Below are 61,325 nucleotides of genomic sequence, written 5' to 3'. Positions count from 1 at the left end.
TGCCAAACTCAACGCTTTTTCTCAGTCCTCCATAACGAATCTCCTAGAGAAGGAACAAAGCTTTAACATAATAAATATAATAAAGGGATATGTTGAAGCTGTATAAAGTTGACACAACAGATGATGAAATGTCATTAGTGACAGAGTGAAGAACAGCAGGTTTTTGATCTCTTGAATGACAGCTTGTATAAGATATATATATATATTAACATATGAAGTATCAATAGCAAACAAACTCAGTCTCTTTATCTATTCATTCTTCACTATTCATAAACATTATCATCAACAAAAAGAGAGAGAGAGGTGGTGGTGTAAGATTTATTCACTTTACATTAATAATTAGGTACAAATATTGTAGTGTGCAATGATTTATATGAGTACCTCATTGGGTAAAGCAGTAGTTACTGATACCTTTGCAACTTAAGCATTTTTGATAGTAATAATTAAAAAATATGTTACCTGGGGAATTTCTATGCCACTTTTCTTATACAAAGTGCGAAGAATGTAAATAATTGGTTCTTCTGGCATGTCTCGTAGAACCTTATTCATCAAATCCTGAGGAAAAAAAAATGCTGACATCTACCATTCAAAATGCGAAAAAGCGGTTTCATAATTTAATAACAAATAATGAGCTGTTTCATGCACCCGCCAAAATCCTTTTCATATGTTTATTTTTTAGTTAGTTCCGGAATATCATGCCTGAACTTGATTTTCCCCATCTCTTTACTACTTTTAACATATGCATATCGCACTAATTTCTCCAACCTCAAATAAAGGCCCAAGTTTATGTCGCTCCATATACGTCTGTATTTTGATTTGCGTCATGGTCGATTTCTTGTAATAGCTTGAAATATTTTGCCCGTCAAAATCTGTGCGTCGCCTTCTTGACGACGATCAACAATCTAAGGGACACTACTCCATTAACTGGTATGAGTTATCCCTACATGACGCTCACCCTTGCTCACCACCGAAATGTGGATTACATGGAAATAAAACTTTTCGTTGCAAACCGCGAAGTAGTTATTTTTCACCTTTAGGTTTTATATTTTCATTGTCACTGCCTATGTGAAAAAAAGCAGGACGAATAGTTTGATTGGCAGTCATTTTTCGTGATGAGTGCAAGATAAAAATTTAGAGAAACAGAAACGAACATACTCTTAAATTTTCCGTATTTGAAGAGATAACGTTGTTGACATTGTCGTAAATGCTGCCATACTATTGGTATCGATACTGTTTATCGTAGCTTGTAGTGATCCTCATGTATCACATAGCATGTAATGCTTGAGTTTTTATTCAAGAATGTTGTGTTGGAATTAATTTAGTTCTTTGCGCAAAATATTCTTCAGAATGAATTTTTTCTTGCTAGTATTGCTTAAGGTTGACTCTCAAGGGTGTTTTGCCACTTATCCGTCACAAATAACTGTAAAAATCCACATGAATTAAGTGTGTGCTTGTCCTATTATTTTGCCACCAGCTATTTTACCAATCATGCAATCTCTCATCACACTTTGTAGGAACAGGGATTTCCCAAAAGTTGCCCCTAGTTATGTTTCGTATACTCTCTTTATGGGACTACTTTTGCCTCCCACCCAATTTTTGTGTAATGTGGTGAGATAACACACGAGATGTTAGAAGATCTCTCTTTTGAAGTGGTTAGCTATTTTTGAGTGATGGGCTGTGTATATTTTCTTTGGTGCTTTATCTTCCCAAACCCTCTATAGAGTCAGGTACCCATTTGCAACAGCTGGGTTGACTGGGGTAAGTTCGCTGTACCACATTGATAATGAAGTAGTGTTCATCTGGACCACTTGTTGTGGCTCTATGTCCCTCACAGAGTAACAAGGAATAAAATAAACTAAAACATGTTCAACAATGGGTGCACAACATTCCTAGTGAATGGGAAGATTTAACAGTTTTGACAAGCAAACAAACCATAAAATGTTTTACTCGGTTCTTCTCTCAAGATTGCATATTTACTCCCAGCTAGTTGAAGATATTCAGAACAAAAGACTTTTTGTTGGCAAATGAATTTTAGTATACAAGACACAGAGCAAATTGCATGGCACTGATGCAAAATAAGAGATCATTCACAGGAGATCCTTCGTAGCATAGATCTAATTACAAAGCTTCTTAGAAAACAAGCTAAGTTGGCGGAGTACTGCAAACAAAAAACAACAAAGCAACACCCCCCCCACACTTAAAAAAACTTAGCACATTGTGACATACACAAACACTAAATGGACTACAAATGTCAACAGCAACATGTTGTAGTCGACCGCATACAGTGTGATCCTGTATGTAGCAGCAGTACCATATGTCTAGCATTTTTTGTTATTGGAATATTAGCTGTGCAGAAAATGAAGCAGACATTTTAGGCAATCTAATGTTAGATTGCTCCAGTTAGACTAAAGCACATCAAGAGAGCAGTACATCTGTAACTGAAACATAATAATACCAGTTTCACAGAAAACAAAACACTGTTTTCTTTTATGAAGTACAACAACAAAGTACACATTTACAAATTGTTGAAACTATTAAAATGGTCTCTGTCAATCTTGACGCTTACTCTCTATCAATATCCACAACTCCACTGATTCCATGTCTTCATTCGAGCACCATTTTTCTGCAGCTGTCTTAAAGAACACATCTTGTGGTGAATATAGTTATACAGTGAATAGTCAGAGTGCACACATTACAAAATCTTGTCCTGGTTATAGTACCAGTTGGAAGTTTTGGCAGATTTTGTGCAGAGTGCCCAGTTGCTGGCCACCACAAAAATTTGCTACAGCTGATACTCATTTTTAAAAAAAAAAATCTAGAATATTGAATATGATAACACTTGAATCTAATCATTCTGAAAGCAGCAATATGTATCTTGGCAGAAAATAGCTATAAGAAAGAGTTTCCTGCATTGTAAAGTGCAGTAATTAAACCAGCAAAATAAAAATATTGTTTATCATAAAATATAATCACATGAATTATCCTGCTTTGCCATTCAATGACCTTTATATTCCAAAAAAGCAATCTTTTGTATTTCATTTTCTGGAATTTTCAGCAGTGGGGCAATTTTCAGTACCTTTCTCTGCTGCACAGAAGCTTTCAAATCAGACCATGTATGACTGCTGGATCCCCCTAGAATATGGGTAAGAGTGCCAAACCAGAACCATATGTTTTGAAACATTAAACTAAGAAGCAGCCAATACTTTCAAACTCAGTCCATGCTGTTTTCATTTCCACATTCCTCTAATACTGTTGGATGCATATGTGCTGCAAAAAATGATTTGTATACAGTGAATACAGAAGAAAAAGCAAGAAAATTATAAATGTCAACTCAAGTAGAGATAAGGAAATTACAACTTATAACACATCCCCACATTTCTGCACTGTCACATTACAATGCTACCAACACAGCGACTATGCAATCTAGTGCACTTATGCTATCACATGCCACCAGCACTGCAAGGAGACAGCAGTTAACAAGAACCCTGAGTTGCAAAAGTGATATCAAAATATGACTTGTCTACTGATCTAGAGCACAAAAACTTCTAGACTGTATTATTAGCTATTATTATACAGCAATATTATTTATATGTATTTTTCCAATGACACACTGGTTGGGAAGTGACACTTTGCTGTGGATTATACTGCAGCTTTCTATAAATGTAAAAGCCTCTTAGCCTTAGCTATTGATATTCTAATATCAGATTGGTTTCTAGAACATGATTGAGAAGTATATGTATCATTAACAATGTGAAGTTTTCCAAGTGCAGAATAATGAAAACCATCACCAAACTATTCCCAGTTAAAAGCACAGTAAAGCTAAGCATTTATCTGGTCATATACAATGGGATTCCTAAATGGAGGATTGGACAATCTATAGTCACCAAGTGACTGAAGAGACTTTCATCATTCTTCACTAAAGTTGCTTGAAAGAAAGGCACCATCAATTTGAAGATATACTGTAATCATATGAGTGGAATGTCAAAAGATTAAAGGCTAATGCAACTTTACAACCCATTACACTGTCTCAGCAGCTATTATGTTCATATTATGGATAACATATCCTTACGTTTACTTCATCAGTAGCAGTAAGTGTTGGGATGATAGTACATGATTGCTACATTCATTGAGTTTAAAACTCAAGATACTCAAATAAAATCCATTATAATATAATCCATTAATATAACAGATCTGAATAAAAAAATAGTGAAAGCAAAAAGATATCATACAAATGCTACAGATTTCAGTAGTGTTCATGTTTCCAACTAGAAACTAACTGCATTAATGTAATGTGCATTTTTCTAGAAATGAAGCATAGTTATGCATGGAGTTTACACCAGCAAAGAGAGAGATCCAGGTCTATATGTAGTAAACAGAGAAAATGATCATCCTCAAAGCCAGTGCACAAGGTATCAATCACTGGAAAAATATGTAACAAAACCTGCAAGAAGTGTTACAAAAAAAAACAGTTGTAGGTTAATAAAATATGTTGACACTGCCTGTCTGGTGGTCTAGGTGCAAAAGACTGATCATTTCACCTTTCTCTGCTTTGCTAGCTTCACTTGCTAACTATCACCGACTGTATTACAAACTGGACTGTCATTGCTTTGTCTCCCACAGTGCTTCTGATTACCTCCCTTCCTGCCTCATCCCGACACCATCCTGCACACTTCATTTAATGTTTGATATGCTTCAGCTCCATATTCCTCACACCATGCTCTGGTGACCAGCAACTTTTGCCTAGGCCTATCTCTATGCTTGCAACATTACTCTCACTGCTCTGCCTGACCGCCTTTTTAAGCAGTTTCAAGCAGCAACTTAAGACTCACCTCTTTTAAACAACTTTTGAACATTTCCCAGTGACTTGAATTATTTTATGGGATCAGTGCCCACTATGAATTTAACTTTAATAATAAATATCTAAGTGAAAATGAGCATGATCGGTGGTATGGAGGTAAAAGCTACACATATATCTAAAATCCACAAGTAACATTTGAAGCTTAATATCATATTTTTCTGTTAGCTGAACAAATATTTTAATTAATACATTATTTCCATCAGACATCAAATTTCCTCAGTTTTGCAACATTAGCACTTTGGATCTGTTTAGTCTTCTCATACTTTGAGGCAGGCAGCCAGTTTGAATACAAATGTAACTACATAGACTAATAATCATAAAGCACTGCAAAGTCAAAACAACAAGCAAAGCATGTACAAATACAGCACACCGGCATGATGTTTTCATTTTGGCACAACACAAATGATGTCTTGCTGTTGGCACCACAAACACAGTTAACAATAAGTGAGCACTACTCTAGCCAAGATAATGTTTGATTTAAAGTCCTGATATGTCTGCACATGATATGCCTTTGCAATAAATGATTGTCTGCTTGTCACAGAGAATCCGAAGTCTCATCACATCCAGAGTAAAAACACTTTTTGCCACTTCTCTTAGCTTGAGCAATGAAGAGCCTGTTCACACTGCCACCATTTTCAAACATACTTCTACCAGCAGAATAATTTTATCAAGACCACTTAAAGCAGCTCAATGACACCAGAGAATGCAAATACTACACTCATGTTCTGTAGACATGTACTAGAAGGGTGTCACGAATTTGAAAGGAATGACTAGGCCAAAGGTATTTATGTACTGGTCATTCCATTTGTGTTTTCTCCATAAATGTGGTGGGGACAAATGTCTTCAACACAGTCTATGGCAGATAGATCAAAAACCTTTAAAGGGCATCAACCAATGTAAAAGAATAACCTTGATAATGGAAGGCCTTTGCATGTTTAGAAGTTCTGAAAAGAAAAACACTCCGGGAGTTGAGGGAGAGGGGTGGACCAAGATTACAATGTTATCTTCTTGGAGATGAAGTCTTTTCTTTTTCAAAATTTCTTCCCTCAGCAATAACAAGATGGCAGTAAAAAACTCTGAATCAGCTCCATGATCTCAATGTCTATTTTTATCAAAGGACAAGACGAATTCTTACTTTCTCTTGTGCAGCTTGAATAGCTGACCTCAAAATAATACGGGCAAATCAGTTTCTTTTGTTTATCAAGTGGTGTGTCTCAGCTCTCTGTGGACTGAAAGACCATTTCTTGCTCTTGTGCAGCTTCAACAGCTGACCTCAGAATTAGACTGGCAAGTCAGTTTCTTTTGTTTATGAAGCGGTCTGTCTCAGCTCTCTTTCTGTGGCTTGAAAGACCCTTTTCCAACATAGCGATGGTCTGCTCTGCCCTGTGCTGCTCTGAGACACGACATTCCATCTGCAGTTTGAGTACTTCACTCAGATCCACCTGAATGACAGAAGGTAAAATATTTTCTTTTTTGCCATAAGCTGCACATAGAATGGTTATAACTTTTAAAGCAACAAGACAGATAGTTAACAACTAGCATTGTAGCCCACATGATATTCTTTCTCCCACAAATATCTGTAAATTTTATTTCCTTCCTTGGATGAAGTCCTCCAAGTATGCATTATCTGTCATTAAATTTGTGACTTTACCTGCCACTGGTCAAGTTCCTGTGACAGCGCCACCTTCTGGTGAACAACAGTAATGAGCTGAGAGGTCAAGGTTGTCACATCTAACTCCAGCTGTGCACACCTGAATATAAAGCCATTATTACTTTAACAGCTGTTGTAAACACACACACACATAGAGGCATGCACAGGGAACAGAGGCACTCATGCATTCATTTGTGCCCAAAAGAGTTTTCAAGAGTGAAAAAAAAAACCTCACCTATCCCTGGCATTGTCACGCTCTTGCCGTGTTTGGCGTATGACTTCATCTGATGATAACTGTCCACAGGCAGCATCCTGCAGTTCATCACAAATCTTCTGCAGTTCTGACATCCGAGCTTGGTAATCTTGCAAGCGATTTGGTATTCCTTCACAAATTTTACAGGAAGTGAAATAAGCAATGTTTTTATTAAAAAAACTGTGCACTAATTAATCTATGTTGTGAAAATGTGTGCCTGGACACATCTATGTGAAGTCCAATGCATAATGAGTTAATTGCCCCTCTTTTATTGCAAGTACCTGCTAGTTAACATGCTTTCTGTATCTATTATTTAATGCAGATTTTGTTGGCAACAATGAAATGACAAATAATGAAAGTAAACTGTGCACTGTAGTAAAATGAAAAACATTCAGACACACTTGTAGGACATTTGTCAGATGCTGATGGTTTAGGTGCCGGCATGTTTCTGACACTTGACGTTGAAGGGTAGACATTGGCCATTCCTCATCTTCGTCATCTGTTCCCGAGTTGCTATCCTTCTGTTCTAGATGGCTTTCCTCTTCTTCTGACATCTTACTCTGTTAGGAAAGACTGGTACTTTAATAGCAATTACACTGATATAACAAAGGACATGAATATCTGAGTAAATAATTCATTTTTAAGCAGATAAGGAAGATGGGAAGGAAAAGGTTAGCAGAACTGAACCTCACCATTTCTTGCATGAATTCTTCAAGTTCAGAGGTCAAGGTTACACGCTGCTTAGGTTTTGGGTGAAAACTGGATGTACGCCCGAAGTTGTTGACTCTTCAAATACTTCTGAGTGTGGAAGCATTTTTTGACACTTTTCTTCATCACTGTTCTCTTTTCTCTCATCATCCACCTAAACAATTTTTGATTTTAAAGGACGTAATTTTAAAAAGGGAAATTTATAAAGAACACATTCAGTCTTATTAAAAGAAAATTGAAACTGCTCCTACATCACATGCCTAATTCTGGCAATCGGAAAATCCTTACTCTCAAAGAAGAATCATTCAAAATTCTTGAAACTATATGTTAGCATTTAATAACTATCATTATATATTAGAGCTGTATTAACATAAGTCGAAGTGTCTTAAATTAGTGACATGCTACAAAACTATCACATTTAAGGGTAGTGGTTTAGCATCAAATACATATTTGGAAAACAGTAGACTTCCTCTAGTCCTGCGAACTTAAACTTTAAAAAATATATACCAAGACAATCATTCAACAGCTGAAGATAAGGAAGCATTGTTTGTGCTAAGTACACAGTCTAGCATTTAAATGTTGGCATCACATTTGTGTATCTCCTCTTAAGTTTGACCAAAAAAAAAAAAATAATAATCCGAGCGTGCACTTAAACACATGCATGCATACAGAATACCTTCGATTCAGATGAGGTTGCATAAGCATGCATGTGTAATGGTTGGTAGGTTGCAATCTGGGAGCCAACAGGTGCATATTTACCTGTTCACCATCCCTATTATTATCTTTGTTGTTGTCAGGGTCCAAGGACAGGCTTGATATATTGACTTCTCCCTCAGACATGTAGACACTTCCACCAAAATGTTCATGGCCATAGATAGGACTGCTGTAGTTTGGGTTCATACCAGTAATAAAATCTTCATCGTACTCAAAATTATCTTCATCTAACATCTCAGCTGACAAGCTAGCTATTCTGTCTAAGTTGTTCTCCTGAAATAAATTTAAAAAAACTTAATTTTCTATTTTGGGTTCAACTTAAAAAAAGGTTTTTGGAGAAATTGTTTGATCACATACCTAAAATCAACATTTTAGTGATTATTATGACTATATATCTTTACTATCATTTTAGTCTATGTCACTGATGCTCACTTAGACAGTAATACAGCCATCAAGGACTGGCATGCTGGTTACACAGCTAGTATCTGTGTACCTGCATGTGCGTGTGTGTGCGTGTGTGCATATTAGTGTCGTGTGTGTGTTTATTCTTCATAATTCCAGGTTTTCCAATGAGTGTCCACTTAGGGACAGATTCATAAAATTCAGCACTTCTGCATGGAATTTTAACAGTGTGTGGATGATTCATGCAACTATATTCTTTTAGCTTACAGCATTTATATACAGGAATCTCTCTTTGTTGCACACACTTAAAATGCATGCACACACACACGCATGCGCGCACTCACTTACTGACCAAACTGCTCAGGACCTAGCAAACTACTATGTGATGACTGGTAAAGTTCACTGAATAATGTCTGGGAACTTCCACTGTCATTATGGTGTCTAGAATTAAGTCGATCCAACTCAGCTTGCAGCATGTTGTTTGTTTCTTGAAGTTCACGTAGTTCATTCATCACTTGGTGCAGCTAAAACAATGATATGGTCATTGCATATTTTTTTTATGTATCATGATCTATTGAGGTTTTCCATAATATCTTATTCCTCCTTTTATCAATTGGCTTTCTGCATAGGAAAATAATGCAATAAACAATGATCCAAAGTTTATTTGTAATAATAGATTTCATATGATTGGTTTGATTTTCAAATTTATGACACAATTAAGACTTGACTGGGAAAAAGTGTCTTTATCAGCTCTGTCCTTATTTTGTTTATATCACTGAATAATTTTACCACAAGTGTAATTCCAGATGCTAGGCACCAGTTCATTTCCTTGAACTGTGCTGCATGTGGGATTAGTGGAAGGTCAAGCTTTCAGGAGTTTTTGTTTGAATGTTAACATGTATGAATCTGTATGCTTCAAGTTTTACTTACACAGGCACACAGTAATGTATGAGTGGAAAAAACCCAACATTTACTGTCTCAAATTAAAAAAACACAAATATCCACATACCTGTGTTTCCAATTCCCGTCTTTGTTTTTCTAGCAGTAATATACGCTCATGTGCCTCTTCTAATTCTGCTATCAGTGATGTGCGCTGGTCCTTCCCAGCTTTCATTTCTACCTCTGCTTCATTGTTTTTATATTGTAGCATTGACACCTGTTGCAAAAAGGAAAAAATAACATAATCAAACCAGTAATTTATTTCACTATTTATTAAAGAAACAAAACAACAAAGCCTGTGTGTGTGTGAGAGTGTATGTAGAAATCTGTGTGCATGTATGCAGAGAGTGACCGACATAAGAGAGATGGTAAGATCATCAAAATGTCCTCAGAGCTAACAAGTGTAAAGGACATGATGATGATGATGATGATATTGTTGATAATGATAATTGTATGGGGGTGGTAGTGATAGTGATGATTAAGATGATGGATGTGTGTGTGTGGGTGAGCGCATGAAAGTGGCTATGTAAACCTATACATGTGTTAATGGTTTACACACTTACTTCTCCTTCTAACTGTCCTATACATGAGTCACGATGACACAGCTGGGCATTTTGGGACTCAGCAGTTTCCTTCAGTCTTCGTACTTCTGACTCTAATGTTTGTTGTGAGGTCAGAGACTGAAAAGTGCATTATAACTTTTTTTAAATTAAGAAAGATAGATTGCTTTTTACAAAAATGTTAAAAGTAAGATAAAATTTCTTGATATCATATTACTAGCATTATCAACAACATACTGAAAGTTTGATGCCTTTGATGCCTAAAGGTGAGCATGGCTTGATTTATACGACCCTTTCAAGGATGTTCAAGATTTAGTCTGACATGGTGACAGCTCACCTGCTGAAGCTGTTCACTCAGGTACTCGCAGTGCTGCTGTAGACGTCGCATGGTGGATGCATGCTGGTGATTGCCAGCCCATTCCTGATGATGACGGTTGTCCAGACGCTCTTGCAAAATGGTGAGATCATCATTCAAGTCCCTAATGGTGCTCTCATACTCTGACTGGCGTTGGGCTAACTGCATTTGAAGCTCGTGCTTCTGTTGCTGCCATTCCTGGTGTCATAACAAATTGCTTTAGACTACTACATTATCTTGTTTCCTCAAAGCAGGATAAGCAGGCAATTTTAAAATGTAACATATTAACAGAACCAAATTCACTTCTACAAAATCTAGCACTGAAATTTCTTGTCATCTTTTATATTAAAAAACCTGTCACATCTAATTGAAATTGTCTTAGTAAAATGTTTTTAGTTGTCATTAAATATTTGTTCTATTTGTCATTGTTCTATGTTTATCTAAACCTGAACATTAAGATTAGGGAAGATAAGCAATTGCATTCAAATGCTATGCTGTAATTTTTTTCTCTGTGTTAAGAACAGATAAAAAATAAAGGAGAACACGGTGTCACAAAACAAAATTAACTGATTGTCTTGAGAGAAGAATAGAGCATGACTGGAGAATGTTTAACACTTTTCAGTCAGCACCACAAAAATAGATTAATACATTGGCAAACTTAAGAAACATCACTATGATCATGCAGCAGTTTTTGTCATTTTAGTCCAAACATGCAAAAATATGTGTATGTGTGTGTAAAAGTGAGTGCATAAAAAGAGAAGGACAGACAAAGAAGGTTCAAAGGAAATTTTTGAGTGTCAATTTGATACATTAAAATAATTAACGCACTATTAGTTTATACTTTGACAATGCTATTTTTATTATGAAAAGGTTACATTTCCTAGATTCTATTTCTACAAGAAAGCATTGCCTGATGTCCAATTTTACAACGAAGCATTTAAATTTTATTATTGTAGCATGATGCAAGAATTAGACATTGTTCATTCAGTCATAAAGTATTACATGTAAAAAAGAACCACGTACTGACCTCCATTCGCTGGGAGCATTCCTGACTCAGGGCCATGTTCTGACGCCGTAGCTCCTCGTTCTCTTCCAGCAAAGCTTTACCCAGCTGGGCTGCCAACAGCAAGTCCCTTTCTTTTCTTGCCAGCTGGGCGTACACATCTCCATCGTCTTCTTGCTCTTCATCGCTGACATCAGCGTAATTATCATCGTAAGTCACATCATCATCATCCCTGTCCACCGACTGATCGCCATCATCGAGATTCTCTCCAAGAATCCTCACGTCTGGTCTCGTGTCAAGGTCATGGCGATGATCAAGAATAAGACTCCTCGACGAACCGTCGGTTGTTTGTTGATATTCACAATTTTCCTCTTCTTCACTCATTATTCAGCACACGGATAGATTTTCACATGGATTACACCTGAGTGTCGCTGTTGGGCACGTAAGCTCATCAGTGAGATCTTTGTCACACCTGCCCCTCATCAGAAACAAGACGTACGCCGACTTAGGAGGACGTTAAAGAAACCGTACTTCTCAGGACACGTTGCCGACAGAACATCTGCTGACACACCTTCATACAAAGCCTGCCGAACTCTACCGTAACATCTTCATTCATTATGCAGCTGTGTTCAGCTGTATCCCTGACACAATTTTATTAGAGGCTTCATCAACGTCACAGATGTATTAATTTGTCGTTATCTTCAATCATTATTAACCACAATAGAAAATCCAGTGTTGTTTTCATCTTCCACCACCACCACGGCTGTTAATATTAATAAGTCTTCCAGCAAGATATGAGCTTAAATCTGTTTTGCGAGGTCTTGGTCACTCGATCCCAGTATATTTCGAAATTTCCAGTTGGTAAGTACAGCTATTCACTTTGAGATCGAATTTTTCACCAGCACACGAACGACTTCACAGGAAATCACGACATTAATATATAAAAATATCAGCTTCGTCACTGACACACAAAAAATCGACGCCACACACACACAAGCTGTTTACTCTATAGCTGTCAGGCGTGGAGTCCACTACTGTGCTTTTACCTGTCGCTGGCAAACAGTCCCCGCTGCGACTAGGCACACCTGTGTTCTCAGGTAAAAACAAGTCCGAGATAGCGAGACGTCAAAGTAACCAGAAAAAAGTGGCGATGGTGAGATAAGGATGAATTAACCTACTGTGGTTGTCCACGCGGTGGGCAAAGGGGTGGCGTGGGTACGTGAAGTCATCGAGTGTTTTGATGGCCTCGCATGGGAAACAATGACATGATGTCACTCGATGCGTCACGATTATGTACGCGTGCGACGCGCCGCTCGTTCTCCGGCGGAGAGTGACGAAGTCGTTCCGAAGGGAGGAAAACGACCGACACCAGTTCAGCCAGTGAGTGACGTCACCAATTCGATCAATGTAACGGCCATGGCAGACAAATCTTGGCTGGCGGTCGGCTGATGCTGTGACAAACACGTCGCTTTGTGCCGAGGGCTATATACATGTCTCCAATCAAGCGCTTTGTTAAAGTCTACAACCTTTTGTTCTGCCTCCTTGCAAATCAAAATCACTTTGTGTCAGGCAAAAGATGACGAATCTTGCTTGCTCGATTCTTTTCGAGGTACCTGCATCCTCTTTAATATCATCATATAATTTAGTGGTAACGTTCACAAATGTAGTTACACAGTGGAAGGGTTGACTGTTGACGGCCATATTTTAGACAAACTACATCGAATGAGGCTATAATATATTGTCTCTAGCAAAGATTTACAATTACAGTTTCCCGCTGGCAGAATCTCTTTGTCGTGTTTATTTGATCAGTCAGTGCTGAGACAAAAGAGATGTTGCTCTGGCCTTTGTTGGTTCGGTTTTTTTTACCGTACACTCCACGACCGTGCGTCATGTGTGTTGTGTTCGTAGAGAAGGTGTGGATACTTTAAATTTGTACAAGATAACCTTACTGATTCGTGAGGGTTATTCATGTACGCACTTTAATTTGCTAGCAGCAATTAACAAGAAAATAAAGAATGGACCTTAGAAAAAATAGGCGATCATGTTAATTTACTATATACAATATTTAACATTTACAAGTCAGCTGGATGATTAAAGTCAAAGTCTTGCGCACACTGTTTAAGCACTCGTTCAAACGTGAGTATAATGTGTATCATCAGAGTCCGAGACAGATGAAAGAAATTGTATGGTTGGTTCCTACCCCTTCCCCCTCCTCGCTTACATAAATTATACACATTTTATACACATACATACACATGCTGATAACACATGCATTTATTTTAGAGTTTTCGATTTTATTTTTCTCAGACATTGCTTCTCTATGCTGATTAGACATCCCTTACGACAGATTCGGGCCCAGGAATATGTTTTTTTTTAAAATTTGAGATACACCACAAATGAGCAGCAGGGAATGCAAAGCACAAGTTTATTTTGCTGAGGAAAGTGTGTGCACGGTGGTATATAACCTGCACCTTCACTGTCAAACTCTTCGGCAACTTATCAACATTCACTACAGCTTAGGCAGAGTGTTTTCTTACCTGAAGTGCCCTTTGATGCTAAAAACGATCATGCCATCTTTCGAGCAAAAGAGCTGTTAAAACACGACTTTGCTGGAGTCTGTTTGTCGAGCCACAAGCGGCGATCAAGTATGAAGTATCCACTCAAGTTTTATCTTAAGAGTGGTAGCTGGTGTATATCAGCTTTGTGTGCAAATAAGACCTCATAATATATATGTACACGCACGCACGCACGCACGCACGTGTGAAAGCCTAGTCTCAGCAGCAGAATATGTCAACATGTTATTAAAATAGTGGTCTGGCCAGTAACAACATAAACCACACACACACACGTACACCGTTTGCTAAAATCTATTTTTAGCAGCACGAAAAAGTCAACACACCATTAAAAGCACCAGGAGTGCTGTGACCATCTGCTTAACTTGCATAAGTGCTGCGATAAATGTCCATTTATAGTTTTCATGTCAGGGGGGTTATATATTAGCTGATACCAAAAAAAAAAAAAAAAAAAAGGAAAGACCATATCAGTTGATTTCGTGATTTGAAGATGTCCAAAGTTTTAGCCACTTAAAGCCACAAATCTTAGAGAACACTTAAAGCGTTCAAAAAACCTGACAATTTTAAAGATTTTCATGATGATATATAACACAAATAAAACTTTTCGGTATCAATGCAAGGGGATTTGTTGAGGGACAATTGCGAGGAAAAACAAATTAAATTTCAACGACTGTATGAGTGAAGAATTGACGAGCTATTTCGCCGCACTTGACATTGGATAGCTCAACAAACAGTAAATCTAGATAACTTAAAAATACCGATTATATTATAGCATAGAGAGTTGTGACATTTAGCAGATTGTGAGCAACTGGGGAGAAAACTGAGCATAATGGCTGACCACTTGACTGCATTGCAGATGGACAATAATAAAAGCTGAATGTGGCTGCAAAGTTTCCCCTGATGTACTGGCGTTCCTACAAAATGACTTTAATTTTAATTGAGCATTTGGGACACACAATTTAACATCACAGCCAAAAAAAAGGCGTCCAGTGTAAAATCGAATGTCGACTGTGCCACTTGAGACCGCCGACCAGATGCATTTTCAAAAACTCACATGCATGCAAACCATAACCGGATGTTGGAAATTTAGCTAAAACACTTGGACTGGACTTAACGTAGAGTCCGACTTAAGACCTTGGATAAAACCTACCCCAGCATTGAAATTCTTTTCCTGTTCACAGCAGGCATTTGTCATCTATCTCGACAGCTTTAAAATCTTCACCCATGACACATTTTTTTGTCGTTAATATTCTTGCCCTTTAAAATAAAATTTGTGTTTTTATTTGGATGATTATTTTCTCTCCTCCTCCTCATCATCATCCTCTGCAGGTAACTGATCGATATTCCAAGACTAACATTCTATCCATTCTATCTACAAATACATGGGGATAAAGAATTTTTTTTTTCTGTGCTTCTAAACAGTGGAACTCTCTTCCATATCACATTCACTATTTTTTCAATCAAAGGCAATATTCAAACGCTCATTGGAAAACCCGTTTTGCTTAACAAAATTATGTTTGATTCTTTTGTTGTTGTTTTTTCTTCTTCTTCTTTTTATTAGTAATCAATGCGATTCCCTTTTACGTCATATTTAATTAACCAAATGTAATCTTTTATACCTTTTATTTTAAATACTATACATTAGCTATTACAATCTTTAGCTCGTGGCGCTGAGTGTATTTTGTGTACCATAGCCTGCTATTGTTTGTTAGTGTTTTTAATGTCGACTGTTCCCACTTTTATTAATGTTGGTCAGCTCAGAGAGTGCAACCTGCTTTTGTTGTGATGCATACTATACATTACACACCCGCCCACACGCAAACACGTGCACACACTTTTACACACATACTATGCATTAAGAAAAAGCTTTGAATACATATTTTATTAACGTGTATTGTAATTAAGATTTTCATCAGGCGAAAAAGAATAAAGTTCGTGAGCCCCAGAAGTGTCGTCTGCTTCACTGCTATTTTTGGCAACAAGGGACTTCACTGACAGAAAACGAAGAGCGAGTTTCGAGTCTTGTTTACATCCTTTCGCTTATCGAGACATCATTAAGAGATTTTTTTCCTATTTAGTTTTATATCTTATTAGTACACGTGTACCCCGATAATGAGGACGTAAGACCTTGCTATTGGTACAAAGTATCATCAGGGTAAACGCTTTCCATTTGGAGACAGTGAGACTCTGAGCTGGAGACTCGAGTAATAACTTCGGTTGCAAACATGGCTTTGAAGTTTTATTACGATTTGATGTCGCAGCCCTCACGTACAGTGTACATGTTTCTTAAACTTAATAAGATTTCTTTTGAAGACAAAAAGGTTGCACTTAGAAAAGGTATGTATGTACAGCTCGTTCAGTCGTCGCCTATCATTGCAGGTGCTTACATGTTGTACAAATGAAATCGCTCTGCCGGTCATCGGAGCCTTTTGCTTTTCTGCTTACTTATTCCTTTCGTTTACACTACAGTACTAGAAGAGTAAAGAGTTATGCCTCAAACTAAATAGTTTAGAATCACATGGTAAAATTTGCTTGTGGGCTTGTGAACAATTGTTTAGAGGTAAGGTGTAGGGCAAAGTTCAACTGTGTATATAGTAGGATTAAGGGGCTAAAATTTTGGGTGTTGTCTCTCGCGTTTTTAACATGTGTAATAAATGTAAACTTCACCTTCCCTACCTCCCGTCTCTAGTTTGAACAACTTTTACTCGTGAGCTCAAGACACCTTAATTCTTTGTTGGTTTTGTTTCTGACCTGCCCATCACTGAGCAATGAGTCAGAATTATTCCCTTCACATTAATATACAGCTTCTCCCGTCAGTGAGGTTTATACTGTAGATAATTTATGCGTGTTCACAGCCTTTAGGATGACTTCCCTCACAACACATAACACACATAACACATACAACACATAATAGCATTATTTCGGAAAGTGTGTGGTGGGCGGGCTCAATGGGCTAGGTCTGATTGCTGCACACTACTTCGTAAATTATTAAGGAATATATCAATGGATTGTTGCCATATTTTCTGTTAATCTCAATAAAAGTTTGACTATGATCATTACTCTGCGTATGTTTTGTGTATACTTTGTTTAGGGGAACACAGGACAGAAGAATTTGCCAAGATTAACCCTTTGCAACTAGTTCCTGTAATCGATGATAATGGATTCATTTTAACAGAAAGGCAAGTTTTCTTCTTTCAGTAACAGACTTTATAGAAGAATACATCATGGCACCTTGTCCACGTGTCTAAATGGTGCCATACATACCTAATAATACATATTTATTTTTCTAGGCACAAGTGGGTGATGTACATGGCATGCAACTAATTAAATTCTTTTACTTGACATTCTTACTCTGTAATCCTGTACTTGTTACTATTCTCATTGCTTTATTGTCTAGTTTATTATTGGTCCATCTGTCATGTATCTCATAGACTACTATTTAGTGTGTTCTTAAGCATTCAATTCTAGACTGGCTGCACCTTCACTATCAAACCCTTCAGCAAAGTATCAACATTCATTACAGCTCAGAGGCAATATGTGTTTTCTTCCCTGAAATTCCCCTTGGTGTTAAAAATGATCATGTCATCTATCAAGCAAAAGAGCTGTTAAAGCACAACTGGTCATGACATGTTTGTTGAGCTCCAAGTAGCAATCAAGTTGTCTTTAAAGAATGCTAATCGGTCTCTCGTCACGACAGGTGTAAATAATATGGGAAATCTTTGACAGCTGTATGCTTGCATGTCTTTGTATAAGTATATTTGTTGCTGTAAGTTTAAGTGTATCTGTCAGTCTGCACTGTTAAGAGTCATTGAGCTCACCTGTATGGAGGAAAACATGATTACAAGTGGCCTCTATAATGAATAACACATTGACAGTGAATTAAATTATATACTTTCTGACATGTTAACAGCATAGCTATTGTGGAATACCTGTCAAGTACAAGGAACACACCTGACCACTGGTATCCTCGGTCAGACCCACAGAAACGAGCACGTATCAATGAGTACTTGCACTGGCATCATCTCAACACTCGACTTGGATGTTCTATGGTCATCCAGAATCTGGTTAGCAAGCATATTATTTTCGTGTCACCCCACTACAAATAAAAGAAAAGATCATTCTTTTTTTTCCATCCAGTTTTCTGTGTCACTTTCTTCCTTTCTTTCACTTTGTTTCATTTCGAGTATCAAATCAATTTTGCATATCAATGCAAGGCCAGTAAAGGGAAGGAATTCACGGCCGAGTTTAACTGTACGCACATTACCTCCCTTTACACGCGCAGCTCACATTGACAGGTTGAGCATGGATGGGGGTGGGGGAGCTAATTGGAACGCCAAAGGCATTATTAATAATTACATGAAAAATAAATTCTGGTATTTTTAATGTAAAATATGGGGAAAACACGCAAATAAATAATGAACCATTGCTTTCAACAACAGAAACATGAAGATATGCTCTCAATCTTGTGCAGTTGATCATACCTAGAGCGACTGGTAACCCCGTGAACATGGGCAAAGTAAACTTCTTCCGACAGAAGGTGAGGGAAGTGGTGAAACACCTGGAGGAATACTACCTGGCGAAGACGCCGTTTTTGTCCAGTGACGTCATAACCATAGCGGATCTTTTCTGTGCCTGCGAGCTGCAGCAACTGTACCCGGTCCTGGAGGAGGGGCTGTACGAAAGCAGCGCGGTTGTGACGGCCTGGATGGCGCGCGTGCGGAAACAGACCAACCCCTTCTTCGACGAGGCGCATCAGGTCGGGCGGCAGGTTCGCGTCATGTATGAGAAGATCAAGGCCCAGCTGTGATCAAAGTTGTCCGAATGTTTACAAATTATGGCGTCGTGTCGAAAACTTGCTTTTGTTACTGTTAGAGATTACGTGACAGACCGATAGCGTGTTTGTTTATGAAGATGGAAACGTGCAACGAGCCTTTTCTGATATTCAAGATTTTTTTGTGGCTGCGAAAAATCACCATATCAACCTCTAAAGATCATTCCTTAGTGCTTCACCTCGGGGCAAAATTCAACTTTCCAGCGTTCCTGGAAACTGAATCCATTCTGTCATTTTAGTCTCCAAGCCTGGATTGTACTTTGGTTGGAAAACACGTATGATTCTGACAATAATTCTTTGTATTAATGAATCGCTTAATAGCTGTTTGGACCTCAATGGAAAGTCTATAGAGGTTTTTAGGGGACCTCGCCTTTGTTGGCTCATATGCATTTATCTTACATTTCCCAGGAAACCAAAATAAGTCAAGGGAATTCACCGTAACATCAGGTTTTGTCACGTGATTAGAAGGCGGACGTATTGTTAAGGTCAAAGGCGGAAACGTGTGGTCTAAAGGGAACGTGTACACACAACGAAAATCAAACCATTTTTATTGGATGAAGCCAGACAGCATTTCCATCGGCGGCTTATTTTGTGCAGAAGAGTGGGAACAGCAGCACAGCTAAATGTGGCTAGGAGCTCAAGGGATTTATTCCATTATGAATAAAAAAAAGGTTGATTTAAAAAATTAAATTTCAAGACAAATCTCCTGTAAAATACAATAAATTTCTACTGCTCATTCAAATTTGAATCAACAAAATTTTAAACAAGGTAATATACCGTTTTGCTGCATTTATGTTGTCCATTGTCAGTTTAATTGAATTGCAGTTCATTCTTGTCTATGATTATGATTTTTCAGCTAGCTAAACATGTCTTATATAATAAGTGAGATCATGCCGACATACAAAAAAATTCTTTTTGCATATTTGTGCTGTTTGATTGGTCTGTGAACATAAAAGCATCAAGAAATATTTCTTTAAATTTAAAAAATATATTTAATCAGAATAAATTTGATTATACAGTTTTTTTTACTGTTTTAACAATGAAAATGGTTAGAATGTTTCCCAAAAAATATGTATGCCGATGGGCGAATGGAATAAAACGGGGAGCATATTCAGCACAAACTAATTTGTGGATACAGGATAATGTGAAGGAAACGATTTCAAAATTTCCAGGTTCTACAAGCTGCCTATGTCACAGGTACAAGCATTACAATCTCCACCTTTAGAGTCAATGAAAAGAATCGATCGTCTGAATCTACGTCATCATATATAAATTATTCATTTACAGTTTACATCCGCTTAAAATACATTCTTAATATTTTATGAATTAGCTACCAACCCTTTTATCATAGAGCAAGAACAATATTTAAGCCTACAAGAAAAAAAACTGTTTTGACGTGTGTTGTTGACAACATTATTGTCTAAAAACACAACGAAAAAGCGAGTAACATGTAATCTAGTCTACAATGATGAATAACAGCACAATAAATATTTACTTTTTATTGACTGAGGCAATCTTACAAAATTCTTCATGGAAAGTTATCACATTGGGCAGAAAGTATCGTAAATTTCGTTCTATTGAAGCGCACATTATAGTCCGAAATTTACAGTAAACATTTTGTTATCAAAATTAAAATGTAGTAGATTTTTAAACTTACAAAATATTTTTGCACATATTTTTAATATAAATAAATATGTGCAAGTCAAGCAGGCTTGCTCTCCTATGAAGAAACACATCGTTTCTCCTCAAATCATTACACATCACTTCAAATATGTCGGTTAGCGAACGGAGACAGTTGCAAGCAGGAGGGAGGTGAATTGTGGGGACGTGCTTACTTCCAAGTTTACCTGCTGTGGGAAACCGTGACACTTCATTTCCCGGACTCTCCTCACTCTTAGCGCAGAAGACTTTTTTTTCCCCTGCGGGAGGCTGAAAGACTGGGCCAAAAGACCAGTAGGTAATTTCCGGTGAGAGCTGCAGTGCAGGCCCGCTGTCAGCTAGCATCGATTTGCCTAAGAAAAGACTGGCAAAAAAAGACATTTAAAGCTAGGAAGCTATTTCAACAGATAATTTTTCTGTTGCTTATAATGCACATTTAGTCTGCCTTGTACGTGGAATGAATTAGTAAATGAAGGAATGAAGCGTAAAGTGTGTTATCATAATACACATATGCAGACTGTGAAAGTGACAAGGGATGTTTGCATCTGAGACAGAAGTTCATGCACTGAATGCATCACCAGGTACCATATACATGTGTGTATCGTTATGTGAGTGTACAGTATGATTACGATGATTATTATGAATAGTATTATTATCTTCTTATAGGCATGAAAGATAGGTCTGTTCAGTAGAATAAATGTCATTTATTCTCTAATCAGTGAAGATTACTGAATTCATTTTTATTAAAATTTTACTGTGTCTCAACAGACAACCTAACGCAAGCTCGTAGAAACTGTAGCAGTTGAAATTCATGGCTCATCCAGCCATCCACCGATCCACTCACCCACCTGTCTACTTAATCCACGAGTCTGGAATAATACGTCTGTATCCTACGGCCTTTCCTGACTGATTTGTGCCCCCTGGCCATCGTCTTTGACAAATATTCCACATCGACAACTTCCGATCATTGGCATGCCATTCTCACTTGGAGCACCCAGGATCATCGCTGATGAACTGCTAGCAGAAGAACAGACTAGTGTTAGACCAGACAGATTAACTTCCACTGTCACATTTAGATAGAAAAGCATTTACAGGATGAAGATGGTCTCGTCCACAACTTCATCAATTTTACGAAGACCTTTGACAGAGTTAGAACAAAAGGTTATTGTAGGTATGACAAAATTCTAGTCTGAAGAAAGTTGTTCAGTTCACCAATAAGCGCAAAAGGACACCAAACTATGACACTTCTTTCAGACAACAGCGGTGGTTGTCAAGGATGAAACTATCGCCGGTACCGTACTGTTTAATATTCTAGAAAATACTATGCAAGAAACCTTTGATGACCTCAACACAATGTCCATATGCAATTTCTGCTCTGCAGACGACTTTGATCTGACAGCAGGAAGTAATAACGAAGTGCAAGACATTTTCAGTTGACACAACACATGCACATGGGATGGAGACCACGAAGGACAAGAGTAAAGTCGTGGCTACACCAACACTGATAGATAAGCAGAAGTCGACTTGAACAGAGGACGCGCACAATGGTCAAGAGGTTCAAGTACTTAGAAGCCATCTTGTTCAAAGATGGCAGCATCTTCACGCAGAAATCCACTTTAGGATAGCAACAGCGACGTCAACAACGGCCGGGATCTGGAAAAAATTATCAGGGTTTCTCCCAAGAACAGACAGTACATGAATATCATAAATACCATCCAGCTCGACAGATGCGAAACGTAGATTCGCATGCTGACACAGGTTAAAAAAAATCCATGTATATGAGACAAAGTGCCGGGAGAGCTGTTTCAAAATTTCTTCCTGGAGAATAAGACCAACGAATATGTGCAGAAGACGGTCGTCTGCGTATTCGCCATCAAGAATCCCTTCTGGCGATTGTAAAACGGAGCAACTTGTCTGGTTCGGCCATGTGACACGTCACATCCTTTTGAACCTTCCTTCAGGGTAACTTGTAATGAGTCGAGGTCAAGGAAGACAGTGGAAGAGTTGAGTGGAAAAGAAGCTCGTAATATTCAGGTCTTGTTTGCTCATTCATTCATTAATTTCCTTGATTAGCGATGCTGGTTCACCCCATACTGGTCATCAGGGGAATGGAGGCGGGGGGAATGGACAGACTCATTGGATGGCAAGGCATGATAGAGGCCTGAGTGACAGTAAGCGAGTCCTGCAAACATCCATTCAAACATCGTTCTTACAGTTACACTTTCAAGGCACAGTGCAGTCCCATTTTCAACTTCAAAAGTCAGCACACACTTCAGGTCAGCACATTATCCAACCTTCCAGGCACCACGTTAAGGACACCATCTTATTTTCGCTCGATTGACCTTTAATTATCGTGCAGTCACCATCATCCACCGCCCATTTGGTAGCCGCCATTTTGAGAGGAGAGCTAGCAAAGGGTGGCTACTCTGCGAGCTTTCTGCTGGCCGCCATCATGCACGTCACGCTCGTCTCATTATCGCGAGACGCACTTCTTGTTCACACGTGACATGGCAGGGGCAGGGGCGGTAAGCCGACAGTCGATGCATTGCCCTTGAGAAGTATGTAGTGGCCCACTTACTGTCGTCGCCTCCCACGAGAGGGACGCCGGGAAAATCGGCGGTGGGTCTGCCAAGAATAATGATGACGGTTCGCTAGACATCGGGGTGGCAGGGACGGAAGATTACATCTTGTAGCATTCTCTACCACTTCTCTTTCCTCTTCGTCGTCTTCTTTTTTTGTTATTTTATTTTTTTGAGAAAAATTCGCTAACGTCAGAAGTGGTTTATCGCCTCCATGGCCGAACTGTCGAATTTATTTGATTCAGCCAAGCGATCAATTTCCGCAGTGTAATTTGATTTCTTTCGGTCACATTTGTGATTTTGGATTTTTTTTCCACTCTCCCCACGTGGTCGTGCATATGGTTCGACTGCTCCCCCAGGAAAGAAAGGGGTTAAGAGCCATAAATCAGTAAGTGTGGAATTCTCTTTCGCTTCTCATTCACACACACACACAGATACACGCCATCAGTTCACATATCTGACCTCTGTTCAAAAAGTTAATAATAATTTACATAGAGCTTTTCAGACTATTTGATCAAAGCGCTTCAGAGAAATGATGTACAGAAGTAAACTGAATCACCAACAACCATCCACCGATATTCACATATAACAGACAGGTTCACTTTACAACAGAAATATACTCATAATAAATAGACTTATACAATCTGTAAATGCAGATATACGTTAGGCATGCTCATGGCCAGGGCAGGGTCACAGTAAAGTCACTGTTCGCAAATAAATAAAAAGTAAATAAATCCATTAAGGACTTAAAGGTGGTAAGAGAATCAAGTTAAACAAAAATAATAAGGTCAAAGATAGTCCCATAATCTTTCGGTTTTGGTGAGATATTTTAAAAACCACACTTTTCTCGTGGCCAACTTTAATTAAAAAAAAAAATCTTTCACTCTGCCTTTCCAAATCCATATCCTTTCAGACATTTTTCAGAGCCAGCGTAAGCAGACGAGACAAATAATTACTTTCGCCACTGAGTAATAATTCTTTCTTTCTTTTATTTATTTTTTTTTTAATGAGTCGCTTATACGTCCACGAACGTTTCTGCGAATTGAGCTCAAGAGACCAAAACTTGTCGCGGCGAATATCGGAGAGTTTTAAAGATACAGGATCGCGAGGTAAGCTAGGTAATGACGTAGCATCTCCCATCTGTCACCAGTTGGCTGTCCTGGGTTCAGCTCTCGTCTCGGGCACGCTGTTATTTCTCTGCCTGTGGCATCTGTTTACAGGGCTGGCTGCCTTGCCGTGATACAGTCAGTTGCTGGCTGGACATAAAACACCAATTTTGCCTCCCAACCTCCCCGTTTCCTTCACAGCCTTGGCAGGCAGTAAGCGGATCTCTGGCCATTTTTTTTCTCCGCTCGCGAGCTGATGGACAGGGTTCGTGACGTCAGATCGGCTGCAGCCTCGGACTGGCGAGTGACATGCGCCGACGACGTCTTTTGAATGGCTCGTGGGACTAAAATTAAGTGTGATTGAAAGGTAAGATTAGAAAGTGATCCACTGGAAAGAACCCAGCTCTCACTAACGTATAGCCGGGACTTGTCCTAAACGCTGGCCGCTTCATCCTGCCAAGGAAAAGGATCGTTTCCCGATCGTCTTGTGTGCCACTTATCTTCCTCGCTGATTACATTTCACCTCTTTCGACCCCCTCTTCTGAGCGCGAGCTTTGTGGGGTCCAGTGCACACGCTTTCGTCTTCCAGGAAGTTCACTGAAAAATTTATACGAATAAAGAAGAATTAAGCATCTTTTACCATATTATTTTTTTTTTCTTAGAATGTCTGCCTAAAACAAATTTTCATATAAATGAAACAACCATAAAATTAAAAAAAGTCTTCAAGTATTTAAAATGTAATGTTCATGATTATCAGTGTAAATAATCATTGCATATGAGGAGTAACCAGTTTAAAATTTCAAGCATTATTAAACACACAATTAAAAAATTAAAGGAGCAAACAATGATAGCAATATTTAATAACCGTCATCATAAAGTATAAAAAAAAATTAACAGCAAAGGTCAATGCCCCAAGAACAAAACACAGCGCTTCTGACATGACATCCTCCGGGCCAAAGATTTTTTGTGCTTTTATTTGAAACGGTTCCACCCGCAAGTAATTTTAATTTAATCCACCTTCAGGTCCTTGTTGCAAATCACCGTTTGAAATCTGTCTCCCCCACTACCCCCCATCGCCACTCACCAGACTGTTGTCGCCGACATGCTCCAATGAGGAACTGGCTACTGTTTTTCGATTTTCTATTTAACCTGATGAAGGTAACTCGATCTACAAAGCAATTTTAAACAGAATTCTATGTCTTGTGCAATGCAGCTGAAATTGTTGTGCTGCTCCGTTCTCTTTGAACCAGCTTTGCTTATAAAGCTGCTTATCTTTGATCAGAAATAAAAATAAGTTTTAACTTAACGACCTAATGGGATCTCAGAACGGAAATATTATCGACCAAAAATGATATGAAATCTGATTTACTTAAAGAGAAATGATGTTATCTTAGTCTTTAAGAAAAATTCACATCGTTGGTAATCAATGGTTTGCTCTGCTAAGAAGGATCCAAAGCTGAAGAGAGAAAGAAAGTCTGAGCCTTGTACAAGCAGATGTCTTGCACTTGAAGGCATTGTGGTGGAGTAGCCAATAATTTTCTCAGTAAAACACCAATAAGTATTCAAGTAAACAAATCTCATATTTACAAATCGAGAATCAGTTCCAGCAACAGTCTTATGGAGCTTAGAGATCTGGACTGTTGACGCCCAGTATGTGGAAACTGTCATTCTATTCATCTTGGAAACCTAGTTTCCTTGAAATAATTCTCCTGCAGTTTTATCCGAGAAATTCATTTGAAAAACACAGTATAGTGCTGTGAATACTGTTCTTTTGAACTCCTAGGATATAGATTTTTATCACTTGACAAACAAAAACAAAATTCAATGTTGTGCAGCTGTCGTGAGACAAATTCACAGAAGAGTTTACCAAGGTCTTACTTGGGACAGACCATTCTCAGAAATTGTTCTGAGAATAAAATATTAAAATACTGAAAATATTAACAATAGTAAATTGCTCCTTGGTTATTAGTTTTTTTAATATCCGCGATTGCTTGATTGGATTGGCGGAGTAACATTCAATACACGTATTTGATGAAACAGCGGATTGAGGGAAGGTTATGATTGAATGTATTGTCTTTGATTGCAAGCAATTATCTTCCAAGGACGTGAATGAGAATAATAATTGCAATATTAAGCATCAAAGAAATTCTGGTGACAAATCATTGAAAGTCTTTTGAGGACGGTAATTGCCTAAATGAGGTAAAAAAAAACCCACACACACACGACTATTAGCCACATTGATTCACACAGAAAGGAAACGTTAACAGATGACCCACACAGTTAAAAAATGGAAACTAATTCTTCTTTTACAAGTGACTTTAGTTATATATCAAACACGCATACACTAAATTCATGCATCAGATTTTATTGGTATAACTGCTAATGAATATTGTTAAATCAGACCATGAAAAGAGACACCTGACAATAAAAATATATTTACATTAACAATAATAATGATATACTACAACCCGATTGTCGGTGAAAACCTCTTTAACTAACGGAGGCGTTTCTCTGGAATTTCTTTGAAATACGAAGGCAAAGAGTGATGTCTAATGGATTTCTAGTCCATGTCTACACTGAAGTAATGTCAAAGCGTGAACAGGAAGTGTGAAGAGTGGTGTGCTAATATAACTAGGTGGTCACAGAAAATCAGGTAAAAAGGTCAACAGGAAGATATCAGATAAAAAAGGGAGTGAAAATGCAAAAAAAAAAAATTATATAAATTTTTTTATTAAGTCTTCCAGAAGTTGAATATTTTGCTGTTAAGAACGCGAGAAAGCCTCGGATGAAGCTAATCGGAGTTTGAACAGAAGATGGAACAAATCTCGTGGGGTTCCGAGAAAATCCGAGACTGAGGTCAGCAAAGTTACATCAATAAGCGACACTTATTCTATATGCTTAAGAGTTTGCTATCAGTTAACAGACAGTCTGCTCCAGGCTTTGTATCCTTGCATCAAGAAAAAGTAGTTCCAAGAATAGACAACTCACTGATGGTGTGAATGACCTTTAGAGGCGAGCCTTGAGGGCGGAAAGTTTTAACAAAGATTCCATTAAGTTCTCATGGATGATAGGCAACCGACCTTTGAGGGACCAGGGGTGAGCCTCAGAATAGAGGCAACTGCTTGGCAAAAAGAGTGATCACTAGTGGTCGGGACTGTCAGGATGTTCACGATGAAATCCATTTTTAGACCACGTCCCACGGAAACCTACTTCGATGTTGCACCGTCTCTACATTTTTTTTTTTTGCACAGGAAACCGATTTAGTAGTCCTAGACTGGAGCAAAAAGCTTTCGTGAATTAAATGTCTGGGCCTGAAATTTATACTTTCTCTGAAGCTATTTGGATAAATCGAAGGCAGTTAGGAATGGTAAATGGTGTATTCGGGATGAAGAATGAATTGAGGTTATGGGGAATTTCATCCACCGACTCGCTGCAATATGGCTTAATCTTTTATTTGATGACTTGCTGTAATGCGACTTTACTCTTTATCTGATGATTTAATATCCGATAACCTTTATCTGATAAACTTTTCCTGAGAACTCGGCCATCTACGGGACTAGATAGTAAATAAGGTTCTCTATGGAGACAGTTTGTCCTGTGGGCTTACCTTTGGTGTTGGACGTCCTCGTTAAACCAGATTCATTGTCTGTTGTTATTTTCCTCCAATATCACTCTTGTTTGCAAGACTTTTTCCCGTTCAGTCAAAAACAAACCTTTATTACTAATGTTTTTCATCAGTCGTATACATCACTGCTTTAAGTCATTATTGAACTGTTTCTACCAGTTTTCCCTCCAAGCTTAATTGGTAAAATTTTAATTTGGTAAAAAACAAGAAAATCGTTTTTGCCACTAGAAAATAAAGTGACTTAAAAGATCTGGAATCAATCAATAAACAAAGCAAACATTATGTAGAAACAGTTATTAGTTTATGAACGGTTTTATTTTCTTGTCACCGCCAAGTCAAATATTTCATGTCGAGAGACAGAAATTTAAAAAAGTCATAAGGCTAAACTAAAATGGACTTTGCTAAAGATGAAAGATTTTGCTTGCTTTGGGGAAAAGATGTCAGTAAAAGCAGCATGCAATCTGCAAACGGCTGTTGTTTGTTCACAGCCTGTCAAATTTCAATGACAAAAATTTCTGTGCTTCAACATGTCAGATAAAGTAAATGTGTTTTTTGATCTGACTGTTTTTAACATAAAAGAACGAAAAGTTCATTTTTTCAGGAGCTGCATCTTACTGATTTTTTTTTTAGTTCTTTAAACAACTGGGAGAGGCTGTGCTAGAAAAAAAACACATTAATAAATCAACAGAAGACAGTTTTCTTTAGGCTCTGAACGATTTCTAAATGCCAAACGTCATCTGAAAGAAAATGGCTTCAGGTGCTCATAGAGAGCAGCAGCAGCAACAATAAAACAACAATAACAACAACAAAACCTTCTCGAAACCAACCAACAAAACTTTGTCTGCATGACACGTTGACGACATAGAAATCTGTAATTTCAGCTCCTGCACTCACTGGATTCGCGAATCCCACGAAGAGCTCGCCATTTCAGAACAATTTTTGTAGCCTGCTTTAAAGGAATTCGAACGGCAGTAACTAACAGAGAAACCTTTTTTTTTTACGATATATGTGATCTGTCCATTTAAATCCCGAGTCAGTATTTTTGCAATGTAATGGGTGTGGAATTCTTCACTCTCCCCCAACACCCTCCTCCCTTGCGCCCACTCAAACAGCAATAACATGTCAGATGAGATGAGCAAACAAGGAGAACAGGAGATGTCACTGACCGCACAAAAAAAGAAGGAACAATCGAGAAATGGCAGAATGCAAGGTTTTGCACTTGCGAGCGGGTAGGTGGGTGGGCAGAAAACAGAAGGGTGGGTGATGGTAGTGGTGGCGGCGGAGGGAATTCTCAGACAGCTTTGAAGCTTTAGAGAAATAACCGTTGTCTTTCAACTTAAATACATGATCGCTGTTGGTTTTCTGTCTGGCAAAGTATTTGCAAAATTGCTTTCGTCTCTGATGGCAAACATCCTTGTCTTGCGACTGTCGTTTGGTAAATGTAATTTTAAGAAAAGCTTTGCTGTGACCATGGTTGACACAAGCGCTGGAGCCTCGCCGAGTCCACTCCACTTCATCATCTGGACACGAAGTGGTTCTCCACTACTCTGGCTTCCTGCGCTGACCAAGCTTCCGGTTCATTGTTTCTACCATCATTACATCATGATTACAGGAACTTAAAAGAGGCTAGCCTGGGAGACCCACAGCCTCGTTTTGGAAGTGGGACGACAAGGAAGGAAGGGGAGCATTGAGGCTACTGATGCTGCAGGCGACGTTTTAGCGAGATCGATGCTGACGTGAACTGAGAGACGGGAGGGTTTAAAGTTGTTGAACTCGGGCAAAGGTCGACAGTCGTTCCTTCAGGTCAGGATATGGAGTAGCTCAGACTTTAGATCATGAGCGTTCAGGTAAATGCGTTGGGAGTAAAACACTCAGGCGAATAATTTAGGTCAGGGTCATTTTTGTTGAATTTCTCACTTCAGGGCTTTATGAATAAATAATTTAAGATTGTTGAGGAAGCTTTAGGTCAGAATCGTTCGTCAGAATATATCTGGGTCAACAATGTCTGGAGTCCAAACCTTAAACTTTACACTTGGGAATATTTAGAAGAACGTTGACTATTTGAGGCTCTGAGGGTAAAAATCGTAGAATAACAGATAAATAAATAAATAAATGCTTTATTCAGTTACCACAGAAATCCCTTAATATCAACTCTTGTATTTGTTGTGAAATTTAACTTAAGCAGTTCATGTGCATGCGGATTTCAACTGAAAGTGGTTTCATGTAGAGCAGTTATTTATTTATTTATTTTTGATACGCATCTTTTTGAATACTTATTGTTGGACTTAATTGCCTGTTCAAGACATTTTTGCAAGATATGGATAGCTGTGTGAAAACTGCTAGGGACAGTCTGCTCTGTTGCATCCCTGGACTTCACACAATTTTGTGCTCGCCAGCAGAGTTCGGTTTCTGAACAACGTGTTGTTGACAAAGTCTGGATCCTCAATTTCCAAAGCACCAACACTCACGACCCAGACATTAATCAACACCATGCTGCAGTTTGGAAGGCACTCAGTTCAGTTAATTAACTCCCCTAGGAGTTCTTCTCACTGAGGCGTGCTAGCGACTTCTCACATCGTCTCGCGTGGTTATGACGTCACCTTTTCTGGTGGCGAGGTACAGCCGCTAAAATGTCGGAAACGCCGTCGAAATTTTTCTTCCGGTCTGAGAGATGTAAGGGAGGTGTGAGACAAGTCTGGCGAGAAAGTAATGGACGGTTTCTGTGTTTCACTTCAAACAAGATTGTCTTACAGTCTGACTCGCAGCTTGGGTAATATGTCTTGGTGGCGAGTGTCACGTGCTTCATAATCTGAACACGTGACGTCTGTACTGTCACGGTGATGTTTTGAATGCATTGTAGGTTTTAGCACGTGACTTTTCAGATGTTATACTGAATGCCTCAAAGGCTTGTCACTTGATGCGTGAACTGTCTTAGTGACCTGGAGCTTTGGCTGTGTTCAGAAGAAAACCACACGAGCAAGTTTGAGTCCAGAAGATTCATCTCAGGAAGCTGTTAGAAAATAGAAATTGCAGTTTAAAAGCAGGGTACAGATTGTTGAAACATTGCAATTAGTTGAATGTCAAGGAATGTCTAATTACCTGGAGGCCATAAGCGGCTCACACTGTCTTGGAACAAAGTTCCCTCCTTCTCACTACATTTATCTTCCACAATAAATTATGTCCCACCAGGTCAACCCCTTCCTCAATGCCTTGATTTCAAGTTTGACAATCTTTGGTCGGTTTTGAATACTATTGAAGATTTTTTACAAGTTTCATTAGAACATTTATGTCATTTTATCTACTTCGAAATTCAAATCAAGTCGTCGCAACGATCACGACTACGACCATCACAACACGTCGCCATCTCAACCGACTACCAGCAACATCATTCAAAGAACCTCATCAGCTTTCATTACACTTGACGAGATTCGATAAACGTTTGAGTACAAGAGGTCGCCGAACGTAGCAGCCTTCTCTCTCTCTCACACAAGGTGAGCAGCTTTCACAGCAGCACGCACGGTCTCTAGCGCAACGTCAGACCATCCAGCTGACCCCCTTTCACCCGACAGAAAAAGTCGCTGAATAACAGTTTTTTTCCTCCTCCTTCCATTGTGTTGGATGATCTCTGCCTCATCCGGGTCTTTTTCGGCTTTCCCCTTTCCACCCACGTCAATTTTTCCTCCCCATTCCTCATTACGCTGACAGGTCGGCCGAGAATGAGGGATAACTCAGTAGAGCCTGGGGTCCGCGCCTGCAAAGCCAGAAAGTGGTGTACAGACACGCAAAAGCACTTACACTTCATTAGAAACGTCACCAGCCGCAGCCATCCTGCGCGTCACGACCAGTGACGTGGAGCACGTGCCTGGGCAGCCAATCAACTGCTGGTCTTTAGGTTGCGCGCGCACCAGCGAAATGGCAATCGATATTGGAGTGTGTTCCGACCTCCTCGTCTTGCCCGTCGTACCACCACCAAGAAGGCACCACTGTTAGCGGACTGCTGTCGTCGCTTAGGTGATATCCAGTTGACGATGGCCTGAGTTGATAAAATGCGCATGCGTTAATAGAATACACACCGACATGGGAAAATGAGTTTTAAGACCTTGTTCCATGGTCCAAACTGGATTTAATCCTATAAATTCAAATAAGTCCCAAACATCAACATCCTTTCCACGCATGGTTTGAGATAATCTAAATCAAAGTCAATACTCAACCCTAACCCCAACCCCGATTACTCATGCTAAAGGTTTGATTCATTGATTGAGGCAATGAAATCGAGGGATGTCAACAGGTTCGACACCTATGCTCTTCGCCAACACCACGGGACGTGGTCTGCGACAATAAAAGTCAAGGGTTGCCATGGTTCATCGTGTAAACCCTGATGCATGGCTGAGACAATGGAAGTCAAAGATGTCAACACCCATGCTCCATCATGAAGACTTTGATGCATGGGCGAGACAATGAAAGTCGAGGATGCCAACACCCATGGTTCATCGTCAACACCTTGATGAATGGTTGAGACAATGAAAGTCAAACATGCCGACATTCCAGCCCCATCGTAAAGACCTTGTTGAGGGAAGTCTTGGACGCCTGCATCCATGCCGAGTCGCCAAACACTTCACTCAAGAATTAATTAAAGCTTTTTGATAATTTTTTTATCTCTCACAGCATGCTCATATTTATATTCTTATATTTATATTGTATTCATACTTCGTTCTTTACTATGTTTTTACAACTTATACCTGATTTTTTTTTTGATCGATTGACGGGCTGACGAACAATCAAACGCAAAGAAAAGCATCTTCAGCTACCTTCTAGCCCTTTCTAAAAACGGAACCATTCTTCTATTCTTTGGTGCCAACATTAGCACCAAAGACCGGAGATGTGAAAGCTCGCCTTTCGACCATTGCGTGTAGAGCCCGCGACTGCCACGAAGGAGGAGGTGATGGATGAAGGGAGTAGGTGGAACTGAACGGTCCCCGGGAATTTGCGCGTGGTGGCAAAAGGGGGAAGTCCCTCAGGCAAGCTTCTGCAGCTCCACACATCATGAGCGACAAGACGCATGCGCTCTCTGAGGTCGCCAGCGCCCCCTGCCTGTGGCCAGGAACCTCAGCATGTGCAAAGAGCGATCCTGGAGCTGTCAGACGCTTCCCAGACATGTAAATCATGTCTTCTGCTACCTTGTGCACGTCTGATGTGGGAATAAAAGAATTGTTTTCATATCTTTCTCCCCCAATGATATAAAAACAAATCTTATTTAAAAATCCGAGAAGAGCTTATCAGGCCTGTTGTAAATCACTCTTCTTTTCCAAACCCAGATCGTACCCACCACCCCCGAAAAAAAAACAACCTCCTCCCCAACAAAAACATCCCCCTTCCCCAGAAAACAAACTCAAAAGCAAAACAATCGACACAAACCAGACAAAAATGAAAAAGAACATACAAAAATCAAGCAAGCAAAAAAAAAACCCCCAAACAAGCAAGCAAAAAAACCAAAACAAAACAAAACGCACACACAAACAAAGAAACAAACAAAGAAACAAACAAACAAAACAAAACAAACAAAACAAACAATAAGTACAATGAAAAAAAATAGAGCATACAAATAATACAAAAAAGAAAAAGACCATACAAAAAACAAACGAAAAAAAAAAACAAAAAAAAACAACAACCAAAAAGACCAAAATAAAAACTACAAGTACAGACAGATGCCGATAATAATGATGATAATTACAAATGGAAGCCTTTTTGAAGTATCTTATCTTATGAGAATGTTTATCGTTTGTAAGAGCAGTCGTTACCATGAAAACATACGTTGACTGGACTACCTCCATATCCTCATTGAAATCCGCGAGTCCATTAAAAAACATTTGCTTATTGTGCATCGTCATCCAGGTATGGACCTGGAATTACATTTTATCGGCTAAATGTTCTCAAGGGCTTAACATGCATGCTTGCGAAAGGCTGACCAATCAGAAGAATTGAAGGTATGTACGAAGGACATCAGTGCTCTGCTTGTTCTGACATTTTTTGCAAATTGCTATCAATAAGGCCATAATTATGAAATATTGACAAAACATTTTCGCATTTCATTACTATTAACAAATATTTTGATGTTTCTCTGTTAGAAAATATAACCTAGATTAGGTTAATGAAGAAATAACATTATTATAATCTTTTTATTTTTATCACTAACCCATACTTTCAGGCCGGCCTTAAGATGAGTGACATAATGCCCTTTCTGCCCCCAAAGAGTTTTTCTTCGAAGTTTTTCATTATGTGACTTCCAAGGAACGGTTGCTGTTGACTCAGTTTGTACTCTGTCTTCAGCAAAGTGTCCATCAGACCTGTGGGCATGAACTTGCCAAAACTTGAAGAATCCCTTTCTCGTTATACCAGTCAGCAACTTTGAAGCAGCCAAAAGGAAATGTGTTGTTGGTTTGGTGGTCACCGATACAATAGGTCCACCACAAGCCAAACCCATCGCAAGCGATAGCAAGCTACCTCCTTTCACACTATCGAGCATCCTTCCTTTAAGACGAGGCTCTGAAGACTCAAAACTGAAAATGTTTACAGACATATTGGCTCGGGCAGCCTGTGTGAGTTTTGTTTTCATGCGTGGATGTTCTAAGCGCACAGATGTGAGGACTTTCTGAGGGTTCAGAGAAGACAGTCTGGATTCAGTTCCCGCTTTTCACTGATCTTACATTTCCTCTGCTACCTTGGCCTTTTCCCTGATGTACTGTTGATTCTTTCCTACATTGTGATTTCAATCTTTATTAATTAATACCGTTGTTCTGACGTGACCTTTGAGGTAGAATGTTACATTTATGTCCCCAGACTTTCAGACAGATGTTTAATGAGATGACCTTTATCTCTTACTCCTACATCTTCCATTTAAGAAGGTGGTAATTGTATCATCATGTGACCCAGTCTTGAGAATGACCTCCACCTTATCAGGTAGCCTGTGTCTTATATTGTGACCTCAGTCTTCTAAGGTAGCCCTATGTTGGTACAAGGATTTACAGTCTCGAGAAGGAAATAGCTCGTCCAGTTCAAACGCAGTAACCGATTCACATGTAACTTCCAGAAACCATACATGTTCTTCCTCCAATCCTACGAAACAGACGAAGGCTGAAACCTCAGAGAAGGATCCAGAGGAGAGAAAGATAGAGAGAAAGAGAAGGCAAAGAGAACGTGCAGCCTCGTTTCAAGTTACTCACCCACCACTCGCTCTCGGACATCGCCACATTGATCGGAGCGTCATTCCAGAAAGTTCTGAGATATCGCCAGACATATTTGCTTTCTTATACTGTGATCTCGGTCTCATAAGAGGAGAACCAGTCGTAGATCGTTACATCTGCGTTATAACGGGACCTCGGGCTTATAAAGTGACCTTTGCCTAACGAGGTGACCTGTCAGAGTGCAGCTGGAAACTCATTCTGGTTTTCTTGCTGTCTTCGTTGACCTACTTTCTCAATTTTTTTTTATCTACAGCATCCTACTTCTCATCTCCTCTTATTACGCTTTTCTTTCTCCTCCATTATCTTTTTCTTATCATCCAACTTCTTTTTTCCTTCGCCTGAGTCGTTTTTAAGGTATCTTTGGTTTTTAAAGTATGATATTTTTATTTTTCAAAGTAGGGTATCTTAAGTTTTTAAAGTATAATATTTTTTTGATTTTTAGAAGTATGGCATCTTTGGTTTCAAATGTATTGTATCTTTGATTTTGTTTTAAAGACCTACCCGATTTGTCCGAGTTATAAACATTCTGATAGGTAGAGAAATATACTCTGTAAAGTTCAGCCATTGAAACACAGCGGTTTATTTATTATCTGACTTCAAAGTTGTATTTATAGTCAGCAAGTTCTGCAAAATCTTGCTCTTGTGTGCAAAATAAAGTGCGACATCTTGGTAAGCATACAACGGCTTCAGGCCCAAATGGATTTAAACAGACGAGAAAATTTCTTTTATTTAATTTCTCGAAATTCGTGTTTCTCCTTGCGACTTAATGTTCGAAGAATTAATAAAAAGAGTTTTTGAGCGCGATATATGCCACCAATCGGGTAGGTCTTTAAATGATATTTCCTTTCACTGCTGATTCTATAGAAACAACTATACTCTAACGTTTCATCCCTAAACTCTAACATTTCCTCACTCGCGATAATAATAATAATAATCAAACATCTAGAACCAAAGCAGCAGCCAAGAAGAAAGCCAGTCACGCACGTTCCTTTCTTCCTCCTCGGAGAATTCTCCCCAAAATGGCAGACGCAGGCGACTGAACAAATGTAAATGTTAAACGGAGAATCGCATCGAAACGAAACACGCCAGTTCGAGCGAGAGAAAAGAGAGAATGAAGGATGGGGTGGGTGCGTGGGCGGGTGGCTAGGGAGTGCCACGAAAAAAAAAAATCAAACCTTTCAACGATATTTTCTTTTCTTTCGCTAAATTGTTGTGAAGACTTACTCTGGTTTCGCAGTCAGAAAGTTTGTTCCCCCATCTCTCTCTCTCTCTCCCCGAAAAAGAAAAAAAGAAAGAGTCTTTAGTAGACAGGAGATTAAAGAGATCGATGCCAACCTCTACCGCTGTCGATCACCGTCAACTTAGCACGTGCGAGCGTGCTCACAGTGTAATTGTCGATGTTGCCTCGTTCCCCTTCCCCATACACCCATTCCCCATCCCCTCCTCTTGATCTCCGTGGGTTTCTTGTCCATAAAGAGCGTTCTCTATGTCGATCAATATGCAGAAGAGACCAAGCCCAACGGTAGATGTTTTGGGATCACAACCGGAGCTGAGAACTGATGATGCTTTCCTGCAAACCCTCGGATAAATTCTGTCGGGCTTTTGTCTTTTTTAAATATTATTATTTTATAACATTTCAGGTTTCAGGTTTCTGACAGAAATCGCGAAAATCCTAATTTGAAAAGTTGTGTTTTTTTTAACATTTAAGCTAGATGAAGCCAAACGATTTGTGTTGGCAGAGATAACGTTGCCATGACAACGAGAGAAGCCGAAGATGACAATGTCCTTCTTCGTCCTATCCCCAGGAGGAGAAGACGTCGAGAGAAATGTTAGCTGTGAGAATAAACTGCACCGGAAGGAGGACACTCGGCCGTTCAGACTGCGGTTAGGAAAGCATCCGAGGAGGATGAGGAGGGGGAAGAGTTTTGTACCAGCATAACAACCGAGTGTTGGTGAAGATGCATGCAAGCACACGCACGCAAACTACACACGAAAGGATAAATAGCGAGGAGACTGTGACAAATGGCTTAATCAGTTGGGGTTACTGTCCGTGACTGATGAGAGATGGCAAGCAATCAAACCCTCTTCATCAGGTCTTGTGTAATCAGAGAGTGGTGAGGGAGAGGGAGGGAGAGGGAGAGAAATGTGTGTGTGTATGTTTGTTTGTGCATGCTTGAGAAAAAAAATATATCATGGGAGAATAGAAACTGAAGAGACTTTAACGTTTAGTCTGCAAAAATATCAAAGAAATCAAGATTTAAAAATAATTGTGACACATAATGTAGGAAAAACGGCTGATTCTGATATTTAAAAAACTGGGGTAAGAGAAAAGAGAATTTCTCTGAAGCAAAAGAGAAATCGCTCGTGGGTGATAAAAATCTTTAATGGAGAGGCGAAAAAGCTCCGTCCTTTCTGTTCCTGTGCAACACACAAACCTTTCGTGAAGGAAGGAAGGACATGAAAGCGTGGTGCGACTTTATCGAGGGAGCTAATCAACGAGGATGATGCAGGCTGGGAGAAGAATGTATTGACAAACTTGCATTGTGACTTTTTCCTTCTTTCTGCGATTGCAAGCTGAAAGGATAAGTGACGAGCAAGGGAAACGCGGGTGCGAGCACACAAACACGAAAAGACAAACACAAACACACACACACACACACACACACACACACGAACACACACACACCACACACACACAATTATACACATAGCCAGACGGAGACTCGATACGGTTCGATACCCGTGTAACCCATCGAACTGTCCTCCACCCAACTTTCTTCAAGTCAGACAGCTGTCTGGAATGGATGCTTGACACCAAACAGGGTTGAGGAAAGTAAGGCAGTTGGTCCTAAAATAAATGTGGTCTCTAAACCTTCCCTCCACAAAAGTTCAAAAGGTTAGTAACTAAACCTTGACCTTTTGTTTTCCGGATGCAGAAACCTGTACCCGTTATTGCATGAGTATGTATATGTAAATCGCCTTCAGTGGTGGGTAAGTCACTGTAGTATAGACAGATAAACAGCATGATTCTGACTTGCAGCCTTAACGAATAGAGAAAGCAAGATGGAAAGAAATGAAGACAAAAAGAACAAAAGACTGAATAAAAAGAAAAAAATGTAAAAGAGGCGAGAGAAATGGAGAGAGAGATGGAAAGAGATATGCAGACAGTAAGACCCACAAACGTAAAAATCAACAGGCGGAGAGCAAGTGAAATTACCTTCGACCAGCCACCACGCGGCTTAATCGCACCGTCTGTTGTGGGGAATCAATGGCCGCACACTCCGAGCCATCCGTGCCAGCATACAGCCAATTCCCCATCCCCATCCTTGCTGCTTCCTTTGTCCCCCATCAGCCTTCCCAGCAACTGGTCACCACCGTCCGGCTAATTAGCGTTGTGTGGGTCTAATGGCGTGCCTAGGCACAGTCGAGACTCGATCCCGGATAGGCCACAACGAGGCTTGACCTCCAGCTGGCCAGAAGAACGTTGTCGTGGGTAAACGAACGGTAGAGCTCGGTTCCACAGCCTCAGGGAGGACATAGGATTGGGAAGTAAGGGAGGTAAGTATCAGGTTTCAATGGAACGCGTCAGGGTTGTGCTGTCTGCTGCAGAGTCACGTGATTATCCTGGCACCACGCAGGGTGAGGTGCAGCTGGAGTTGGTTAGGGTTAGGTTTGCTAGAGTTTTGGTGAGTGTGTGCTTAAAAAACAAAAACAACAAAATTATTTCATTGACCTTCTGCAATTGGAAGGAGGACCGAGATGAAGAAGGGTGTTTAGCCACAAAGTTCAGTTTCTAGATTGCTTCTTTGCAAAGAATGAGCATTAGATAAAAAAAGGAAAAAGGGGAAAGAAATAGAGAGAGAGGAGAAACTTCAACCACCGGCATCTGAACATGGCCTTTTTTAAGTTTTGGGGGTTGGGCGATAGTCTCCATTGTTCTCGAGACCAGGGAGGTGCACGTCTCTCCCTGCTTTACATTTCCCCAACGCTCTATGGAGTCAGACATCCAATCAAATGAATCGACTGGGATACGTCTGCTGCGCCACACAGGTATCGAACCGGCGCCTCTCGGCCAGTGCTTGAACCACTGGGGCCGTCCACTTCCTTGGACTTGACGTGACAATCCTGTTATGATAACAAAACAACCATATTCTCATGAGGAGGTCAACTCAGTAAACTAAATTTCTTGCAAAAAAGTGCTTGCAACAACGGAGAATAACATTTAAATGTCCACAACAGTTAACAACCTTTAAAAGGCCACAACCGTTACCTTTGAAATTTACTTTGTGTCCGTTATTCTTTTGTTCAAACTTGTCTTCATAGCATCTGTTTGTAATTTTCTTGTCTTCATTTATACCATTTAAACAAGTTAATTATTTAATACGATATTCGTGCTGCATTATTATACGCAACAATTTCTATGTTTATTTGAAAACAGAAAAGCTCAGGCGAAGTTCCCCGCATGGAAGCACGCAGATCCTGTCACGTGACCTAGAATTAAGCCGCCTTTAACACAGGCTTCACCGAATATTTCAGACATTAGTTTGAGTATGGAGCGCCGATGTGATTATAGATCGTGCAATTATTTTGCTTGCCAGCAGTGAATAATCCTCCCCTTCTTCCCTCTTCATTCCGGCATTCAAAATGTCCCTTCTATCCTTTTATTGGATAACATTCGCAGACAGTGTAATTCTACGCTTCTCTAATTTCTGAGAAGATTAAACACGCTTATCGAATTTAACATTTTTTTAGATAGACAAATCGCTTCTCGGTGCAAGTATTGTGCAGTTGTCACACGTGCAAATGTGGACCCAACAAACGGCGGAAGTGACAACTTGCAATTGGCGCATGCGCGAGACGTAGGGTGCAGATGATTGCAAAGACCCTGCCAGCAGAACTGAGAGCATTTTCTGATCAGTTTAGTGTTGGTAGCTGAAATAATTGAACTAACAGATAAAATAATATTTTAATAACAGACGAAACAAGCAGAAGAGCGCACGTGCTGGATATCAAAAACTGTTTGACCAATGGTGATAAAAGAAAAAAAAAGAGAGCAGCGGTTAGGAATGAATTTAGGGGCGCACCGTGCAGACTGCCGAGAGGAGAAAGTTTTTATCAATGGCATCCATTTGCCTAATGGAATTCAGAGTCCGATCTTGTCTACCACTACATCGAGAGCAAGATTTACGAGCATGTCCACAGGCGCTGCGGAATTTAGAAGCCCCTTAAGAGCTTGGCGCTTGTCCGAGGGGAGGCGCTTCTTGTTCTTTGTCCAGAAAGGGCTTTTCGTGCAGAAATGTTTTTTCTACTTTGTAGATGTTTCACTAGACAGACTGGCAAAAAAAGGACTCTACAATAATATTCGCTGTGAATGCTGAAGGATTTTAGCACGAGCAGTCGTAACGACCCAAGGGAAGTTGGGTGGGTTTGTGGGACGTGGTTATGGAGCATCTGAACTGCCTCGGAGGTTGTCTTTTGTACGGTAGTCGATAGCTTTACCTCCGTGCAGAGCTAGAGAAGAGTGCGAGCTAATATGATAGAGCAGCATGGACAAGATCAAATTCCTGGTGAACAGCCGTGTGTAGGGAGGAAGGGAATATTTGCATTGAACAGGTTGAAGAGGTCCAGAACTTGAAGAACCTGGGTGCTACGGTCTCCAAGGATGACAGTACACGGCGGACATTCGTCTCAGGATCACAGCAGCAATGGCCAGGCTAAGCAGAATATGGGGCAACAGAAATATCAGATTTGTCACCACGTGGAGGCTGTACAAGTCCCTCGTCATTCGTACCCTGATGTATGGATGTGAAACGTGGACCATGCTCACCGAGACGGAAAGGCGGATCCAGGCATTCGAAATCGAGAACTTAAAGCGACTGCTCCGAATCTCGTGCAAGGAACACAAAATGAAAGCAATGGAGGTTCCAGCCTGGTGGATCCACAGAACCATTGCTCGCCACCGTCAAACGACAACAACTGTCTTGGTTCGGCAATACTGAAGACAGTGCTTCAGGGAGACGTGGAAGGAAGGAAGACGATGTCCAGGTAAACAGAAAAAGATCTGACTGGTGAACATGAAAGAACAGACATGCAGTCAAATGTAAGACCTTTTCTACTAAAGAAAATACCGTATATTACCTACTGAAACATACGCGTACTCGGGGGTTTCCAATTGTTACTGTTTATTCATCATCATCATCATCAATCAATCATTACCGATCAATCATCATCATCGCCAATCAATCATCAATCATCATCATGTTATGATTATTAGCATTACTACTTCTCAGTTTCTGGGACTGTTTGCACTTAGATGACCCCGCTTTGTTTACGACCCACAAAGCTCTGAAAAGCCGTTACTTTCTGTCTCTCAACTGTAATCAGGTAAACAGTACACAGACAGGAAGACAGGGCCAATAAAATAACTGCTAATTCAATTACCTGAAGCACACCATGACCGCGCTGAAGATCCTTCTCCGTCTCCTTTCTCATTCACAGACGAGAAGGAAAGATGCAGTCAATCACCCTCTTACCACTTGTACCAACGATTTAAAGGTAAGAACTCTTTTGTGAATGGAAAGAAGATAAGAGCGGTCGTGCAACCGGTCCCGGTCCTTTTCGGTCTTGGAAAATCAGGTTCTTCAGACAATGCCGCCAGCCCTCGACAGAATACTCGGCTAATGCGTTTTCCAAGTCGCTTGCAGTGCAGTCGGTTTTAAGTACCAACGCCGACGTCTGGGATAATATGGTGAGTAGTGATCACCAGCCTGAACTCTGTAACCTTTGACTAGATCTTACTGCTGGACCCCAGCCAAGTGTATGTTCGAGGACCTGCTAGGAAAATGGAGGAAAGAAGAAAAAATCCCTGTAAAACTGTTGTGTCAGACTAGATGTACAAGCTTGGAGAGATGTCAGATTCAGATTTCTTATGGAGGAGGTGGAGGTGGTAAAATGTTTGATGACTAGCTCGGAAAAGATGGAAATGAATTTAGATGACTTCCATTTTTTTCTTGTATTCACTCAATGTTGCTGCAGAAAGCTTTCTTTTTTATGCTGAGGGAGGAGGTTTTTTTTTAATGTTTCGGTACTGACATTCAAAATTAGTTAAATGATTAAAGTTTTTAATCAAATTACTGCCTTGTAGAGGGTTGTTTTGATACATTGCACTGTTCACTCTTTCTTCCTCTTAATAATAAGATAATAGAGATAATAGAGAATAGACAAAACTGTGTGGACAGACAGACAGACAGACAGACAGACAGACAGACAGACAGACAGACAGACAGACAGACAGACAGACAGACAGACAGACAGACAGACAGACAGACAGACAGACAGACAGACAGAGATTGAAATATCGTTGAGGTATTCTTTGTAGTCTGTTTTCTGAATAATTATATCTCAGACGTTTTGTTCAGGCTCCATAAAAGGAAATGAGGATAGTCCAGAGTTCACTGCGTTTACATTAAAAAACCCAAACAAACAAACAAACAAACAAACAAACAAACAAACAAGCAAGCAAACAAACATTTAAAAAACCCAACCAACTCAACTCAACCAAAACCAAACCAACCAAACCAAACCCAAATCAAACAAAAGCAAAGCAAAGCAAAGCAAACCAAACCAAGAGAGCAAAGACTTTTTCGCAGTCGAACAAATTCCAGGATCGTGCCTCCATTCCATCAGCGCACACGTCCACGCTGCTCATAATGGCGGCCAGACACAGACCTGCTGGATGGCGTTTAGTCTGGCTGTAAAGAAGAAAGCTAGATAAAGCCCCTTCTCTATACGTTTTGTCCAGGGCTGAGCGTGTACTATTCAGAAGAGTAAGGTACAGACACCATTGATCATTGGCAATAAAGCCGCCATTGTCAGTGATGTATACTTTACATTATCTGTAATCAAGACGATGCAAGGTCCGATGTCCTTTTTCTTTCTTTCTCTCTCTCAGACTACAAATAAGTTGTCTCGGACTATTTAACACAAACTGTGTCAACAGGCTCCCAAAACAGAACAAGCATCAGGAACAGTGGAGAAGGGAGGGAGAGTAGGATAGGGGAGAACAAACACGCTCTGAGCGAATAGGAATCGGGGTGTGGACAGGGTGGACAGAAGAAACAAAATGATGAACAGACCTAATACAACCAACAGCATCTTCGGTAACGAAAGGTCAGCCTGCTGAGCGGTTTTCAATGAGATTTCATAGCAATCAAGCTGAACGAAGCCCTGCTGTTTCCCTGGCACAGTTTGGGTTTTTGGAGAAGGTCAGGTGGTCAGTAAACGAAAAAAAAGAAATCAATCGTTGACCTCACTGGCCTCCGCGACCTTCCGAGAGATTTCATTAGGGTAAGAGCCCCCCGTCTCTTGGTTTCGCCTTCTTTGTTTTCCCATTCGGAGAAGGAAATTGCAATCTAGAGCCTCACTTTTCATTTCCTGGGCAAGTACTTCCCCCCTTCGCCAAGGAGAAAGTCAGATTAAACGTGAACCCAAACCCCCGCCAAGTGGCGGTGTGACAAACAGAAAAAGAAAAGAGTTCATACAAAAACCAAAAAACTCAAAACAATTGAAAATAGTTTCTTTTTCTCTTTCGGATATTGCTTCTCTCCATTCCACAAAGTCTTGTGACACCTTCCCTCCCTCAAATCAAAATAAAATACAAGAGAAATGACATTAATGTCTTCTGTTGGGATCAGGGTGGTCGGGGTAACAATGTTCCGGAATCCGAGTGCCCGGCAATTGTTGTGTATATGTCAGAGATATGTTTCTGGTATTTATCATTTTTATTTCATTTACTTAAGCCATTGGTTATCTCTGACGAATAATAGCTCCGGTTGGACGAAGGATCAAAAATCAAGGCGCAGGCAGCTTCTGTACTTTTCTGAGGATATTTTCTTTTCCTTGATTTCAGGAGAAAACAAACATGGCTGTCGACGTACTCCCACTCCCAGATGCCTTCCAGTATTTTTGTCCTCCCTCCCACAGGGGAGGAACCTTCTGGTCCTTCTTTAAGGGATTCCCTGCCTGCAACGATGACTGGATCAGTTATACCACTCGGTTCATTTATCTGGGGATTATTTTGTCTCCATATACAATATTTTCATTGTCGTATTTGCTCGTTTGGTTACAGTGAGTAAATTTTAATGTAATTTTTTTCTGCGGTATAATCTCAAATAGGTAAATTCTTCCCCAACATTTATACTAGAGTTGCAAATGTATCTTCTTTCCATTGTTAGAAAAGAAATAAGACCTCAGCAATAAGAAAATTAGTGACTAGCTCAAACATTGAAAAGATGCTTCCTCCAGCAACAGAAAAAAATAAAACCGTTTCAGCAAATTCAATCGAAACAGAAAAAAATCTAGAAAAATAAAAGCCTTGTTTTCATATGTTTATTTAGTTTTCTTCCAGCATTTATGAATAAATTGAAGAGTGTCGGCCTACAACAGATCTCGGTTTTCCCTGGGATCAAGGTGGGTGTTCAGGCCAATTAAGTGTCTGTGTCCATGTTTACATTGTATTTTTTTTGTCCATAAATAACCTAATTGTAAGACCGTTTTTCTTGTGAATGTTTTCAAGTGATGTTGTGTGTCTTTCCATCGAACACTTCCCCTGATGTCTGCCAGGGAAACACAAAACCGTTTATGCCCCACAAGTTGCTTTTGAACTGATGGAGAAGTTCACCAAGAGTTCAGGATGTTTCCAGCATCTTGTCTGCTTTTCTTCCTCCGCTCAGGTTTTATCACCGGTTTATAGTTTTGTGTCGGGCATTATTCACATTTACAATGAATCCTTCATCTGCAGAAATCATGAGCTGATTACTTTTTTCGGGTGAAATCTGGGGGAAACAGTGAGCTCAAGAAGGGGTGAGGATGAAGAAATTGCCTCTGGTGTTGGTAGTGTAATACAATATCTTTATTGCATCTTAAAAATTTAGGAAGCCTGATTGACAAAACATACATTCACAACAACTTTCCGTCATGTGATTCAAATCATAAACCATCTCGTAAAATCTTCATTTCAGCGGATTGCAATGTGAAACTTGTCTCAGACAGATTCCTAAGGGTCATGTTTATCAGAATGACTCAATAAATTTGATAAACACATTCCTTCGTAATCCCATTTTTCTAAAATAAGAACTAAGTCTTTTTAAAATTATTTTAATGCACAAGTTTCTCCATCGTCTTCTCCCACTTACACCCTTATTTCTTAGTAAAATAATTTGCATTGCAGAAAAATGCAAGTCCTGTAGTCGCATTTATGTTAGTGAGGGTTGTTTCTTGTATGGAAGTGAAGTTCAAACTTCGCAAGACTTTGTCAGTGTATATTCCGTGTTAAGAACATCAATAAGGAGGCAACAAGACATGATAGTTTACATTTCTACATACCTTTCTCTGCTTAATTTCTTTTTTACCCTCCTGTAATACAACATTTCCTAACCGAATACCGGCTTAGACCTCCGAGGTCCATACCAGTCTTGCAGCTACAACTCCAGGAGCAGCCAAGGCATCGCCCTACCAAACGGTGGCCAAGAAATGATAAGTGAGGGCTGAATCCCACTCCCACGACATTTGGTTACCTCCTCTCTTTCTGTTTTATATTTCTCTCTTTCCCCATAACTCTGTATCAGCTTTTTTGGTTAATTTTTTCAGCCTTATATATATTGTCTTTGTTGTGTGTGTGTGTGAATCAGAAAGAAGCCAGAGAAAAAAAAATAGCAAAAAAAAAAAAAAAGGTTGAAAGAAAGAGAAAAAAGAGGGAGGGAGAGAGTGTGGTTAATACCCTCTTCAGAAAGAACTCTTGGACGAGCAAGATCTCGCAAACTTTCTTCCTTCGAAATCCTGATGCCTTCATTTGAATGCCCTTTGTTGCTCGGTGGCGAAAATAAACTTTGCAAACAATGCTCAGCAAGCGGACTGCCTAAGAAATTTCTAAATTGCAGCTTGAAATGTTTGTTTTTCGTGCGTCCTCCACACTCCATAAACCTCCCGGAGGGCATGTAAATGCCACGCAGGTCCTAAACTGAAGCATGTCCGGAGGAAGGTGGATCTGATGGCGGGCGGTGGAATGGACTGTGTTTGTCAACTCAGTAATAGATGTGCGGTGCTCGGGGCCATTCTCTTCCTGGGAGTTTGGAAAAACCTTGAGAAGAATTACATCTTTTGTGGGGCTGAAAACTTCGTGGAGGTTAGTCAAATAAGCGTTGGCCAGGTGATCGCAATTACAGACAACTTTGCAGATGATACTGTATCGTCTGGAACGCAAAATGCAAACATTGTTGTTGGCCGAGGAGGACAGATGGGACTATAATCCTTCTATTGATGCCACCGCTAACAAGAAAGTGAGACTAAAATATTTATTGAGTACACATATGTGATTGAACAAGGGACTGTGTGTGTGTGCGCGCGTGCGAATGTGCGGATGAATGGCTTGGTCCATATCAATAGTCCTTAGAATGTGGACCTCCGAGTCCCATCCTCTCTTTGCACCCATTTTTCACACATTTATTTAAAAATACGTGTATTAATTTGTTGGAATTGCTTATCTGTATGCGTACACATTTGCATGAACAAGGAAAAAAAAATCAAGGAGAGAGAGAAAGAAAAACATAGAAGGGAAATTTTGTTTTCTTCTAGATAAAGCAATGTTGTTTGCTATTACCTCCCGCTTGTTTGGCCAAGAAGGCAGTATTATTCCAAGATAGTCAAGAAGGTTTAAATGCGCTAATGTATTTGAAATCTGTAGTCATAACATCTGGAATCATGCATGCTCATAAACTGAAAATTGGAGGAGTTAGATGGCGGAGCGAGATAGAGAGATAGAGAGCAAGAAGAAGCATTCAGTTCTTGCTGTGGCTCGAATGAAGGTTTTTCTAAGCCAGACAAAGACACCTTCTTTTTCAAAGTGCATAAATCTTAACCGTATCCGTAAAGCCCTCCATTCACTAAACTTGAGAAACAGACTAGAAAACAGCGAGGTGAACAAGGTGAAAAACTGAATCATTCATGGCTCTAGTTACCGTTTCTTTCCATGACATGATTTTAATGTAGACTTTATCTGATACACCTAGAAAAAAATTCGTGCACTTTTTAACCATATTTGTGCCTCTCCCACTTTATTTTGCACTAAAGTTTTGTGTTAACAGTTTTTCATCGGGCTCTGGGCAGCAGTTGTCAAAAAATTTGAATACTCATGTCGAACTAATTCTGGTATAGTCCCCAGACTTTCAGCTCAAAAGAAAACGAGTTACTTCCAGAAAATTCTTTGCTGTCATCTCAACACGAAGATGTATCCCTGCTTGACAGTGAGGGAAACTGATATTTCTACTGTCCCATATTTTATTTAGTCTGGCAAAGACTACTGTGATCCTGAGCAGAATATCCTCCACCATCCTTGTAGAATGTAGATATACTTGAAGCTCCATACCTCCTCACTCTGTACCTCGTTTGTTTAAGAGGATCTCTGCTTGGCCATGCCCGATGGTGTTCGCCATAACTTTGCTCTTCACACCCGCTCTGTTTGTGAGTTTATCTGCGAAGTCCTGCCAATTCCCTGTTTCTGCTTCCATCAGATCGATGTCTGCAAAGTGGAGGTTAACAGTGGCCTTCCTCCGATGTACAGGGAGGTGTGATGGTGTTGGAGGGTAATACTCTCCAGATGGATGTTAACAGCACAGGAGACAAAAAGTCAGCCCTCGAGAACGCCCGCAATCGCCGGAAAGACCTCTCCTACATGTTGAGGAGCACTAGCTCCTGGAGACATTATACAGGTTTCAATGAACGAGTCCTTCCTTGACTTTAAATTTGCGCATCACGTGCCACAGCCCCTCGTGCCAGACTCAATCAAGTCTTTTGAAGTCAATGACGAGATCCATACCATGCTGCAGATGCTTTTCTGTCAGAAAACGACTGTTGAAGATCTGTTCAACAATGTTGGTGTCTGAGCGGAAGCCTGCCTCTTCTTCTGCTAGAAGCTTCTGAGTCAAGGGGGTGAGGCTGTGTTCGACCGCCTTCAGCATAAACTTGCTTGTATTACTTTTTAGTCTTATTATTTGATACTTTTGGAACTGCTTGTTGTTGCTATTGTTTTGTCAGGGGTATCACCAGTGATTGAGTCCATTCTTTGAACAATATTTTGTTTTTTCAGATTTGCTGACAGTATGACACTGTGGACTATGTTAAACCCAGGTGACTTTACTCCCTTCAGGCTGCGATGACCTCTTCCCGTAGGACTGGAAAGTCTGCAGTGTTATTGCTGCCAACCTGGTCTCCTTGGAGTATGTTCAGGTCCGTCTCCAGAGGGAAGTTTTCTATAGGTCGCTGCAGTATTCTTCAATCTCACTAAATTTCCCTTCGATCCACATATTCTCTGTTGATGCTGAGATTCATTGCAGCAGGTTGTGTAGTCTCTCTGGTTGTGTATCGAATTATCTGGAAAATGCCAGGTGGCCATTTTCGACCTTTTGGTCAAGGTAAGTTTGTGGCTTTGTGCAAAATCTAGAAGCTTTATTATCTTTCGTTTTGCCTAATCTGAATCTGTCTAATGTTACTGTCCACTGCTAGCACGTGTTGTTGGTGATTCAGTTGATCTGTATCGGTCTGTGTATCATTTCTGTAAAACAAATCAGCGACTATTATTATTATTATTGACCATTCGCAACTGTCAAGTAATTTTTTTGTATGAGTTTGTTCCCTTAACCTTCTTCATTTCCAGAGTTGCCTACACGGCAGTGGGGACCGTTTCCCTTGGCGATGGTATTTTTGTGAATGGAGCGAGTCTTTGAGTAGTTACTTTCCAGTTCCAATGGGTTATGCGGCTCATTATCTTTTTATTGTCTCATATTCCAAGAGGCTGGCAATTATTGGCCTGGTTATTTACCATTACTGGAATGCTGGTTTTTTTCTATCTTGCCTCGAGCTTCTGCAAAACTAGCAAACGGGTCCGTGGAGGATTTTGACCTTTGCCCTTGCGCCATCAGTCATCCTAGTGCACAGGGGTTGACACCAAAAGTTTTACAGAGAATTTGCAGTACGGAGCCCCTGGCCCCGTGGGGAGCCTCGGGCTTGCATTTTTATAAAGGAGCTTTTAGTCGAGACTCAGAGGGTAAACTCGCACTCGCTGCTCAAACTTTGAGCTCTTAAAGGAATTCATATAAGAGCCTCGCTCTGGCAGTGACACCGGCAAGTTTTTAATGACACTTAGATGAAAGTTCACACTCGCCGATTGAACCTCGAACTTTTAATCACAAAATGTCATTGAAACTGACTGCTGGCAGTAGACTACCCAAAGATATGGGCAAAAAGAAGTCAACAAAACAATTAAATTAAAAATAATACAATCAGTAATTGATATTGCATTTAAAATTATTTGATTTGTTCTGTAAAAACTCTGCCAATGTGTATAGGTCAGGAATAACACCAGTCAGTTACTTTTAGCTCACACCCTCGTCATCAACACACATGATTTCAGACATGTTTTGGGCTATAAACCAGTATCAGAGGTTTCTAATCAAGAGTAGAAAATATTTAATTTAAATCGTATTGATGTTCATGTTCTTCTGGACCTTTGTTTTTATTTATTGTATCATCTTACGCATTTTATTTTAATTTCTATGTATGTTTGGTTTTTCATTCTCTTTGACTTTTTTAACAGGTCTTCCTGAAAAAATACACAGAACTATGGGAGCGTGCCAGTTAAATAAATTCCTGAAAAATCCTTCGTATTTCCCCAAGACAACTAGTCCTGAACTTGTAAACCTACAACAAAATCTGAAACGATGTCTTTTTGATGGATTTTAGTTCAGTGTGATACCGTAATAAAAAGATAGGACGAGAAAACCCAGTAATTAAGAAAATTCCTTTACATGTTACTGGTAAATTATTTTTATTTCGTAATGTTTAACTGTAAAACACTTCTTTGTACTTATAGATCAGACGATCACTAGCATATTTTCAAAGTTATCAATTCCTGCCTTCAGACTTTACGGGAGCCGCCATGCTGTGCCAGTTCCTGTCTACTACACCAGCTTCATGGACATGGGAAAAGATTGACTCGTCTACCTCCTCAATATTGTCATGAAGAATTCTGAAGATGTTGTAGTGAATGGATTGTTATTAAGTAGAACTGAAGAAGTGTATGTGAGGTAGCTTCTCAACAACAACAAAACAAACAACAACAACAACAAAACAAACCAACCAACCAACAACCAACAACCAACCAACCAAACCAACAAACAACAACCACCAACAACCAAAACCAACAAATAACAAACAAACAACAATTAACAACAAAAACCAACAAACAACAAAAACCAACAAACAACAAACCAACAACAACAGAGCGACAGCAAAATGCGAGAGTTTCACATGTCTGCACCGTGTCTTGCAAGCGATCTGTGGAAATGTCTAAACGAAATAGTTTTGAAAGAATCGGGTGACAAGACGATCTGGACTGGGGTCACTAGGGAGTTCAAATCCTCATCACACGAAAAAGCATGCAGAAGCTAGCAGATAATGAACATGCTCAGAACCTATGAAGTGAGAAAACCCTGAAACATAGATTGTAAAGCTGGAGATATAAATATGTTATTTCCATTCTCTTCGCCTCTCTTTCCTCCCATCACGACCCATCATATAGCTTCCATCAAACAATAAAAAATACGTGTGTATATGTACATCTTATCAATGTATATACAGTGAAGGGTTTGTGATTTGTATGAATGCGTGTAAGTCTATATATGTCATTATCCATATTTACGGATGTTTTTGCTCTTGCACGTGACACAGTGCTTGCTGTTCTCTCAAGCATCAGTCAGTTGGATTGCTGTTTGAACATTTGTATGACTTAGAAGAGCAGCTCAGTCTGACTTTTACATCGATGTTCAAGGAAGCTCGATGATGTCACATTACCTTTATCTACATACATTGTCAAGGGCATGTGCACTATAATTTCAGATTTACTGGCTATATGGTGGCTTTAACCATCATGTTTCTAACCTTCACATTGAGATAATAAGTGTAATGAATCGTGATTACTATATTTCATGCACTGAGTTGGCTAAATGATGGTAAAGTATCAATACATTTATTGAATATTTATTTTAGAGAGAAGCAGGTGGAGGAGAATATAGATTGGTTCACCGTGTTCACAGTACGTTGCAGCCGTATTCCTAATCCGCCTTTTATCTTCCTGAGTTCATCAGGTACCTTCACAGCTGGGTGAGCGAAGAAGAAAAAAGAGTTTTCCAAGCGACTGAACCCATCGACGATTGATTGTCACCATACCTTTTCACTCACAAAAGAGAGAATGAACATGAACTATTTTGAAAAGGTCTTGCTGTCATTCGGTGACATTTTGGCAGTCCAGCTCCTAAACTATGAACAATGAACAGGTTGATCACTGCATCATGTCTCTGGAGATCAAGACGAGGAAATCATTGTAGAAAAGTTAATTGTTCACATCAGGTCAACCACCAACATGGCGTCTCCTGCTGTCTCGGCTACAGCCATTCCTTAGTCTCGGTAGACAAACACTAAGTTAGTTACAATCTGTCGAACAGATGACATGTCGACTTGACGGCGCTGGCTCCATTCACCAAGGAGACAGACAGAGAGAGAGAGAAAGTATACGAGCGACTGCCATCCACACAATGTTTCAATCTCGAGATCTCTTGTCCTGCCTCGGTGTCAGGCAATGGAGTTCTTATTCTCAAATGGATCGAATCTGCAAAATTCCGCAGGCTGCCATTCGCAACGGAGGTGGACAATTTCACGCTCCGGGGGCCTGTCAGGTCCACCGCCGCCTCATCAGATGAAGCGAAGACGAGAACTTTATAGCTGCAATCGGAACACCAGTTTACCGACATTAACACGGCTGACAGCTTTATGGATTACGAAGCTGGATATGTTTATCGAGCTTATTTAATTACTGGCAAATATAAAGTAACCTGGGATCGAGAAGGCAACAGCGATGGCGGCGACTCTGTCGTAAACATAAATGTTTCGCTCGTCGACTTCCTAGGCTTGCAGTGGTCAGGAATAGTGAAGGTACATCCATGATGTGGGAAATTTGATGATTAAAGTTAAAGTTTATTTATTTATAGGTGTTTGTCGTTAAAATGAGTCATTGTAGGTTGGAATAATCCTCTAATCCTAACCCCCAGTTAACGGCCAGTGGGAGTAGTGGTCGGGTGTGGGAAGATTTGTCCTAGTCATGCCGTGTCTGTCCAGCTCGGCACTGGCTTACCTTAGGGGTAGCCTAAAGGATGGTCTTACGCAGAGTGTGATGCCTGGTCAAACTGTCAAGACCAGTGGTTATCTTATGTCGCATTACCGTTGCCAGAAGAGGATCTACTAGTCCACCAGAAAGAAGACTGCATTCCAGGATAAGGAAAAATTACTTCCAGATTTTGGGGTTAGGGTTGACAGAAAAAAACAATAATAAGAAGAAAACACTTTTAAGATTATTAAAACCCGCATCCAGATCCTGGTAACGGTCTGTTACTCTGAAAACTAGGTCTAACAGCTACTGACTTAGCTTTGGAAGACTGAAGAGAAAAGTAATATGAAGAATGACGAAAAATATAAGAAGGCATAAAAGGAGAGAAGGAAGAAAGCAAGGAAGACAACGATAAGAAGGAAAAAAGCAAAAGAAGAACGAACGACGAAAAAACAAAGGCGAGAAAAAAATTGTAATGAGTTATCTTCTTCTGCCAACAATCTCGGGTTTCGAGAATAAGGAGCAGGTGACAGGGACCACCTTTAATGAAGCGCAAGGGGAGACAAGGACAATCCACCTGAAGGTGTGTCATGGATGTAGCCTCCTAGTGAGAAAGCTTACATTACATCAGTTTTATGTTTGATTATGTTAAGAGTACAAATAATGAAATTTACAGTAATAAATCTTAAGTGTGTTTACTATTCCATGGGGTTAGAGTTTTAACATTTTTTTGTGAGTAAAAATGAGAAATGTCGGTACAGAGATGGAGGAAAGGGAAAGAGCGAAAAGTCTACAATACTGTTAATGAACTTCTCGAAAGCTACATATTTACCACGTAACATTGTTTCCACCAGAAACACTCTTCGCAGCATCTCGCCCCATTAACCGGAAGTAAAGTCCACTCACGTGATCAACGAAGTCTCGAGTTTAGCTTTACGACATGCCGTAAAACATCGTCAGCAGACGACACCTCCTACCACATCCAGCAGCCATGATGTAGAGTGGTGGTTGTGGTGGGAGGGAGACCAGCACCATCATCGCTCCCAGTCGCTCCACCAGATCCTTTTATGGTCGGACCTGCTGGAAACACCAGAAGCGAAAGGCGGGCACTTTGCCCGGGCATGCAATCTTGAAGTTTTCTGCTAAGAGCCAGCCTCCAATGAAATTACCATAAAAGGGTGCACAGCGCCATCTCCAATGTGCATGTCCGAACGTGTTTCTTAGAGAGTAGCTTTTCTTCTGATGTTGGGTCCAATGGAGTTTTTTTGTGTTTGTTTTTCGTTTGTTCATTATTACAGAAAGGGCGCCATAGTCTTCAACCAAATTAATCAGAGTTCGCATTCCTGCCGAGGGCTCCAAGGAAGAACAAGTGCCTCAGCTGAAAAGTTGTAGATGAGCGTGGTTCACACATTGGCCGATGAGATGGACTTAAAATTGGCGTGTTAAAATTGGAATCGTCTTCTCACTCATTTATTTGTGGCACTGGAGGTGTGTGTGTGGATTTGGTGATTTTACGCCGAGTCCAGCAACTCAGCAAAGCATGCTAGCCGTGTAAACAGATGCCACAGAAAGAGAAAGAACAGCGTCTCCGAGTTCTGAACCCAGGACAACCAATCCATGAAATTTTATTACTGGACTGATGGCAGGCGATTTTTTTTCCAGTTAACTACTAAAACGAGGCATGGAGACGACATAAGCTTCCGGTTTAGTCCCATTCAGTGTTTAGGCTCGCCGAGACTAACAGCGGAGAACTTCGAAAGAGGCTAAGCGTTGGTCTCGGCAGACAAACAGCAATCCACCTATACACGTCCGTGATCCGTACTGTTTGGTGACATGAGCTAACCGTTGCCCTTTCCCAACTTCTCGTGACTCTCACGAAATTCCGGAAGTTGACACCTTTTCCTGTCGTTTTTCATGAATCGTTCGCTTCTCGTGCGCGCCTACTGCGTGAGTCTTTGTTTGTGTTGCTTGATCGGAAGGATCAACCAGCATTAGAAGCTCCAACTGTCGCAGTGCACGACCCCTGTCCGTCACACTGCACGTGACGAAATGACCCCAGAGTCAGTCGGTGAGCCCGTAATTTTCTCGCTGCGCCATCTCTTGGTTTTGTTTCACCAGAAGCAGGCCAACAAGCCCTCGAGATCCCTTTATTGTTATCTGCTGGGACTGTCGAGGCTATTTGGCGTTTCTATGACTACGAAAATGCGCTTCTGTCAATAAAGAGATGCACAAAAAAAAAAAAAAGCCAACCGCAAGAGGCAACAGTTTACAAGCTCCTACTGTCAGAAATTTCTGATCTGACATTGTGGGGAAGGGATTTAGTTTATGGAAGAAATTTGTTGTTTTTTAAACGTTGAAGTATAGTTTTGTTTGATTATTTTGTTTAAAATTTTCAAAATGCAAGCTCGCGTCTCTCTCCCCTCTACACACGATACAACAGAAAGAATCATTCTACCATTTTGTGCAGTAGACCAATGTGATAAATGTGGAAGCAGTGGGAGAGGTGAGATCAGATAGAGCATTGATGGCAAAAAGTTGACATTTAACTCGGTAGAGAAGGCTTCCTGTATTACAAGAGCTTAACCATCATAAGTGTAATAAGGAGAAAAGATCTTCTAGTGTTATGAAAGATTAAGATGATTTATTATTTTGACCTTTAGGATCAAGAAGAGGAAAGTAGCAGCCATGTTGTAAAACGCATGAATGCAATATTCGTAAATAATTAAATAAAAGGTTTTTGATTCAACACACAGAAGCTGTGTAAAATGTTTTTGTTCCACACGGATACAATTCTATGAAGAGTCCATTTTATTAGTTTTGTTTTTCAATGTATTGGAGATGTTTTATTGACAATTCTTGATTTTTTTTAAACCTAGAAAATTACAAACTCCTGGAGTCAACAATGTTTAGATAGTGATCGGTCCCGCTTTCTACTGTTTCCTGTATTATCTAATAATAGAGATAGTATTTGGAAAACAGACAGCAAGGAAGTACATTTTACTTAAACTTGAACAACAATTTTGTTGAATGATTGTTAGTGGTTGTTTTTTTTTTCTTTCTCTCTCACAGCACGCACACACAAAAACACAAATACATTTGAAAACACACATAAACATACCCAGAGCGAGCAAGAGAGATACTCCAAATAAAAACATTTTTACTCATCCATCAACACAGTCATTGTTTTTTCTAACTTAATGTTCGTTTAGCATTTTCTCGCACGCGTAAAAAGTCATGAATATAATTAAAAAAAGAGATAAAACACTCCATGTTCCATCAGTTTAATGAAAACGAGATCCCCCCTACAAAATGTCACATCCAGGGATTCAGGAACACGCCCACCACGACAGCAAACACACGTAGCAGCACAACAAAACAACACAATGTAAACATCTCGACATAATCACAACTATTACTACATCCAAACAGTTGCACCACTGCTAACGAAAGCTGTAGGAAAAAAAACCGACCGACCAACCGACCAACCAACCAGCCAAGCAAGCAAGCAAACAAACAAACAAAAACGCAGGAACAAGTTCTTCTACGGGCGAATGCTTTGATTACACAAAAAGAACTCTGACAAAATTCCTAAACAGATCATACATGTCCTTAACTTAAACATAACTGGGTTCCTCCCTTTCTTTTATATATATAGAGAGAGCTAAAACCTTGAAATCTTGCTATATACATTTTAAAATATATTTACATATATATATTTATAAAAGCTAGTTTCTGGTCACAGTTTCGTAACAGGATGTGGGTAGCTGATAGACATCCAGAATGTGCTATTCTCTCGTGCTTAGGCTTCTTTTAGTGTCATAAATAAATAAAAGAGACCTTAATATAGTTTAGAAAGACAAGATACAAATATTTTTAGGAAGAGAAGTATTACTGTTTTTCTTATATCCTGTTCACTTTCGTGCAAAGTTCAAGATTTAATCCCTCTACGGTCACACTCTGTGTACAAGAAATTGCACTTGTTTGTAGTTTGGCACACAGTGGTTTCATCCAAGTATAACGACTAGAATGTGCACTGATGGATGACATGGATGATAGGAAAGTGATACTATAAGGACAGTGACCAGCTTGAGATGGACTGCAGTGACCAAGAAAATTGCGATGTCTTCTTCGCAACATTTTAACTATATTTTTATGAACATTAAAGAAAAAGATTAGTTATGATTGAATACGCCCATCTTAAACAGTTCTTTATGTGACATCACTAGTGATTGTATATTAAATCACGAACTTGTATTACTGGACTGCTTTCAGACGATTTTTTTCAGTTAACTACCAAAACGAGGCAGGTGTGTACAAAGCTTCCGGTTTAGTCACATTCATTGTTTAGGCTCGCCAAGACTAGCAGCAAAGAACTTCGCAAGAGGCTAAACATTGGTCTCGGCAGACAGACACCTATATACGTTCGTGATAAAACTGCTGAATGCAAGAATGAAGCTTGTTATCATAACTTTGTCAATAATTTTCTCATTATTTTAAAAGTAAACTATAGCGGAAATATCTTCTGAAAGGACTGCGCTGGTGTAAATAAATAGTATCTTTCCATTGCCGAGATACAAGATTTCAAACATCACCTTGACAACGCGAGCTCTTTCACCATGATCTTTTTATATTTACAGGTTGTTGACTCGCAACTCGAGAATCGAAAACTTTTCTTCGGTAGGATTTGAGGAAACCGAATCCAGCAGTGAAAGAAAAAAAAAAACCCAGTCTGGTAAACTTTAAAGATCATGTTGAAATGTTACCATATATAAAAATGTCCATAAATTGAAAGGGAATCTTCAGTAGGAAGCTTACCCTACATAAATGTCCATAAATTTGAAAGGGAAATCGTCCATACTTTACTGCTACCTTACATAAAAGCGTCCATAAATATAAAAGGAAAAATCTATCACAGCTACCACACACAAACTGTTCCATAAATTAAAGGGAACATGATCCCTACTGCAGTGTTATCAGTGACAACAGACACACGAACTTGCGCACATTTCAGCCTCCAGTCAACGGTTCACAGGCGCCATTGTGGCTTCAACCAGAAGGGTTGAGAGTATATCAGAAATCGATGTATAAACTGGGATCATAAATGAATATATTACATAATATTTACTTCATAGATGACGTTCGTAATTTAGTTGAAGGATTAGGATTAAAAGTTTGAGATTAATTTTTAAGAGCATTATTGAGAGTAAAATTAAAGATTTAAGAATCGAGGTGACTATACGCACACACCATAAAATATGCAAGATAGTTTAAAAGCATTCAGACAGGCAGAGAAAGAGAGAAGGGGAAGAAAAAGAGAGAGAAAGCAATATATATATATATATAAACCTAAAGAGATATTTAAAGATATAAATTGAGAGCGAAAGTTTTAGAGAGTGCGAGAGCAAGAGAGAGAGAGTAACCCAAGAAAGAAAAAAGAAACGGCGAGAAAGAGAAAAAGAAGGAGTAGAAATCACATGAGTTTGAAGATGGTTCACCTGGCGCAGAGTGGACAGCAAAGCATGAATTTTGTGGTCCAGTGATCTCTACTCAGCCTTCGTGAGCTGATGTTCGACACCTCCTGAATCAGCCACGGGGACAGTCGGTACTACAAACAGAACATCCGGTCACACTTTCCTGTCTTCCACTAGCAGCACAGTAAACTCCACATCCTGGTGTTCTAAACAAAGCTTCAGAGACAATCATATCCACAGCTTTCTGCACTATATAATATATACAGCAGGACAGAATCCAGATCCGTATTCCAACTAAAGTGTCATTGTAAATAAAATCCACATTCTTCTGCAAAAAAGAGTCACCGTACAATCCAAGTTCTTTTGTTGTGGTCAAGAAACATGGTAAAATGGAAATCCTTTCGTCCTAGAGAATAAGCACAGTAAATAAACACAGTAAATGGCTTCGCATCATCCTTCTAAAGAGAAGCACTTGGTTAAAAACAGACTGCTGTGACACACAAAGTATCCACAACTGTTGACTTTATGACCGATTGAAATGATACTATAAATAATGAGCTGAACAAGGTGGGTCTTCTGTGTGAGCAATGAGCAGTGATCATTCTCGGTCATACTGAAGTCTGTCCTGCAAAACAGTCTCTTCTGGTACAGACACTCGTACACATATCTTGTACAAAATGCTTTATACTCAAATCAGTGTCGTAAATAAACATGACTAGCGACAAACTATTATTTCTGAACATATCCATGTTTATGTTAGAAATCGGGTCTGTTTTGTGCTTTCAAAAAAGTAACAGTCATTATTATGCTTTACACTACTGTTAAGGATTCTCAAAGGTCTAATGGGTCTGGGTTGAACTGGTTTAAAATTACTTTATAAGCGATATACTGTCATGGCTCACCGTGCCTAATGCTTGGTAGGGCAGACGAGAGTCCAACCCTTTCCTCCATCTTTTACTTTTCTTGATGAATCAGGAAACCAGTCCTGCTAGGTATGATTATGGGACTTTTTCAATTTTTAATTTCAAGACCCGAGAGAACCTCGAGTCCATGTGTTACTTTTCTATCCGAGTAAACTTATCCAGGGTATGGATCCTGCCCAGGAAAGTGATGGTCAGTGCAGAGTGAAAAATGTGTGATAATTTTGGCAGTATCCTGTTTGGTCAGTATTAAGACTGGTAAGTATAATCAGCGCAGTGTGCCATTTTGGTTGCTATCAAAATGTCGACGGAACTCTCTCTCTACCGCTCGAGATTTGTTAAGAACACACGAAGAAAAATCACACTATCTGCAAAATTATGAACAGTATACAAAAAAGTCTCTCATGGACATGATGCGAAGAGTTTTTCAAAGTTAAGATACACATAGAAATAAAGATAATTATCGTCTGAACACACACACAGACACGCGCAGGCAGGCATGCACACACATTTTTATATTCACACGCCTGAATGCAATCACACAAGAAACATAACAGAGTTCATCACACCGACATCACAAAATAAAACAACGGTTTCGTCTCAAAGCATCCTGCACTCGGACTGACGTCGGCTTGTGGCCGTAGTCGATGTAGTCGACGCTCTTCATGAGCTCTTTGAAGAGAAGCATGATGTGCCAGTTGAACTTGGCTGAGCATTCGATGTAGCCGCACTTCCACTGCTTCTTGACCAGGTTGGCCACTTCCCTTCTCGGCATTCCGCGTTCCTCGGCCAGGTCGTGTTTGTTTCCCACCTGCCAAAAATAGACGACATAACTCTATATCTATACTACTTAGAAGCAGACTGCTATTTTCAACTCCTCCATCTCCATCTCCACCCGTTTCCCCTCGTTCCATCATCACCAACATCCACCCGACCCGCCCAGGTCACGGTTTAAAAATGGTGCCGAGAGATGTTAGACTCTAAACCAACCTCCGCCAAGGACATGGATGTTGAAATAGAAAAGATTTATCTTCTAAAAATAAACGTGGTGTTAAATAAATAAATAAATATCTTTTGAGCCATGTTTACAATGTAATTTTATCAAACTGACATTCTCCCCTTCTTCTGTAGTCCAGCCAATCATTGCCACTGTTTTTCCCCTCCAGAAAACAGATGTTCAAGCTTTGCTTTAAAGTACAAATTCCATTATTCGTTGTCTACAGACAAATTAGTAACTGACTGGCAACTGCATGGCAAAGAAATATCTCAAAACAACAGGAGTGACACATGAAAGCTCGAAAAAAAAATTGATTGCGAACTGAATTTCTTTTGGGTGAGACACTTTTAGTCAGGTACTAATGAATCTTGTCTCTTAAAGGCCTAGTAGATTCTTGTTATTGTTGTTGTTGTAATTATTAACAACAAAAGGTCTGATTTAAGGATATTGTTCCAAATCTGAGTAATTTAAACCTTTTTGCCTGGTGGTCCAAGCTTACAGATATCATGTTCAGAAACAAGTTAGAACTTGGACGTGACGCTTACATAGTCAAGACCGTGGGAGAGGCGAGATAATTATGTTAATTAAGAAATATTAATTAAACAAATTCTTTTATCATCTCGACTTTAAATTTAAAACCCCTTCTTGTAGGTAAGGATATTTCTAGGTTTGTATCTCGAGAACCAAAAGGAAGGATTCGCTTTGAAAAAGACTATCTCGTTCAGAGGACAGATCGAGCGGTGGAGAAAATTGCTTTCTTCAGACATTTTACCTGTACAGACTGTTCTATCTACTTCCGTTGATGAACAGATTACAAAAATGGTTAATTGTTTCGAGATTGCACCAGACAAAACTTTTTATGTTTCGATTACTGTCAACACGATACCAATGATGGGTGAAATGTTATAGGGTTGAAAGATGATTGAACTGAAATACGATTCCAAGCTGACGTAGACGATTTTTTAAAAGTTTTAAAGGAACGAGGTTTTAAGGTAATTATTAATCAAATGTGGCTTTGATTAACATTAATTTGGAACTTAAATGCGATCTGCTGCGAGGATATATCAGTGTATAGTTGCACCTGTAGAAGGCAGGGACTGAGGTAATGATCAGTGTCAGGATATTCTGTTTTTAAGGTTCGTGTTCCGCCGAAAGGCGAAGTTTTATCTGGTTCACGTGCAGGACAGACTGACATACAGGTCTGTAGGACAAATGTAAGGACAAAAAGTAAAACCGAGACAGAGAAAAAAATCATGTGATGGAGGGTAGAGGTTGTTGAGATAAAGATGACAGAGAAGGTTTAGTTGTTGGTAGATCAAGCGCTTGTAGAGATTGTAGAAGTAGAAACAGAAGACGAATTGGAAGTAAGGAAATTAAAATCACAATAATGAGTCAAGATCAGACAGGTAAGTTAAAAGGAAATCATAAAAACTTGATGCAAGAGAGAATGGAAAAACAAACAGATAGCGCAGTGATTCAGAAGCTCCAACAAATAATAGAAACTAGGGAAGCACTGCAAGAACAAACTGCTCATTGAACAAATAAATTGGCCCTGTCCAAAGTTAAAAAAAAGGAACAAGCAAAAAAAGGAGAGAGAGAGAGAGAGAAAGGAGGTACAAGGGAAAAACTCCCAAATGAAGGATGAGGCATACAAGCGAGCAAAAAAAA

The 61,325-nt window shown here is 39.7% G+C and overlaps 3 protein-coding genes across 5 annotated transcripts in view; 1 reads left to right on the top strand and 2 right to left on the bottom strand.

Annotated features, from left to right (window-relative positions):
• Window positions 1–1,957: 1,957 nt before the first annotated feature.
• Window positions 1,958–13,038, bottom strand: LOC112562145 (bicaudal D-related protein homolog). 2 transcript variants are annotated; one of them, XM_025235201.1, is made up of 11 exons: window positions 11,468–13,038; window positions 10,423–10,638; window positions 10,089–10,205; window positions 9,596–9,742; window positions 8,934–9,110; window positions 8,230–8,457; window positions 7,455–7,624; window positions 7,164–7,322; window positions 6,745–6,892; window positions 6,510–6,609; window positions 1,958–6,300 (listed from the first exon to the last, which is right to left on the bottom strand). In XM_025235201.1, exons 1-7 carry the CDS (start codon window positions 11,825–11,827, stop codon window positions 7,493–7,495), a joined length of 1,377 nt encoding a protein of 458 aa, XP_025090986.1. In that variant the 5' UTR covers window positions 11,828–13,038; the 3' UTR covers window positions 1,958–6,300; window positions 6,510–6,609; window positions 6,745–6,892; window positions 7,164–7,322; window positions 7,455–7,492. The 2 variants fall into 2 exon arrangements, with proteins under 2 accessions (XP_025090986.1, XP_025090985.1); XM_025235200.1 differs by having other exon boundaries at window positions 8,230–8,461; window positions 8,938–9,110; window positions 11,468–13,035.
• Window positions 13,039–16,018: 2,980 nt separating this feature from the next.
• Window positions 16,019–19,868, top strand: LOC112562146 (glutathione S-transferase theta-1-like). Its single transcript, XM_025235205.1, has 4 exons — window positions 16,019–16,353; window positions 17,108–17,195; window positions 17,927–18,080; window positions 18,488–19,868. Exons 1-4 carry the CDS (start codon window positions 16,242–16,244, stop codon window positions 18,821–18,823), a joined length of 690 nt encoding a protein of 229 aa, XP_025090990.1. The 5' UTR covers window positions 16,019–16,241; the 3' UTR covers window positions 18,824–19,868.
• A 38,540-nt stretch (window positions 19,869–58,408) lies between these two features.
• Window positions 58,409–61,325, bottom strand: part of LOC112562910 (ras-like protein family member 10B) — a 12,177-nt gene continuing 9,260 nt past the window's right edge. For both annotated transcript variants that reach the window (XM_025236513.1, XM_025236514.1), the window contains exon 4: window positions 58,409–59,471. In XM_025236513.1, coding sequence (XP_025092298.1) covers window positions 59,235–59,471 — 237 coding nt within the window. In that variant the 3' untranslated portion in view covers window positions 58,409–59,234. The remainder of the gene's footprint in view (window positions 59,472–61,325) is intronic.

The sequence above is a fragment of the Pomacea canaliculata genome, linkage group LG4 (assembly GCF_003073045.1).
Source record: "Pomacea canaliculata isolate SZHN2017 linkage group LG4, ASM307304v1, whole genome shotgun sequence".
NCBI classification, from domain to species: domain Eukaryota; kingdom Metazoa; phylum Mollusca; class Gastropoda; order Architaenioglossa; family Ampullariidae; genus Pomacea; species Pomacea canaliculata.
Note: the sequence above shows the minus strand (reverse complement) of the source record. Positions and strands in the feature narration are given on the sequence as shown.

Coding starts and splice junctions, on each gene's coding strand:
- LOC112562145 (XM_025235201.1), bottom strand. CDS start 11,827: ATGAGTGAAGAAGAGGAAAATTGTGAATATCAACAAACAACCGACGGT. Junction 9,743..10,088: donor TAGGACAGTTAGAAGGAGAA/GTAAGTGTGTAA, acceptor TTTTTGCAACAG/GTGTCAATGCTACAATATAA. Junction 9,111..9,595: donor GACGGGAATTGGAAACACAG/GTATGTGGATAT, acceptor TCATTGTTTTAG/CTGCACCAAGTGATGAATGA.
- LOC112562146 (XM_025235205.1), top strand. CDS start 16,242: ATGGCTTTGAAGTTTTATTACGATTTGATGTCGCAGCCCTCACGTACA. Junction 16,354..17,107: donor AAAGGTTGCACTTAGAAAAG/GTATGTATGTAC, acceptor TACTTTGTTTAG/GGGAACACAGGACAGAAGAA. Junction 17,196..17,926: donor GGATTCATTTTAACAGAAAG/GCAAGTTTTCTT, acceptor ACATGTTAACAG/CATAGCTATTGTGGAATACC.